The 72,089-nt window shown below is 38.1% G+C and overlaps 3 protein-coding genes across 7 annotated transcripts in view; 2 read left to right on the plus strand and 1 right to left on the minus strand.

The window, feature by feature from the left end:
* Nucleotides 1-600: 600 nt before the first annotated feature.
* On the minus strand, nt 601-14,416 carry PPWD1 (peptidylprolyl isomerase domain and WD repeat containing 1). The gene is made up of 11 exons (XM_041470867.1): nt 14,254-14,416; nt 12,786-12,888; nt 12,092-12,192; nt 10,747-10,867; nt 8,333-8,780; nt 7,555-7,745; nt 6,875-7,064; nt 5,716-5,897; nt 3,437-3,518; nt 2,684-2,866; nt 601-1,690 (listed from the first exon to the last, which is right to left on the minus strand). Exons 1-11 carry the CDS (start codon nt 14,414-14,416, stop codon nt 1,547-1,549), a joined length of 1,908 nt encoding a protein of 635 aa, XP_041326801.1. The 3' UTR covers nt 601-1,546.
* Nucleotides 14,417-14,470: 54 nt separating this feature from the next.
* CENPK (centromere protein K) lies at nt 14,471-36,252 on the plus strand. 5 transcript variants are annotated; one of them, XM_041470874.1, is made up of 11 exons: nt 14,481-14,495; nt 15,028-15,354; nt 17,190-17,288; nt 19,328-19,384; nt 21,281-21,353; nt 25,505-25,551; nt 28,369-28,451; nt 28,560-28,658; nt 28,942-29,071; nt 32,686-32,739; nt 34,997-36,252. In XM_041470874.1, exons 3-11 carry the CDS (start codon nt 17,280-17,282, stop codon nt 35,153-35,155), a joined length of 711 nt encoding a protein of 236 aa, XP_041326808.1. In that variant the 5' UTR covers nt 14,481-14,495; nt 15,028-15,354; nt 17,190-17,279; the 3' UTR covers nt 35,156-36,252. The 5 variants fall into 5 exon arrangements, with proteins under 5 accessions (XP_041326805.1, XP_041326808.1, XP_041326806.1 ...); XM_041470872.1 differs by lacking the exon at nt 14,481-14,495 and adding an exon at nt 14,511-14,891; XM_041470873.1 differs by lacking the exon at nt 14,481-14,495 and adding an exon at nt 14,511-14,891 and having other exon boundaries at nt 15,028-15,285.
* Nucleotides 36,253-54,628: 18,376 nt separating this feature from the next.
* Nucleotides 54,629-72,089, plus strand: part of ADAMTS6 (ADAM metallopeptidase with thrombospondin type 1 motif 6) — a 140,367-nt gene continuing 122,906 nt past the window's right edge. The window contains exons 1-4 of the mRNA XM_041470766.1: nt 54,629-54,828; nt 59,959-60,326; nt 61,044-61,408; nt 68,385-68,553. Coding sequence (XP_041326700.1) covers nt 60,230-60,326; nt 61,044-61,408; nt 68,385-68,553 — 631 coding nt within the window. The 5' untranslated portion in view covers nt 54,629-54,828; nt 59,959-60,229. The remainder of the gene's footprint in view (nt 54,829-59,958; nt 60,327-61,043; nt 61,409-68,384; nt 68,554-72,089) is intronic.

Genomic DNA, 72,089 nt, shown 5'->3' on the forward strand with positions numbered 1-72,089 from the left:
CTGTGAGGAGCAGCCGAGAAGAAAAGGAGGCTCAGGGGAGACTTTATCAATCTCTACAACTGCCTGAAAGGAAAATATAGCTAGGTGGGTGTTGGCCTCTTCTCCCAGGTAACTAATGACCGGACAAGAGGAAATGGCCTCAGATTACCACTGGACATTTGGAAAAATTTCATCCTGAAATGGGGTCAGGTATTGGAATAGAGCTCCCACTGAAGTGGTGGAGTCACCATCCCTGGAAGTGTTCAAAAAACATATGGATGTCATACATGGTGTAATGGTTAAGATGGTGGTGTTGCTGTTATGTTTGACTTACTGACCTTACCAAGTTTTTTCAGCCTTAACGATGCTTCGATTTTGTTCTGTAACTCCATCAGAAACAGCTGATGCAAAGCTTAGTTCAGATATTTTAAAATAAATTAAGTATTTCAGTAGAAACAGTAATGTTTGTAAGACGTTTGCTAAAAATGAAGCCAGAAAAAAATATTCCCTAGGCTAAAATAAAGAGCAAACATGAAAGAAAAAAAAATCACTGGAAAAACCAAACAAATTGCAAAGTACTTTATAGACTGGCATTTTAAGAGCTGATCATTGCTCTTGGACAGAGACATGTACACAACTATTTCTAAAGAATAGAGGTAGGTTACATTGTTTGCTTTTCATAGCCAACAGTACCATAACTTAATCTAATTTTTTGATACACGTACAAAGGATTGAGAGGTTCACTCAACTTAGTATTTCTGGCCTTTTATTTTGAACTGTGAAACAGATTCATTAAACATGAAGAATGCAAATAAACATGAAAATGTTACAAATACTGTCATGGGACGTGGTGGGGGTTTTTATCTTTAATTTTGCATAGAAAAGATGCAAGAAAGACAGTAGCCCTTTTAAGAAACATGTAGATGCTTTTCCTTTAAAATACAAAGTTACCAGAAATGCAGAATTAGGGCACTTTAGGTACATTAAGAATAGTAGATTGCTCTGTGTTGTGTTTCGTTTTGGGGGGGTCACCCCGGGGTGTCCCCGGAGGGCCCCCTAGGCTGTGAGTTGGCTGGCAGCAGCAGGCAGGCAAGGAGACTCCACACGGCTTCTGAGGGTGCTGATTGATGAGGGTTTATTGGGGGTCCCATCCCCAGGAACAGCGGGATGAGGGAGAAAGGGAGAAGGGGGAGGGGGAAGGAGGGGGAGCCTAGGGGAGGGAAAGGGGAAGATGGGGGGAAGGCCAAGAGCAGAGAAAGGATAAGAGGTCGGCTGGTCTCACTAGCACAGCTTAAGAGGGAGATTGAAGCGGGTGTGGAATCACACTTGGGCCAATGGGATTACAGGTACAGGATGGTTCAGGACAGGACCACAGGCTTAGAATATACAATGGATTTTTGGAGGGGTGAGACAGTGCATACCATTTAAATAAAATGCAATACTGCAGCTCTGTCCTGGTATTTGCTGTTTCTAGGAAGTATCAAAAATGTCTGTTCTTCCTACGTCCCTTTCTGGGTCTCACATGCTCCATTTTTTCCTGCTTAAGCTGGAACCTTCAATGCCTGCCTTACTTCACTGTTATATTAATGATGCTGATATCCTCATAGGGTTTGTCAGTTTTGGGATTGACTTTGACATTTGAAATTCTCTGAACAACTTCCATTCCTTTAGTCACCCGTCCAAACACACTGTGCTTGTTGTCGAGCCATGGCTGTTTGAAAACACAGGAGAAAAAGAAAAGCACATTAAAATAGAAAGCAACATGTAGGTTAAGTACCAAATCAAAAATAAAGTGTACATCGATACATTTTGTGTGCCCAGACTATGGAACCTAACACCCCGCAAATATTAGCATGCAAGGAAATACTAGAATGCAGCTAACACATATTCATATGCATTTGAACTTACCTTTTCAATTGCTTTCTTATAGTACTACAGAGGTCATGTTCTACCAGTGCAGTAGCATTGTATAGTTCATTTTAAAGTATATTCTCAGTTCACAGAAATGTTGTTTCAGTCTCTCTGTTTCATGTTATTTTCACAGAGGAACTTTTAAGTGTCAGTACAGAATACTACCCAATTCAATACTCTTATAGTATGCCCAATTTGAATATAGGCCTTCATACAACTTAATAAACCTCAGAACTATGGTAGATAGGGTTTTTTTATATTACTTTGAAGTGCCATAAGAATGCAGTTTTTGTAAGTGTTACTTTTAAGGACTTGGTTTCTATATCTTAGATTCACATATCAAAATTTTTATTGTTGGCTCTGAATTTGTGCACAGATTAAATGAAATTTTTAAACCTGAACACTGTCTTCCTTGTATAGCTACAATTAGACAATATTATACAGACATCCTGGCATCATATCCAAACCCCCAAACAATCTAAGCAAACCTAGGTTTCCATCAAGTTTAAACCACTATTATTAATATAAGATACTCTAGTAATACATAATTGCAAACATGCCTAGAAATTTTATACCTCACTCCATTTAAAGGCAAAAGGCTTCTTGATCACAAGTGATGGAAAAGTATTTCTGTCTTGTAAGGGACAGTTTCAGTGAAGCCTATACACTACACATCATGTGCATCTTTTATTTGTAAAGTAGTAGTACGTTCCTTCTTCCATGAGAAAAAAGTTAATTTTTTACTATCTAGGTAGCCTCTCAGGCTTTAAATTGAGCTTTTAGTATTACTTACAGTTGGCACTACTGTTATAAAAAACTGGGATCCATTGGTATTTGGTCCTGCGTTAGCCATGCTGAGTGTATATGGTCTGTCATGTCGTAAAGTTGAATGAAACTCATCTTCAAATTCTCCTCCCCAAATACTTTCACCTCCCATTCCGGTACCAGTTGGGTCACCAGTCTGAATCATGAAACCCTGGACAGAAGTTATATGTTATCACATTACTGCATAGAATACATAACCGTAAGTATTATATGCTAGGTGATGTTTTTTCAAACTTACTACAAACACTTACACAAAATATGTTAACATGTTATATCTAAGGGAGAAAGCATTTGAGGCTTTTTAAGTGTCTATCAAATACTTGAGAAAAAGCAAGGTTACTCACTATGCCGGCCAATGAAGGACAGAAACATGACTACCTCTACCTTTTGCAAATCCTTAGGCTCTATCACTTGATTCTGGTGGGACAGAAATAAGCAGCCTTACAATAAAGGCCTTCTGACATGAAGCAAAGTTTTAATTCAAGCAGGATAGCAGGACTCATCTTTCAATTTTCTGCTACCTTATCAATTGCAGAACAGCTACTACAACTTTAGTAAGTGCTAAAGCTGTTTAGAACATCAGAGCTGTTCAGAATTTACAAGGAACTCTAAAGGTACTCCTACAATCCTGTGTGCAAAACAGAAATGGAAGTGTTAACAGAGGACTGACCACCAGAGTACATAATGTAAATTAACAAAAAAATAACATATTGCAAGTTACCTTGATGATACGGTGAATTATGTGTCCATTGTAGTAACCATTCCTGCTGTGCACACAGAAGTTTTCCACTGTTTTGGGGCACCTAAAATCATGTAACAGAAAACACAATAATATTTGTCTGGTGACAGGGCCATAACGATTTCAGTTGGGACTAAGACCTCCTTGTGCTGTGCAATGTTTCAGGACTCTGTAGGAAGGGATTTAGCCAAATAAGGAAAAAACAAATTTCCATCTCCTCAAACCTAAGCTTAAAAAGAGCTGAAAGCAAAAAGCTTGAGAAGTATATTACATCACATTCTGTGATTACACAGAAAGGCAGCAGCTGTGTTGATAGCACAGGCATGTTTTAGCTGTTGCTGAGCAGGGCTTACGCACTGCTGTGGCCTTTTCTGCTCCTAATCTCACCCTGCCAGTGAGGAGGCTGGGGCTGTGGGAGTTCAGACGGGACCTAGCTGAGACAGTTGAACCCAGCTAACCACAGGGATGCTCCACTGCACATATGGCATTATGTTCAGCACATAAAAGCTGAGGGAAAAAGCAGGGGACATGCAGAGTAATAGTGATTTGCCCTCCCAACTACCCACTCCATGTGAGAGAGCCCTGTTTTCTTGGAGATAGTGGAACATCTGCCTGTCCAGGTTCCATTTTGCTTTGTTTGGGTGCATGCCTTTTGCTTTCCCTATTAAACTGCCTGTACCTCAGTTCACTCTTACTATTACTAAGTGTTTTCACTCTTACTATTCCAGTGCTCTCCCATTCCACCAAGGGGAATATGAGCATATGAGTGGTTCTGGGGGCTTAGTTGCTGGCTAGGGTTAAACCATAAGAGCCAGAAATCCAATCTGTCTCCTGAAGGCGTAGTTCAAGGAACCACTGACTATAGGTTCCCTAGTTTTCTATCTGCACTCCCAACAAGGAGAAAATGGCCAAGTTGAGTTCACAGCTGCAGAGTTACTCAAGTCTAACTGTGAAAAGGAATATTAGTTTGGGATTTAGTGACACTCTAAGCTATCTTGTCAAAAAGAGCACCAATGTCATAACTAATGGAACAGACTATAGTCCCAGTTTTTGCTGAGCAGTACAGAGTCATTCACAACTTTATTTCACAACAAAATGACCAAAGAATTCAAAGATGTACAGACCCATATCCTATATGCTCTTCTTTAAAGTTTTAATCATACTAAAGAGATTTTAATTTAAAGCTCAGCTGGGAGAAAATACTATAATAAGAAAGGATGAACCAAACAGTAACCAACCCTAGTAATGCTGTATTTAAAATTGCATACAGAACATTGCAATGAAGCACCTTGCAATACTGTGCATGCAGATATGACAATATTAGCATGACAATTAAAGAAAATAATTAATGTAGCTTGACCTGTCACTCGCTGGCAAGAGCTCTACCATTACTACAACCTATTATGAGTTCCAGAAACTAGAGCCAGATGCAAGGAAACATTGGTGAAGAGTGCAGTAGAAGTCTGGTGCACTAGAGGGCAGAATTGAGGTTGCCCTACCTGTGCTTATGACCAAAGATGAATTTGTTTTTGGAGAAGCATGGAGTACATTGACATAATTTAGGTTTCTATGTACAGCAATATATTATATAAATTTCCTGTTAAATAACAGAATATTTGCAATTTTTGCATGAAGGAGAGATGTGGACACACTGATTTTAGCAATTGTCACGCATAAAACTTTTCGATTCTATGTCTGGTTTTGGATATACACAACACTAGTATTATATGCTGGTATAAATGTTATATGGCTTTTAAAGGAGCTGCAATAACAAAGTGTAGTTCACTGGCCACATTCAGAAGTTGCAACTACTATTCTTCTGGCCTGCACAGACCTGCTGCCAAATCTGCCGCTGCCGCCAACATCATCCTTCTTTTTCAAGATCTATGCAAACAGCAATGCCTTACAATACAGAGCTTACACAGAAGAGTATCATTACCTGTTCAAGAACAAAAGTTAAGAAAGGAACACTCTCCCTGAATCAATAACTAAATAAACCCAAATATAATTCCAAAAACTCCTGTGCCCCAGACAGTTACTTAGACCTATTTTTACCCTATTTTATTTCTATTTATTAAGAGTCACATTCCTACCTTAGCATATTAAGAAACTGACAGAGTAGAAAAAGGGAAACAAAAAGAGTAGAAAAAGGGCAAGAAAATAATTTATTTCTAGCATGAGATAAATCTTTGATACTTCAACCACAAGGGACAGAAGAAAGCAACAAAACCAAAACAAGAGAAAAAACAGCAACTACATACTCAACAGGAAAAAGCTTGATATGAATATCTCCCATGCTTGTGTGGATGATGGCACTGTCTGACACTCTTTTGGGACCTTCTGCCTGAGTGGCTGCCATAACCTCTTCTTTAGAAGGTTTCTCATTAAACACATCCCTGTCAGAATCTGCACTCTTCGTGTCTTCTGGTTCACGTTTAGTAAACTGAAGCACAAAAGAACAGAAGGTTAACTGTTTTTTTTCTTTTTTCCTCTTAAAATACAAAGTGCTCTGCACCCAATGCCATTATTATTATTCAACCTGCTGAACACCCAATTCAATTTAAAATGTACAAAGACAATTCACAGACAGTCTATCCTTGGAGTGTCGTGTTGTGTTACCAGCATTTCCACAGTAACAAATTCCAGTAAAAATACATGTAAATACAAATATCTTTTAATAATCTGTTATCTTTAAACTTTGCCCTTTACAACAGGAGTCTGCTCTAGTTCAGCATCTTTTCTTTAAAATGAGGTGGAGAGTACCAGGCTGTTCTGCTATACTCAAACGAAATTGGGAGGCTTTATGCCAAAAGCTTTAGTTGTGCTACAAAGTTAAAATAAATCCTCTTATTTCAATACGGCATTAATATAAAACTATAGAAACCCAGCAAATTTAAGGCATAACAGACAGTCCAATCTCTAATCTCTATGGCTATGACCTCTCAAGTCAGCTACTAACCACTCTAAAATTGCTTGTCTGTTTGGTTCCATCTCACCTAAAAACCCAACTGCGAACATGAAGATGACTCCTTTTTCCGTTGCTTGTAATGTCCTTAGTGTTACCAAGTCCTGAAATGTTTTTCTACTCTATTTTTTTATACACATAGTTGCTTATTGTTTCTTTATAAAATCTGGTTAGTTTTTTAAGTGTTTTTACTTAGGGTTTTTTTCAACAAGAACAGAAGGATATAATCTTCTTGGGGGAATAAAAATTTATGAAAAAATCACAGCTGTTTCTAGTTAATGTACAGATAGTTCAAGATAAAAATTCCAAATATACTTGCAATATAAAGAGACTCCTTTGTATAAGCTGCATTTGCAACTACAAAAAGCACTAGAAACGTGCAAAGAGAAAACAAAAAAAAACAATGTAGAGAAATCAATAAAGAATGGAGCTATTTAAACAGAAACCCCACGCACCATGTAAAACCTGTTTTTTTTAAAAGCGGTGCAGATTACTGTTGGATCTGCCTGAATATTCTGGAGAACAGGATTTTCAGATGCCTTCATCTCTATAGTGATCGCCGCACGATGTTTCTTTGCTACTCCTTGGAACAAAGCCAGTTGCATCATTCTGATGTTCTCTTGTTTCCCCAAGATACGAATACACCTGAAATACAATATATAAAGAGGTGTAACGTTCAGCTGCTCACAGTCAGAAAATGTCTTCTTTCTGACTGTTAGATTCAGAGCAAAATTTCAAAATCCTCTCAAAATCATTATTCACTAATCAGTTTTATGATGTTTCTCTATTTAAAATTGGTACCTTAATTTACCAGTCAGCCTCCATATGCAATACAAATTCCAACTAAATGATCCACCTTTACTTTACATTTAAATTATCCCATCCAGTTAGACAGAGATTAATTGATTAACTACACATTTTTAATACACACGTGCTTGCTATTTGCCTAAGCTCTAATCTCCAATGACTCCTTACAAAGAATGGGAGCCTTACAGTGTAATGTAAGGCTCTCAAATAACAACACAAAAAGATTAGACACCTCCGCAGTCATATCAAGTTTTAAATATGCTCTAAATTTGACTGAATAAAGACTTTAAAACAGAAATTTATCTCTATGTGTGTCACTGGAACTTACCTGTTAGTCTCTACATTTATGACCTTAATGCCCAACATAGTTCCATAGAGAACGAAGTGTCCAGTTTCATCAAAAATTATATTAATTAATCTTACTGCATCCACTTTCTCCAGCTCACGCTCAACTGCCATACGCCGGCCAAACTCCATGTCAGGCAGTTGTTGTCTCATCTGCTGAAGCTCAGTAAACATCTACAAAAAAAAAAAAAAAACAACCCAGCACTCCTATGTTAACATATTTTAAACTTTTTATCCAGTAAAACACTGATTCACATGATTAGAAAATACTGAATTGAAGTGAGGTTACTCCATTCAAACTTAACTGAAGGATTTATGTAAATACAAGTAATATTCTCGTTATTTTAATGATAGAACAGGCATGTTGTAGGACTAGGCTTAAGCAGGTGAAAGTGTGCAGCTGTCTATCAAATTCCTTAGAAGATGAAAAATTTAATTTATTACCATGATGTTACTTGCAATGGGCATTTTCCACCATCTTCCACAATTGTTTTCTAGTTAAATGTAATCTAGCAGCATTAAACAGAAATTAAAATCCACAACTCTGTTTCACTATGTAGTAACATAAAGCAGTAAGAATTCATTCTGGGGCAAAGCAATCTAAGAGACAAGCAAGAGAACACAGAAGACCTTTTTGCAAGAAAAAGGCAAGCTTGGAAGCTTGCCTTAGAAATAAATTATAGCTTAGGTGAATGTGCTGGCAAACAAATTCAAGTAAGTAGAGAAAACATTTCAAGAAGGAGTAACAAGACAAAACTCACACTCAGAGATTCATCAAAGACTCTCATGAGCTTTCCCGTCAGAAAACGAAAAATTCTAACTTTTCTGTCAGACCCAAGAGTGGCCATTTTCTTTCCATCAGGTGAAAAACTTATACTGGATGGGTAAGCCTTGCATTTAGCAAATTCATACAGATCGGTATCCGTTTTATACTCCCAGTTCACATTCTTGGGAAATTTATATTCATGAGGAGTACCGGTCCAGTACTCAATCATTCCGGACTTGTCAGAAGACACAACTACTTTGTAGACAGGGTTCAGGCGTATCTGAGTAAGTGGGGACATGTGGAGTTTATCAAAAACATGAAGGGGCTGGTTATTTCCTCGTCCATCATATATGAATATTTTTCCTGTGCTTTTCTCAGATGTTGCAACAGAAGATATAGCATCTCCAGCGCAATATACCCATTCACACTGGCCAGGGTGGTAGCTGCAACAAAGAGTAGAAAGGAAAGAAAAAATTAAAAATGAACTAGGAATGGTTTTAATTACGTGAGAGTCAAGTTATGCTGTAAACTTGTAATCAAACACCAGAAGCAAATTTTAAATTTTATTTACTAGTTTTGCTAATACATATCTTGCTAATATTCAGCATATAATAAACAATTTTTACCAAGAAATACCATTCGGTGGAAGACTACCAATTTCTTTCTTCCATATTGTTTTGTAAAGAGGCTGTGATAGTCAAAGTAGAAAGCAGGTAAAAAGGATGAATTTGGACAGAAATCCAGATTAAAAGTCCAAGTGGCATTAATAAATAGCACTCAACTTATATAATACCATTTCTCCATCTTTTAAGTGAATAATGACTCAGTAGAAATGAAGACAACTGCACTTCTGCCATACACTTCTGCAGAAGCTCAACTAGATCTTGCCAGAAAAAAACCACAAAACCATGAAATCTCCAAAAAGTGATACAAACAAAACTAAATGCACTCACAACCCTATATTCAATAAAGGTTGTGAGTGCATTTAAGAAGGAACTCATTTGCTACTTGCAAAAGTGTGATCTACAAATAAGACAAGTCAGAGATATAGTCAATAATATAAGTTATGTCTGTTTTAAAGTCTGTAAACAAAGATTCTGAAAACTAGAACTCAAACTAAATTGCAAATACAAAAAAAAATTATACAATCTCCAGAGGAAACACAGGTTTAGTATCCTTTCACAAACTGAACTAACAGATGCTGAGGGACTGATGATATTCTGACATCATGACAGACACCAATAATTTGAATTTTCAATTTCTGTCTGTAAAGAGAAACGAATACTTCATCTCAAATTCATTAGGAAGAACAGGATCAAATAAATAAACATGAAGTCTCTGCAGAAACAGCCAATGTTTTCCAGATCACAGATGGAAGCGTAATGCATGGAGATTTGCAGAGAGCCATGGTCTACAGATTAGTTAGAACTGGAAAGCTCTGAAGATCAGGGGTGCTTTTCTAAATATAATTTTCTTTTTTCTATAATTTTACCAATTATGTAGTAACAGTACAGGGCTACGTCAAAAATAAGAGCAAAACCAAAAAGCTTAAGCCTAACTGGAATTTTGCCGGAACAGACAGCCAAGAGAGAATCAATTCCTATAGGTGAAGTACATTATCTGGAGGATGACACTAAAACTATAACAAACAAAGCAGATGGCATATGCTTTTATTACATGTTCTTTGTAAAAGCTTTTTTCCCCTGACTTTATACTTCTATTCAGTTTCAAAATTAACCAATACATCATAGACTACAAAGACTATGTTTTCCAATTCTAAAAGGTTTGTGAAGAAATCAGCATTTCTACTGTTCTTGATGTGACATTTACTGATCCTCCAGCACTTCAAATCCACCCTTTTAACAGTGTGGGGTTTATTATTCTCTGGTATTGTTATAATTCCAGTAACATCCATTCCGGTTTCTCCCAGATCCTTTAGGTATCTACTGTGTAACTACAAAGTCGAAAGAAAACAACATTATTGCTTCTAGCAGAAAAAGAAAATTGCATCTCTATGACAACAAATGAGACAATACAGGCAGGCCAAATCCGTTCCCTAATGGAACTACTAACAGACTGTAATCTTCAAACTCAGTGCCAAACAACAGAAAGAAATTATGCCTAGCTAAATATTTGAAGAAACCCCTATCTTTGTGTGTAATATGTAACACCGAGGAAGCTCCTCTTCTACTCCTCTCTTCTAGTGCTGCAGTAGTATTTTTTTCTATTCAGTCAGGCAGTCTCTAGCCATTTGATTGATTTCAGACAATGCAGTTTACTCAACTTCATATGACTGGGGTATGGGGGAAGGGGAATAACTCAAGAACCCCAAATTATTGACTTATCGCTCAGCAAAACAACCCGCACCGACAATCTCAAACAAACACTTCTGAGAACTAAGCAACTTACCCAAGTTTCAGCATGTTGATCATGTCAAAGTTGACTACATCAAACACCTTCATTGCTTTGTCATCTCCAACAGAACAGAATAATGCCCCCTCTGAACTAACAGCAATACTCTCAATAACACCTGTGAATTAATTTAAGATACTATTAAGAAATGGGAAAGAACATCCTTCATTTCAGTATTATATACGGAAAACCTACAGAGGCTTAAACCTGTTTCCCAACTGTTTTGTCACCTTTTCCATTTAAAACTCTACCTGAATTCAATAAAATAGTATTTAAAAAAATAAAATTCACAAAACAACACTTTATGGCCTATCAGCATTTAGACTCAGGTATGTGATAATGAACAATTTACAAAAAACATAGTAAAATATTATTATGGCAGTAAGTTTAGTTTAAAATGTTGATTTTAGAAAATTGAGAACATTATGATGGGGTAAACATCATGTGCTCCTCAGCTTGCATCTCTCAACAGGGTAAAAGCAGCAGAACTTTACAGACTATTACACCCAGGATACTCAAAACTCCTCTGCAACTGAGCCTTCCATAAAGTTCTCACAATGCTGATTTTCACATGGTAGGTTTTGTTGACATCTTTTGCTTCTATATATAATAAGAAACTGATAGTTGAGATCAAAACCAGACTTTAGTATTTCTTGTAACTCTAAAAGGAAACCATGCTTTTACTACCTATTTTAAAATATTTTTCTTACTCTAACATTCTGCATATCAAACTGGATTTTTTTCCTTCAGGCATATCATCTCTAATACTGTTGAGAATATAATTTTCTGTCTAGCCTATTTAATGCTTAGCATAGTGTTGAAAACCTTTGTGTGCTTATTAGCTTAGAAAATTGGATTAAAATTTCTCTTAATTGCAATTTGTCTGATAATTACAACAATTAGGCAGAATTTACTCTACAGTTACAGTATTCCAGATGAAAATAACTGCTTTTTTTCCACACTGCAAGGGGAAAAAAAAAAAAGACTGAGGTATCCTTATTTAAAGTAACATATTTTTAAACTTCTCTGGATTTTATGAACACTTTTGTGTATCTTGTTCACTTACATCCCAGATATTCTCCCCACAATCAGGCACAAGGCAATGCAAAGGCTTCAGTTTTCATTTTCGTGTTTCATTTTTATCCTATCCTGTCTACAGCTTGGGAGCAAAATGTAACAGGACAGAAGAGTAAAAGGAAGATTGGCAGACATAATTTAATCTCTGACTGCACTAAAGGAACCCCAGAATCTCTCTCTGTATTTGCACTCTCTCTTCAAATAACAAAGACCAAGGGAGACAAAAAAAGTAAAATCCTTTAGATAAGAAAGAACAACTTCTCACCCAAGTGACTTCGGAAGTGTTTAACAAACTCAATCCCTTCTTCTATTTTCTTCCAGAATTTTACATGTCCGTCATGACTAGCTGTTATGATAAAATCTGTCCTACAATTAGAAAAGAAAAATAAAGTCAAGAAAACAGATGCACACATTTTGTACCTTCCTGCTGGTGAGTAATTTGCGCTAGAATTAACACTGTGCAGAGAATGAAATCTCAAGAAATTACTGTGACAGTCTGTCTGAATAGGTACTATACCTCCTGGAAAAACAAAACAGGTATTTTAGTGCATTCTGGATTAATCTATGAAAAAGTAAAACTGAAGAAAAATGTAACACTATCCTTTTTGAATATGTAAATATAAGTCCTATTTTATGTCTGGTTTCATGGTAGTTACTCTGTGTGTGTGATCTCTGCAATTCTAGTGAATGGTATTTTTTCATAGGGAGTAATTTATTTTTACTCCTGTATGTCCTGCATATTTTAACAAGGATTTTAAGACCCTCCTTTATCCTATAAAAACAACTTATATCTTGCTTCTAGGTAAGCCACTTATTTTTCTAAAAAAACCCACCACCCTTTAAAAACCACCTCAGGACACTGTAACTTTCCATTATAAAACTTGTACAGTGAAAATTTCTTAGCCTACACAAAAATACACACCAGACAAAGAAATACAATGGAAAAGAAAAACACTTACTTTGTACATGCTACGTGTGTAATAACATCTCTGTGCATGTAACTGCGTTCATACATTGAAGCCGATGGTAGATTTTCAAGATAAACGTGTTCGAATTCAAGAACTACACAGAATAGGAAGAAAATTCAGGATTTTTTCTTCATGAAGTCATATCTACATTTTGTTTTCTTTTACTTATCCTTTTATTGCTTACTCATATTTAGTCAAAAATATGCAGGATTTTGTGCAAACATAATTAAAGGGCTTTTAGCTCTGGCTTTGCACTCAGACTTACACATTTTCTGTGGACTAAAGCCACTCAAATGCTGCTTTAACTCATATTGCTCCTCCCTCTCCAACTCTCCCTCCCTGCTCCAACTGTTACAGTAACTGTCTTATTGTTTCAAAATAAACAAAGTCAATCAACAGTTTTTAAGTTACTGCCAGAAAACAGAAGGTCATCTGAACCTCATTTCATTCTAAAAACACATGTACCCCTGTTGTTTTTATGAGATTTGTAGTCCCACACAGGTCCTGCAGTCTAAATTTTAAGTTCTGGTATCCACCTATTTCATTGCTTAACTGGCTGACCTAAAATAATCTGATTTTGAGCTTTGCTTCTGATTTTTAGATCCTACTTGTTAACACCTGTGCAATGGTGTTTTTTACTGAACTTGCATGTTTATATCTGATGAACATTGTTTTCCTTACTTAAAGAAAACTTAAAGTGACACCCAGAGAGCTGGAAGTTGCTGCACACATCAATACCACATGGCAAAACACAACCTAGAGGCTGCTCCTGCTGCTCCAGCTTAGGGCAGTGATCTAAAACACGGATTAACCCTACATCAATAACCAGCACAGCTTCAGCCTGTGCAGTAACAGGGCTCTTATTTCCTCTTTTCCGGAAGAAATAAAAGTCTTAGAATCACAGAATGTTAAGGGGCTAGAATAAGCCTTAAATACCACCTAGTCCCAAGCCCCCTCCTACTGGACCAAGTTGCTCCAAGCCTTATACAACCTAGCTTTGAACTCTGCCACGGCTGGTCCATCCAAAAAATCACTGGGCAACCTGTGCCAGTACCTCACAGTAAGGACTTTTTTCCTTATAACTAACCTGAATTTTCCCTTTTTTCAGTTTGTACTAACTAGTCTTGGTGCTATCACTGCAGTTCGTAACAAAGCGTCTGCCTCCAGCTTCCTTCTAAGTCTCCTTGGGTACTGGAAGGTTGCTATGAGGTGTACACGTAATCTTCTCTTCTGCAGGCTGAACGGCCACAACTTTCTCAACACCAGGCACGTCCGCTGTGTAATTCCGCACCTGGAGATTCCCCCCAGTGCGCTCATTTGCCATACGAGACAGTTTCAGGAATCGCGCTCCCGACAGCTGCCCTCACCACGTGGCCGTGGCCGCTCCCGCCCGGCGGGGCCCGGAGGCGACCCCAGCACCCCGACCCCAGTCGGGGCAGAGCTTCACTCGTCCCCTTACCTCTCCTTTTCTTCGCCTGCGCGGCCTCCCCCGGGAGCGGCCCGACCCAGCGCTCCTCCTCATCCTCCTCGTCCGCTGCTGCTGCTGCCGCCGCATCCCTGCCGCCCGCCTCCACCGCCACCTCCGGCAGCTTTCGCTTGCGCTCGAGCTCGGCGGACGCCATGGTGTGACGTCACTGATCCGCGCCGGGCGCTCTGCGAGTGACGTAGGCGCCGCGAAACGGACGGCGGGAAGCGGCCATGGTAGTAACGGGCGGGAGGGGTGGCGGGCGAGTGCCGGGGGCTGCCGGCGCTCCGATACCTCGGGGCCGGGAGGCGCTCTCGGCCGCTGGGGCCGCGGGGCTGCTTTGCTGGGAGGGCGCTGGCTTTCCGGCTGGGAAGGGGCGACGGTCGTCCCTCGGCTGTGAGCGGGGATGTCCCGCCTCGCGTCCTCCCGCCGTTGTGCTGCAGGGGTTGGCGTCGGGGGCGCGGGGGCTCCCTGTCTCACTGCCTTTGCATGTTGTTTATACCCTGCCGATATTTTGCTTCCTAAGGTGCCTTCTTTCACAAACCTTTTGTCGCTTCCCTCTGCCCTCCCTCCCCGCGTTCCCGCCGTTGTGCTTGGTCACATGACGCGTTCCGCCCTCCTGGCGTGTGTAGGTGTGTGAAGGGACAGTGCCCGGAGAAGGGAGTCGGGCTCTGCTCGGTGGTGCCCAGCAACAGGACGAGAGGCAGTGGGCAGAAACTGATTCCCAGGAAGTTCCACCTGAACATGAGGAAAAACTTTACTGTGCAGGTGACGCACTGGAACAGATTGCCCAGAGAAGCTGGAGGGTCTCCCTCACTAGAGGTGTTCAAGCAGCATCTGGACACAATCCTGTGCCGTGTGCTCTGGCGTGACTCTGCATAAAAAGGGAGGTTGGACCAGATGACCCGCTGTGGTCCCTTCCAACCTGACCCCTTCTGTGATTTTTTTCGTAAAGCCTTGGCTAGCATAGAGCCTACACTTGGACATGTGTGCATTTCTTACCTAGTTACATAGTCCTAAAACAAGGTAAGAAGGAATAACTTGTTGTAGCTAGGAGACATTATTATTAATGCCGAAAAAACCTTCAGTTTTCAGGTATGGTGTGGAAATAGAAATGTAATTTAACCATACATTTTTTAACATAAAGAGGGAAAACTGCAAGCTACAAGAAAATAACATCCAAAAATGACATTTCAGTGTGTGTGCAGTATAAGGTAGTTAAAAGCACAGCATGAAGGATGGCAAGTCAGTTTTCCTTGTGAGAGCTGTGTCACATCTCACAATATGTACATTTTGAAATGTTGTGTGAAATTGACTTGGCAATTTAAAGTTAACAACAGAATCATTTAATCATTTTTGTGTGATGGAGATTTTCTGGCTTTCTCTTTAGAGAAGAGACAGCATTATTATTCCATATAATGCTTTCATGGTGATGAATTATAGTATTGCAGAGGATATGGGCAGAATAGGTTTTTATCCCACCCCAAGACCCCTTTCAAATTTCCAAAGCATGGGGTTCTTTTTCTCCCCTTTCTTTTATTCTTCTCTCTCCCCACTATCCCCCCAGACCCTCTTTGTCTCCTTTTTTGTTTGAGAAAAAACTAAGACTGCTTAGTTTCTTTCTTAGTTTCTTCCTTCTGGGCAGTCTTTGCTGGAGGCGTTTCAGAAGTCTTAATAAATTATGGGAACTGGTTCTGTTTTATACTATGGAGACATTCCAAGACTCTTAAGAAGATAATGATCTTCCTTTCCAAAATCTGTGCTGATTAGTTCTTATAAGATCACGGTAACCTAGATTTTGTAGTGTTCTGTTTTAAATGCAACAGAGTTGCCAGGAAGACTAGTAGAAGCATTCAGTGATATGTTCTGATTTTCTTTCCTCATTCACTTTGCTATGAGCTGCTTGAACTTTGCAAGTACTAGTAGAGTATTTCACTCCTTTTAAGTAGGAGTTTCGACATAATTTTCTCTGATGCTGTGTTTTTGTTCTGAAAAAGAACAAAAGATTGAGTTAGTAATTTATGCTTCATTAAGAAGGTAGAAAAGTGTAACTCTTCTCTAGGTCATTATCTAGTTTTACTGTTTCTGTTTAATCTCTATGTGTTTGGTGGGCCTAGTGACCCACTAAGGTATTTTTAAAGGCTTCCTGCATCTGGTACATCTAGCCTGTTGATTGTTTTCCTTGGGGAAAAAACAAATTTAGTCCTTCTTATTTTTCCCCTGTTAATTGCTGCTGTCATTCAGGTATCTCTTAAGTGAGAAACATACAAATTCATAAATTTAATTCCAGCTGTTTCTTTCTGACCCAACAGTTTCTCAAGGTTTTTAATTTAACTTGGATTGATTTTTATTTTGGTTGTCCAGGTGCCCTCTTTTCTTGCTTGTCTGTATGTCTTTTAGGTTCTTCTGTTTGTTTTTTTAGTAACTTTGAGGGTGCTTAATTTGTTAATAATATTCTGAACTCAAATGAAAGAGAAATAGATTACCATGTTTATTGACAGAGCAGAAGTAACTGCCTAAAAATAAATATTATATACATTTATATGTGTATATATAATGTTATCTATAATAAATATTGCAGATAAATGGAGGTAGAGTGTGGCTTCGTAGATGTGAGATTCTCTTATTGTTTCTGTAATAAAGTTGTTGGAAAATAAAGAAGCCATTGCAAATAATCAAAGCAGTTATGAAAATTTAGAACTTTGTAATTCAATTTTAAAAGTAAATTATTAGTATATTCTAATTTTACTTATTTAGTTAGCTGATTCTACTTAATGGCTGAGTGCTTTCTAAAACTGTGGAGGAGTTAGGTAAAAGCTTTAGATCAAGGGAGTTTATTCTATTACATAGTTGTTCTGAAATGGCAGGTATGATTAAGTAATCAGTTACTGTAGCTCTACATGATAACTGTTCTCTTTGCTTGTTAATAGGCTGAATGTTTATCAGAAATCAGTAATACAGCTGGTCCTGCAGATGGCAAGGAAGAACTCTTGGATGAATGTGAGAGTATTTGGAAGCAGATGGAAGAGGTATGCAAATACAAATGATAGACTAGGTTTATTATAAAGCTTTTTCAGAATTATTTTATTCACCACATGCTTGCCCCACCCCCTCCAAAGAAACCACTTTGATAAAACCAAACCAACCAACCAAAAAAAACCCAAAGAAAAAATCCACAAATAAACAAACAGAAAAAAAAAAAGGAAATAATGTCTTCAGAAAGGTCAAATATGGAAGTGCTGGGAGGCGTGAAGAATGCCTTTTAGTGTCAACGTGCTGATGTTATGATTTAGTTAGTGTGGGAGTATATATTAAAATTATGGAAAATGAAACAATTTATCTGTGTCACGGTAGTACCAGCATACAGAGACCCTTCTCTCTTCAGCCTCACAAAAGATGGGATTCCATTTCCTTTAGATCTTAGAGGAGAGAGAGAATAGGAAGAGAGAGAGAGGCAGAGAAGGACAACGATGTCTCCCTATGCTTACTCCCTTGCAAACTCACAGTTATATTGTCATGGTTAGAATTTCTCTCTTGTACATAGTACAGTATGTTAACAAATAACAGTTTAGGGCTGGTTATTTTTATTTTCAGGGTTTCCAGAAAAGATGAACTGCTCTCAGTTCTTAGGGAACACTGTTCTTCCTTTAAGATTCTGCTGAATCTGATAAAAAATCATATTCTAAATTATATTTTCAGTGTCTTAATCACTTCACTCAATTTTCTATAATACATGCTATTTGCTTGAGTTCTGAGTTGTAGGTTCAAAGCAATAAAATACCAGAAACAGATGTAAAAGTATTTCCAAACTTAAAGTAGAACAAAGTCCAGACAACTCACAGTGCAATAATTTTATACAAGTTGATTTAAAAAGACTAATGGAATTTATTTCTTGTTGAATATTCAGATAAGTTCTCATGTAACAAGTGGTAGGGAATTCGATGTCAGGAACTTAATTCTGAGTTTCTGAACTTTGGTTCGGAGGACCTGAACTTTCTTTGAAATTTTCAAATTAGAAGGGAAATCTGAATGTTTACTATTTTGAATGTAATTGAAAATATTTGATACCTTTTATCTCATTCCCAGCATGCCCAAAATAATGCAAGAAGAGATGTGTTATTTTTAGAAGTTGATGAAAATAGTAGGATTTTTATTATTTGGATTTTGCATCCTGGACGTAAAATGTTCGTGTTTCAGCAAAACATTTAAACTAATAGTCATTTAATTAGCTCCTAGGTTATATGATTGCATGTAATGTTCCAATGATTGTGTGTCATCATGAACAGTTTGTATAGGATTTCTCCCACAAAGTGTTCTGGTATCCATACGTTAACAGCAAGGTTTCCAAAGTACTGCTTAGTAGTTCTGTGCTTAGTAGAATATATCCTGCCTTGTTATGGGCAGGATATATTCCACTAATATATTGGTTACATTGGTGACAGTTAGAAAAAAAAAGAGAGTTTAGCAGGTGTCACCTCTGTATACCTTGGGTATTTGTGGTGGGCTGAATTTCAGACTGCATATACACCCTATTGCAGTTATGAGAGCTGATGTAGTATTCTCCTAAAAATCAGACCACTTCTGAACTGTAGAGTATACTGCCCTAAGTGACTTAAAACTAAAAATATGTATTGTAATATGATTGCTCTGTTTGGAAAGTCAGAAGTGTAGCAGAAAGTGTGTTAACTTTTCAGCAGCTTCCCTGTTCAGCCTTGTCCATTACTCTCTTCCCAGTTTCTCATGTTCTTCATCTGTTCAATGCCTTTCCTCATATGAACTTTGCCCTCATAACTTGCCTTTTTACTCAAAGAATACATCTTTCTTTAGCTGCTACTTTTCTCCTTCAGAGTTAATTAAGTTCTACTTTACTGTGCTGTGATTTCAAAACATTTCTTAATTTGCCCTTCTGGGTTAGGGTATAAGGGATGTGGAAGGATCCAAATTAAAATTCTTTTATTCCTATATTAAAAAAGTTGTGTTTAAATTTTTAAGAATTGTGTTTTGTTCTTACAAAAGAGAAAAGTAAACAAACTTTCTTTGTGTTTTATTTCTTTTTGTTTCTACCAAGTGTCAGAGCAAGCTAATGCTTCTGGGAACAGAGACACTGCTACCATCAGATGCCAAGGTAAGACAGTGGGTTTTTAAAAATACTTTCGAAAAAACAAGGCTTATGGAATGCTCCCTCATCATGGATCTTCACCTGAATGCTGAACTGTTGACTGTACCTGTGAGTGTGACCATTCCAGTCAAATCTGTGTCTCAAGAGTTTAGTGACAAGGATGTTGTTCCAAACAGTGTCAAATGCTTTGCACAACTCCCAGATAGATGACATCAGGAGCTCTTCCCTTATGCACCAATGCCTGAGTCTTGTTATAGGAAGCCACCAAATTCATCATGCGTGATTTGCCCTTAAATTCATGTTGCTTAACAGCAGTTACCTTTTAATTTTCCTCATGCCTTAGTGTAATTTCAAGGAGGATCTGCTCCTTGGTCTTGCTAGGCACAGAGGTGAGACTGATCAGTCTGTAGTTTCCAGATTTTTGGTTTTCTTTTCTTAATAATATGGGTTGTGTGTCTCCTTTTCCAGTTGGTGGGATCTTCACCAGATTGCCATGACTTGTCAAATATGATGGATAGTGGCTTTACCACTTCACCTGCCAGTTCCCTGTCGTGGGTTTAATCCTATCTGGCCAGCTTAGCTGTTCATCACTCCCCTCCTCATCTGGACAGGGAAGAGGAAATATAACTGAAGCCTCAGGAATCGAGATAAGGGCAGATTTTCTCTTACCAACTTTGAAAAATCCAACTGATAAATGGCTAACATAGGCAGCAAAGTGGGAGGAGAAGGCGGTGTAACTTCAAACCTGTTTGGACTTTTTCCTAATCAGTGCATATGTAATTTCTTCTTGTTAAATGTCATTGTTATGCTATCCCTCACAGCATCCTTCTGGACATCTGTGTAGCCGTGGGATGAGAGGTTCACAGTGTGCCGGGTGAAGATGTGGCTGAAGCATAGAGCTCAGCAGGGTGCAGTGACTGGGGCTGTATCTGACTGGTGACCAACCACCAGCTGTGTTCCTCAGGGTGCAGCTCGGTTCTGTTCCATGTGTTTATCAGGATGAAGGATTGGAACGCACCATGAGCAGACTGGCTGATGATTCCAAACTGGACGATGCTGTTGGCACTCTGGAGGGACCAGAAGCCTTGCTGGGGGATCTAGGTAGCTTAGAACGTTGGGCATGACATCCAGTACCAGCACAAGCTGCGGCAGAGGAGTGGCTGTTGGGCAGCCCTGCAGGAAGGGGTCTGAGGGCGCTGGCTGACAGCGGCTCAGGGTGAGCCCGCAGCGTGCCCGGGCAGCCCGGAGGGCAAATGGCATCCTGGGAGCCTTGGGCATGGCACTGCCAGCCACAGGAGAGGGGATTATCCCTGTGTTCAGGGCTGTGCAGCCGCACCTGGCGTGCTCAGCGCAGTTCTGTGCCCCACAGTTTAAGAAGGTTGTGAAGGTCCTCGAGTGCATCCAGAGGAAGGCAACAAAGCTGCTGAGAGGCTGGAAGGCATGTCGTGTGAGAACTGCTGAGGAATTTGGGCTTCTCTGCTTTGTAAAGAAGGAGATGAGGGGCACACATCTTCCTCAGGGAAGTGGAGAGGGAGATGCTGATATCTTCTTTCTGATACCCAGTGATATTATGTGTGGGAATGGTTCAAAGATATGCAAAGGGAGGTTCAGAAATGACATTAGAAGGCATTTCTTTACTGTATGAACCTTTCTCTGAGGGGCCTTGACAACTCTGCCAACTCTTGACTCCTTCTCATTTCCCCCTTTTGGAAAAATAGTAGAAACATTCTGTGATCCCTATGAATTATAAATATAAATAAAATATTTTGAAATAACTAGTGTAGATGCTCTTTTGTTTACTGCTGTATCAACTTAACAATTCAATTTCTATCCTGTTCTGCCTCATTTTATGCCATTGCAACTCAACACACTTCAAGAGATGCTGTTTTTCTTGTTACACAGCTTTCCTTGTTAATGCTGCGATGGAAAGCTTTAACAGGAAATTTTCGTCAATGGCAAGCAAGAAATCCTGAATGTAAGTAACTGTTTCCTTGTAAAGAATGCTTATATAAACTTCTGCAAAGTTTCTTTCGTCTAGGCCATGAGTATATTGCATGTCTGCTGATTGTATTTTCATTCCATAACTACTTAAAATTAAAATAATGCTACTTTATAAAAAAGTAGCATGTATGTTGCATTTCTTCATTATTTTTGCACTTCACTTCTAAGTCAACTTGAAATTAAAAGTGAATTCCACTATAACTTAATCCTATGATTCTGGACAAATAAGTGCATGTTTTATACCACTATTCATCAGTCAGTTAAGTGGAAAAACAACTATTAGCAGATCTCCTAACCAAATAAGAAAAGTTAGTTATCCTGTTAACCTCCTTCATACTCTTTTCTGTGTAATTTCTTTTTCTATCTTTTATTTGTATTTAATTTTTACAGCAGAAATGCTTTGGCAAATACTTTGGTCTTCATTTACCTTTTAAGAAGCTGATACATTAACCATACATCTTCTGATTGTTTTTCTGATAAAAGGTGTGTAGTATTATGATGTGGTAGTTGAAACTTTGAAATAGACCTTTTGTGCTAAGCCCTTCACACTGTAGTAAAATACCTATTTTGAATTAACAGGGATTGGAGATTTCAAGTCAAGGTAAAGTGGTAAGAGCCACTAGAATTTTTAAATAACACAGGAATCGAGAACACTTACTGATCCTAAGAAGTTCAAACCAGTGAGACTAGTGGTAGTTCTTGTATTTGTTAGGCAGTGTCAGTCAAAAGGTATCAATTCCTCAGTTCTTAAAAGCTGTCTTTGTACATAAGCACCACTTATAGATAGATTTCACCCTCTTGCAAGGCAGATGTGACCAGACACTGGAAATAAAAGCATTTAGGATCTAAGTGTGAGTAAAGTAATCTTTGTTTTCAGATGTCCCATATGGACATTCCTAAAACAGTTCACACTACGCTATCATTAATATTCTGGTAGTACTCATGGTTATGTCTCCTGTCAAGGACCTGTTAGCACCTGTCAATCCATAAAACTACTAGTTAATCTTTAAATTAGTATATTAACTCAGTTGAATATTTTTATGCCAGTAGAGTCTTGGTTTTGTATTATTTGCAAAATTATAGCAATGTATTATGGACAGCATGTGGTGATTTCCAATGTTTTGTCATTTAGCCAAATGGAAATGCCTTTTCAGATCAACATTAGAGGCAGTTCTCCAACTTTTTTCAAAGTCTACGTATTTGCTGCATCTCATCAATAAATAAGAGAAGCTGGGATTTTTTTTAATAAATAGATACTGTTGCTGTACTAGAATAAATTCATAGTTCAGTGTTGTAAGCCTCACTCCAAGAACTGTCAGCCTCCAGTGCTTCTGAGGTATGTAGACCAAAGGCATGTCATTGAATGAATTTGGCACATACTGGTTCCTGGCTGCTGTTCATGAATAAGTTGCTGGCTTAAAGCAAATTAATTGAAAGAACTTAGTTTTTATCTGGGTAAAATACCTGAGGCTGTTAGATTTCCATACTAAAATATGTATATTAAACTTTAAGCTATTGGCTTAAAAATATCCTTGGCCTGTTTTTTTGGCTAGCTGACTTGCTTTGTTCAACCATTTTTACTTCTTCACAGATTATAGTATTTCTTACTAGAAATCTTAATTTTTTAATAGAGAATTGTCTATAATTAATTATAACCAAATCTCTGCCTTTTTTGGCTCCCTTTCCAGTGGAAGAAACAAGTTCCTGCTAAGAATTTGAATAGGGTTATGGAGCTTGTATGAAAATGAGGAGTCCACTTTGCTTACTTCTCTGTCTTGGCTTCTTTCTACCTACTATTTGTTTTGAAGGACAAATTACTTAATTGAAACCTAATTACTTAATTGAAACCTAAATAAAAATAGCAGAAATACTGATTTAATAGAATTTACTAATAGAGCATGAGGTCTGTCTTGTTACTTTGTTTTTAGCTTTTAGTAGTGGCCAGTTCATTTCCTGTAAATGAGGACCTGTCAGCATTTCAATCTTAAACCTTATTTTCAGAGGTTATAGCTTGGCAGTTCTACGTTTTTTTGAGCACAATATTGGCTAACAGACTTGAATTCGTGATGCAAATTTTATTTTTGCAAAGCTTTTACTTTAGTGGTTTTTTCTTTCTCAATTTCTGGTATTATTTATGTAGCTCTAGATCTGCTAAATCAGCTGAATTAAAACTTCTAAAAAAGCTTTTGGCTTATAAAAATAAATTTTAACTTTTACCTTTGCAAAAGCAGGAAGTGAAAGCAACCATATTTTAAACCATTTCAAACAGTTGTGGTCTCCACATAATTACTGGTTTTCTTTGCAAAATAGGAGTATTCTGCCAAATACCTTTTTGTTTTATTTTAATATGAGTTTCTGTATAAACATGTGCATAGTAGTTGCTTTTACATTCTTAGCATCTGGTAGTATTTTTCTTAGTAATTGTACTTTGTATCACTAGGCAATTCTCTCTGACATCTGATTTTTGCAAGTGTAGTGATTCAACAAAACTGAAAAATATTTAATTGATTGTGGATTGAGCAAGCAGTGAATTTACAGCAGCAGCTGGCATAAGTGTGTTGTCCAAGTGTTTTAGATCTGCATTGTTCCTTCACTAAATTATGTCTAGTGATTTCTTCCCCAGAAGCACAGGGCTTGCTATTCTGATACTCACACAATATGAACAGTGAATGACAAACATGAACTCAGGATCAGGTATCTAGAAATAAAGAAGTGTTATGTGGCAGCTGTAAAAGTTGGTAATAATTGGTAAGGGAAGGCTTATAAAGATCATGTCAGCAGGAATGGCAGGGGAAAGAATTGTGTGGTTTTTTTTCAAATATGCCAGGGAATGTGAATAAAAGTGCACCAATTAATTTTATCCTGTGTAGTTAGTATATTCATGTAAATAAAGAAATCTTACTCTAATAAAGCACAAAACACTGTCTTCTGCAGCTCTTAAGCTTAATTGGGAGCAGAGTACTCAAATTTTGCGTCAAGATTTAGAAACAGTAATTTTCCAATTAAAAGGAATTTTATTGAAGCATTTAATGTAATGCATTTTTGATGCATCAGTAGTTTTTTCTGATTTTCATCTCAGAACAAACAGTACTTTTAAAACTACTAATCTAAAGCTTCTTAAAATTTTTGAAGTAAGTACTATAACATTACCAAAGAAAGTACTTTTCTGAATTTATTAAATAGACTGTGTGTATTTAGGAGGTGTTTAATGCTGTCATGAGAGGGTTAAGGATTTCCTTTTTGATTAAGGAATTTTTTATTTAAGTAATTATTTGTAAGATTAGAGGTTACAAGCCCAAACTTGCACAAAAAATCTGCCTTATAAAGACTTTAATCTGTTAGAATCTCTTTCATTTCTCCTGTTAATGTATTGAAATAGTTCAAAAAAGTAATGTGTTTATGCAGAAGCTGCAAGTTGACATGGATCTGAGAATTGACTGGGGTCTGTTGAGTGCTGTAAAAAACAAGAATTCAATTTTTATTCTTAAAATGCATGAGTCATAAATCACTGCATTTTTTGGAAGCATTCTGGAGAAAAATTTCCGTCTTCTTCAATTGTACTTTGGTTTCACTTAGGTATTGCTGTTGCTCATTGTTTTGAGTTAGGATATTGTCCTTGTTGGGCCATTCATCTCCCTACTGTTCTTGTGGACAGTAGGGATGGTGACATGCTTCTGAAGTTATTAAAACTAGGTTCCATAGTCCTGATGAAGCATTTAGGAGGCTATTTAACAAGGAATTGGAGGACTGGAAGAATTTGATTGCCCACGTTGGTAATGTTGATGGAATGCCTTCTGCGGAAAAAAAATCAGGCTTGGTTGTCTTGAAGTGTACAGAAATTTGCTGTTTATTCATTATACACCTGCACCAATGTACTTGGAGCTAGTTCAGGTATAAAAATAAGACAGAAGCATTAACACTGCACTTTTTTCAGTGTAATTTAATTTGCTGAATAGTGGTAGTAGGTTAGCCCAGCAGGACACCACAGCATGTGGTTAAACTGCTACTGAGATCCAAACTGTTTTTCAGAAGCTACACAAATTTTTCTCTAGCCAAGCTGCTTTTCAGTATAAATAAATCTTTATCATCCAATGCAAAAAATAAACAATTCATTTTATTTTTCAGTAATTTCTACCAATCCAGATGTACTGTTAGAAATAGGAAAAGAAGAGGTAAGTCTAATAAAATTTTGTTGGGAAAAAAACCAATATATGCAATTGCTGCATTTTCCTATGACTGTTCCTAGGGTGGACTACTACTAAAATGCTGTGTATTTTCCTTCAGCCATTTATGTTGTTCTAATGAGTTTTTTTGCCCTCTATTATAACTAGTAAAATTTCCTAGTTGTAACGAGTGAGGTTTTAAACTGACTTATTGCACAAGTCACTGAATAATGCACAATAAACAGTATTTTGCCTCTGGCCACACCATCTAATCACAGTAGCTCAACAAACTTATCTGCGTGCAATAAAAATGATGTGATAATCGACATCCCTGCTACATTAATGCTCCAAAGCCTCACTTAGGATTGGAGTCCCATTGTTCTGGGTGCCACCAGGAGACAGAAATCTTATGCCAAGGAGACTGATGACCATGCTTTGCAAAGATTTTGCCATCATCTTCCACGTCATGCAGCAAGTTCCATTTCTAGGGCTGAAGCCTACACACTGTACTTTTCAAGATTACTTTCATTTAACATTGTGCAAGTGCTCGGGCAAGAAGATCCACTCAGAACTGTGTTTTCAAGATGACCTGTGGCTGAATTTTAATTGCTAATTTGTCACAGAATGGCTGGAGTTAGAAGGGACCTCTGGAGATAGAATCATAGGATAGTTTAGGTTGGAAAAGACCTCTAAGATGATCGAGTCCAACATCCAAATCCACCACTAAACCCTGCCCTTAAGTGCCTCACAGGATTGTGTTGAGGTGGCTTTTGAATATATTCGAAGAAGGACACTCCATAGCCTCTCTGGGCAGCCTGTTCCAGTGCTCAGTCACCCTCCAGTAAGGCAGTTTTTCCTAATTTTCAGACGGAAATTCCTGTATTTGAGTTTGTCCTCATGCTCCTTGTCCTATCAGTTTGCATCACTGAAAAGAGTCTGACCCTATCCTCTGACACCTGCCTTCAAGATATTTTTATGTGCTTTTTTAAACAAAATGTTATAATATATTGCATTTCATACTTAATAGAAAATGATGTAGTATTATGTGTTACACGGGAGAGTCAGTTATCTTTGACATCATGTTCTGTGGCAATAATTTGCAAATAATTTGTTGAGTTCCTCCATTGGAAGAAAGAGCAAATCAATAATGTCTTGCGGGTAACATTATACTATGTTGATGGAACATAGGAATGCTATGTGACTTGGGAATATTCCTGGTCTAATGCCTTCTAGTATCAGTCACAACAGCAAATCTGACTGCCCTTAAGAGTCACTATCAAAAAATTGTTAGGTTACGCACTTTGATTGTCATGTTGGTCTGATATTTGAGGATTACAGGGTTTTTTTCAGATGTTGCATTTATGGAGAATGTTTGTTCCTGTAGCATATTTTCAGAATGTGTATTCCTTTGAGCTAAATTCTTAAGTGCTCCTATTTTGTATGGAAGCAGAAAAAATACATCCAAATCATAGGGTTATATAAGAAACATTATTTTGTAGAAGACCATAGTCTCTAACAGGGGACCTCATAAATTTATACAAGTGTCTGAAGAGAATGGAGCCAGGCTCTTCTCATTGATGGCAAGCAGTAGGACAAGAGGCAATGGGATGCACAAGAACACAAGGAAGAGCAACTTTACTGTGCACTGGAGCAGATTGCCCAGGGAGATTGTGTAGTCTCCCTTGCTGGAGTTTGTCAGGAACTGTCTGGATGCAACCTATGCCATGTGCTCTTGGATGACCCCTGCCTGAGTAGGGAGGTTGGACCACATGACCCACTGTGGCCTGTCACATTGGTTAAAGAAACTTCCCCGTCCAACAGTCCAGGAGCCATGGTGTCAGTCACTAAGCCCATTTGCAGCTACACATCCCACACTCAAACAGATCAGGTGTCCTTACCAGCTCAATCCTAGGTTTCCTTCTTTCGTTAGGCTCACACATTCTGATCCTTAAAATAATTTAATTGTGGCATAATGACAGAATAACAGCTTGAGCTGGGTGCCTCTGAGGAAGGACCCAGAACAAATGAAATTTTATATCCTCAAAGCCAAAAGGCTTTAATATCCTCACAGTGTAAACACGGGGAAGTCCAGGCATCAGCTCCATGTCTGAATGTCCCCTCACCTGGCAGGGCACAGGTCCTCAGTCCCCCTGTTCTACTAAGAGTTGGCAGTTAATGGCCTCTTGCCTGGGGCTCTTGCCAGAGCTCAACCTGCAGCTGCACCCTGAGCTACATGCACTGAATGTACTCCTCAACACAACCGTACCCATTCTGTGATTCTGTAATGGAAGACCCAGCCCACTGAGAGTCCGCTGTTCCCTAGATTCAGCAATGCCTATTTCTCCATATTTTATTTCTCCATATTTTCTGTCCCAGATATGTCATGGCACTGAGGATCATTTAATTTATGTATGTAGTTAGTCTGTCTTTGATGCATCTTCATCTTCTGTATTTTATGTGGTGCAAGTAGCATGGATTCATTCTTGCCAGCAGCTGCAATAGCTTTGACAATAGAGCCCTGGTGCTGTAGTTATTTTCTCCTCAGCCATTCATCAGCTGAGCAGTTCATGTGTCTACTTCAGGTAAAATTAAATATTTGTTAAGCTCTGTGAGCTTCAAGAAGACATTTCTTGTGCACTTAATGATCAACTGGTCACAGTGACATTTTGAAAAGCTCCTGCATTTTAAACTGGATTATAATGTTTATTAAGAAATTGCAGATGATTTTGTCCCCCTTTATCAGATTTATAGATGTAGCCTTACATAAAACAAATACTACAGCCTGGGCTACCTGCAAACAGTAGATTAATTTATATTCTTTTATAGTTGCAGAAAGTAAAAAATGATCTTGAAATGGTGCTGTCAACAGTTCGATCAAAGAATAAACAGCTGGAAGACGACCTGAAAAGGTAATACAATCATTTGGACTTTGGAATGCTGTAAGCTTTTTTCTTTTTTTGACTGTCCAGAGAAACTATTTATCTGTTGTGCCATTTCCTACATTTCATGTTTCAAAGAGAACAGCAGTGGTATGAGGAGCAGAAACAGATGCTAGAGACTCTTAGTAAAATGGAAGAAGAGGCAAATACCCAAGATGAACATCCTTCCACAAAAAGGTATTTCTATATTTTTGAGTTACAAATTGAAGAATTTAAATATCAACAGGAGCAAATGAGCAAGCAAACTCTTAAAGTTTGTTCCTTGTTTTGTTTAATAGATCAAATAATTGCTCAATAATCCATATTTGAAACATGAAAGTAATGCTACTATATCCTGTGATTAAGGATGCTGAATTTCTAACAATAGATAATAAGGGGTTTTTTTTACTTAGGAGGGGCTTTTTAGTTACTTGATTTGATCCCTTGTTCTGTTGCTGTGTTTTTACTGTTTGAAAATTAGAGAATTCAATGAAATGAAAAATAAAATATTGAAGTTAAGGACCTTTAAGAAAGAACTCTTGAATGCTTTGGGTGAATTCCTGGATGAACATTTCCCCCTTCCAGAGAGAGCTGAAAATATTAAAAAAAAGGTAAGACTTTTCTTTACCTATTAAATTTGAAATGTTCAGTTTATATTTAATTAGATGCAGTATCTGTTTGAAGTCACTAGCATTGAACCTGCAGTTGTATTTTGAAATAAGCATAGTTTTTACAGCTGATCATCTAGGTTTAATTTATATTTTTCAGGTTGTTTTATATCGTTTAAGGCTGTTTCCAGCTGGATATTTTCTTTTTTTAATGCCTATATCCCTTACCCAATGCAATGTATAGTAATATATTGTATTTCTTACTGAACTGCAAGGTATGCCAAATTTGGGAATGGTGTGGGGGTCAGTCCAAATTTACTCTTTTTTTTTTTAACTTGACTGGGCAAGTAGATTCCTATTTTCCTTGGCAAAGCAATTTTTAATTGTCTAACAATGTTTTTGGAACAATAAGGAAAAGTGTTTATAATTACAGAGTAGTTTGGAATGTTAACCATCAGATTTTGTTCAGGCAAACTGGGTCAAAAATTATCGTAAAACCTCAGGGAGAATAGGCAGCCAGGGAGTATTTTGCATAATAAATTCAAAGTGTGCAGTAAAAATAAAACGATAACCATTACTATTTGATAGATACAAAAAAGCCATGAAAAAAGGCAGGTTTTGATTTTGATTTCAGGCACACCTAACATTACAGAAGTAGAAATTACTTCTTTAATCCAGTTCCCTGTTATTTCAGGTAACCACATAATATAATTTCTTCAATATTATCACTGAACTCCATTTTAGAACGAATAATTTTTTTACTACTGTTTCTCCTGTGTTTTTTCTTCTAGTACCTCAGTACACTCTGTTTAGAAACTGTCTCATAGCTCTCAGTCTAAATGTATCCAAGTCTAACACAGATCCACTTGTTTGTCTTCTTACACCAGAATTTTTCTTAGAATAGCTCTGTTTCTGTCTTGTGTTTATTCCTTTTGATATATTTATGGCAGCAATCTCATATCCTCTCTTTCTTGTTTTGCTAACTGAACTAGCAACACCTTTGTGTTCTCCTGTAAGATAGTATTTTTCAATTCTCTAGCTTATCCTAGTAATAACCATTGTCTATATTTGTTTTCACTTGGATTCATCTTTTTTAGAACCTTCTAAGAAACAATATTATAAATAACACTACTAGCTCACACCCATCACCAATGCAACAAATTACAGTCTTGTCTTTTTCTGTCTGTAATTTGCAGCTAATGAATCCTGATCTTTTAATTAAAAAAAATTAAATCTTTGTTTTGCACATAAGCACATTTTTTGCACATAAAATACCAAGTGGAGATGTCAAGACATGGTGTTCATTTTCAAAGTATTATTCAAATATCTTATTTTGTTGAATCTTAATTTTTCTGCATATCAATGCCTTCCTTTCCTGTTGTTAATAAATATGACAGATAAATCTCTGCATTTTAGAAACAGTCTCAGGTGGGACAGTGTCAATTGCTTTGCACAAGTCCAGGTGGATGATTCAGTTGTGCTTCCTTTTCCACAAATACTGTAACTCTGGTAGAAGGCTACTAAATTTGTTGGGTGTAAATGGTCTATAGTGAAGCCATGTTAGCTGTCACTAATCACTTTACTTAAACAAAAAAACTACTTTGATTAATTTCAACACAAGGTTTTAACTTTCCTTAGCTTAAATTTTATTTATGCATTTCCTGAACTCTTAAACAGAGTCTGTTTTCTGACAGTCTTTTTCTTTCTTTTCACTCTTTGTGAATTCATAGCTTTTCTATATCTTTTGACTCACTTGGATCACTTGGCTTAACTACGGGTGCCCCTTAATCTGTGTCTAAGTAATTGACTGTGAAGGCAGGACAGCCAGCCATTTTTGCCTACATTTATTGAGTGTCAGAAATACAAATTGTAATCACTGGCAATGAAATTAGCTGCTATGTTGGTTCAGGAGAACACATTATTCATTTCTATTATCAGCTTGGTTCAACGGCAGGAGCAAATTCTTACCTCTGCACGTGAGTAATTCTGCTTCACTTCGTGGAAGCTTATTGTGTTCACAGTGGTTCCATGTGAGGGCAAATGTGAAGGGTTGATGTCTGTAGGACATGGCTGCAGCATAGTTTGAGCTGCTCCAAGCCTTGCTGGTCTGGTTCCGCCCTCCTTTCACCTGGCCACATACATGTGGGATTGGCAGTGGGAGTGAAGACTGCAACAGAGCAGCTCAGGTTGGCTTCCATTGCCATGGCCCAACACCTTTAATATAGGTAGTGACTGTAGTAATGGTGATCTTGCATTTTAAATCTAGGATAAAGATCTACTTTATTTTTTTCAAGATAATAGTACAAAAAATCAGAGGTTGAGGAATATTCTTTATGCAAATCTGTCTGATTGGAAGGGTGAAGAAGGTGCCTTTCAGGCTGAATAATGAAATGCTGAGCATCCTGCTTAATGAAACCATAGACCCACTGATAAAACAAAAAGCACGATACAACAAATGACTTTATAAGCATTAAGTGATTAGCGGTACTTAATTTTATTAGTAATTTTGACCAAGGAAATATATCAGCAGGGGTTGTGAAGTATCTTCATGTTTGCTCTAAGGAGCTTTTTGGAGATAGGTAATGTAGATTCTATTTCCTCAGCCAAATATTGGGATGAGGGCACATAGATAGATGTTATTAGGTCATAGCTCCAGGATTTGCAGAGCTTCCATGGAGCAGGCTCTCTCTGGAAACTGAAACTTCTGACTCTCTGCAAGTGAGACTATTACAAACTGTGACTGGGAAAAAGGATTCAGAACTTGCCTTTCAGAATATTCTTCTTGTATTCTTCCTCTGTTCCAGAAGTGGAGTTTGTATAAGGTGCTGCACAGCTGGTAATATCTTAGGTCTTAAATTCGTATATTCAACAGCAATGCTGAGAAAACCAGTGGAATATTACCTCCTTTATTTTGTTGAAACTGAAGTGCATGGGGAAAAAGAATAAAACTGGGAAATTAAAGAATCAGGTTTACTATGCAACACTACGAGCAGATCCACAGACATTGCTGCCGAAGGAATCTCTACAGACAAATGGCTTGATTTGTTTGCTACAAAGGAAAACAAGTCATCTTCTAGTGATATTTTATCATTGCCTTTTTATGCCACCAAAATTTTTAATTATTCTATTTCTTAACCTTGATAAGTGTTTTAGTTGAATTCTACGCAAGTATTCACTGTCAAACAATGAAAAAATATTAAGGCGCACTATGAAATTAAGTCTTGAGTTGTGTCAAATTTCTATTATAAACATTTATTTAAAGTTTATGAAAAATATTTTTTCCTCCAACAAATCTTGTTCACAGAAGGTTGTGTACTACGTTATAAATTTGATGTACTTTTATTTAAATGTAAACACAGGTGAAAACATTATGATCTCTTTAGATTAATCTCTCTTGATAATTCAAAAAAATGTCACATTTGAAGTGTAGGATTTTGAACTGGTAGATTTAAATGCTACCTGTATTTCTCTCGGGAGTAAATCTAACTAAATATTTTCATCTATTGTGTACTATGCAATCAAATAATTATGTAATTAATATTTGCTTTGTCAATTAACATTTCTTCTGACTGGTTTGGGCTTTTGTTTATTTGGCTGGGGGATGTTTATCTTTCCAGAGCTCTTCAGCACAGCCAGTTGTAGAACTGATAACATTGCAAGAAATTTTAGAGGTAAGATGTTTTTACTTTGTAGAGATATGAGGAACTTTTAAATATTCAGATGTAATGATGGTGATGATGATAAAGTGTTTGTTACGAATATAAATAACAGTATGTGCTATTTAGTTAAGACAGTTAATCTAAAATTATTAAGAATGTTGTGTCTACAAGAAGGGTGTAGGGAGACCTCATTGCAGCCTTCTGGTTCTAAAAGGGGGCTTATAAAAAGAGAACAACTTTTTGCGTGGGGAATAGTTTTAAACTACAAGAATAGATATTTAGATTAGCTGTCATGAATAAATTCTTTACTGTGAGGGTGGTGAGGCACTGGAACAGGCTGTCCAAAGAAGCTGTGGATGCTCCACCCCTGGCAGTGTTCAAAGCTGGGTTGGATGGGGCTTTGAGCAATCTGATCTAGTGGAAGGTGCACCTGCCCATGGCGGATGCTTGGAATGAGATGATCTTTAAAGTACGTTCCAACCCAGACCATCCTATGAATCTGGGTCAGTTTTCTGTTTTAATTCCTATCAAAGTAAACCCCACATTTTTACAAGAGTTGTGCCAATAATTTTCAGTTTATGCTGGAGAATGGCTCTCTCTTATTTCTTGATTTTACAATGTTTGGTTTAAAGAAGTTTTATGTGCCTTAGTGACTCATGTTGGGTGAGACAAATACTATGTTTAACAAAAAAACCTGGTCCATTTCATGCTCTATTTTATACTGTTTCAAGAAAAATATTTCTGAAATATACATTAACAGAAGGACTAAATATGTAGCCTCAGAAGGACCACTAGTCATGTGCATTAACTGGATTATTAACTCATAGAAGGAAATCAGTTCATCTGATTCATACATTTCTGATTGATTTTATAAGTATAGAAGCATTGCTTAGTGTGAATTTTTAATTACAGTGTAATTTATGAATGTGAATTGCAATGCATAATTTTTCTTCTCGTCTTAAATGTAGCATTTGAAGTGAAGTTTTCTGTTCCCCCTCCTTAGACAGTTCTAGATTTCTATACATAAGATGTCCCTGGGAAAATTTTTTTTTCTTGAGGCAAAATGTGATGTATAAAAACTTTCTGGTATTAAGATGCTATTATCTAATCACTATGTACTATAGTTTAAAGCCCAGACTTTGGGCTTATATCATCAAAACCATTTTACATGCTTCAAATATCTTAGCATACCTGTAATGCCAAATTAGGCAGAGCTTGCAAACAGATCAGAATTCAGAGTGGCCACAGTCCTTATGAAAAAAGAATTTTGAAGTTCTTCTAATGCTTTAAAATTGCCCTTCGTATTTTTGTGATATTGTTAATTTCCTGAAAATGTGAACATATATAATGTCTTCTGTTTGGAAGAACAGATTATTTGAAAAATTCAGACTCATTTTGAATTTCAACATCCTGACCTAAAGTGTCAGCGTCCCTTATCTTTGTATTCTGGAAGGTTTTTCTTTGTTGAGTTGTGTAGTTCTAGCTTCAAGTTGCTGTTAAATTTGAAAAATGTTTTCTGAGATACAGATGAAGTTACAGCCATAAAAGCTATTTTGGAGTATCAAATGTCAGAAAAGACTAAGTAGAAATTTGTTTAGAATAATGCATTTGGAGTAAATTCTCATAATTGGAAGTACAAAAGATATTAACTGGAGCGATTCTTCTTCAGAATGTTCTGAAAAAGAAGAGCAGTTGTTCATTTTGGTCTTTTATTAGTAGCACTGGATGCAAAAATATAAAATCTGGTAGCAAGTATTTTGAATTTGTCTTTAGCACTAAAGGGCAAAAAATATTTTGTACTTACTGAAATAACATTTAAAAGTTCTGAGTAGAAAGATGAAATATCTAGGATAAATAGAAAGAGCACCATGGGATGGGTTAGATTATTTAATCTGTAATGTGTGCAGTACTCCCCATGAGCAAATATCATGAGGGCATGAATATGATCTCCATGAACTGAAAAAAGAATGACAAAACTGATTTTGTTTTTAACTCCATGAACTAATTCTGTATTTAGATACGGCATTTAATCTACATTTATTCTGGAATAAAAGAGGATTCTGGTTCTAATTTTTACATCAAAAAAGATGTTATGTAGCTAATTGGAAGTCCTTTGCTTTACTTCTACTTTGAACAGGTCTCATATTTCTTCTGTAGTCCTTTATAGCTTATATTGCCTACATCACAGTAATTTGTAAAAATTTGATTAAATGAGATAAAATCTAGCTGTTTTGTTAATTTCCTAAATCTTACCCTTTTGGTCTTCCAGATGCTGATAAACACATTAATGGCCACACCACATGAACCTTACGTAACAATCAACGAGTCATTTTGGCCACCTTATGTTGAGCTGCTGCTGCGATATGGAATGGCCCTGAGACATCCAGAAGATCCAAAAAGAATGCGCCTCCAAGCTTTTCACAAGTAGTGTGACCTACACATGCACTTGAAAATAAAACAACACCAGTACTCTTAATTCAGGGCTAGGACATACTTAGGTTTCCTACTAAACTTTCTTAGTATCAAACATCACTTCTTGTTGGATGATTTTTTTTTTCTTCTATATTAAATTGAATATTTAGGAACAGAAAATGAGGAAAAAGAAAAAAAAAAATCTATTTTTACTGCTTACAGTTGGCCTTCAGTGTTGTATGAAGGTTTGCATTATGGAAAGTTTTTTTCACTGCTTCTGTAAGATGCCAATTCATGTAATAGACAAATATGTTTAACAGTCGTTTTTACTTTAAAAACCATATTTATCCATTACTTCTATGGTTTAGATTTCTTAGATTGCCTGAAGTCGTCTCTATTTCTTTTAGTATTTTCTTGTATTCTTTAGAGGCAAAATGCAGAATAACACCACTCCTGTACATGGCCTTGCAAACATTTGGAACTAACAGAGATGTATCCTCTCAAGAATGTGTTATGCCTTGTTTGTTTCTCAGAGCCTTTGCAAACAATTTTACTGGCTCCAAGATAAACACTTAGGAAAGCTGACACATCTTAAAGTGCAAAGTGCAGCAGATGTGAGTGTGTGCCTTTCACTGCATGCTTCCCAAATGGCCCACTTTGTGTTATGCTGTATTGCCTTACAGTATCTGTCTTCACTTTTTCAGACCTAATTTATTAAGGCTTTTAACGGGTCTCTGTTCTGTTGATCTCTACAGCTTCTAAGTTATGTCAGTTGAGAGTTACCTTCTGACTCAGTACTGGCATTCTTTGCAATCTCAGTCTTTTCTGTAGCCATTTTTATTATATTGTATTGATTACAAAAATTCTACTCTTGCTTATCAGTAGTGACTAAATTATCCTTTATTAACCAGATTGTAGTTTATTGAGGGAGGAACTTGGGTGATTTTTTTAATTGATGGAAAAATAAAGAGTTGTATACTATCATAATGTTTTTGTGTGATAGTTTTTAGGGTGGTGTTTATGTGATTTGGTGTGATGACTTGTAAAGATGATGGAAGGATGCATGGGAGAGGTAAGGGGGATCAATCTAATGTAAGTTCCAGTATAATTGCCCTTTTTAGACCAATTAAATATTAAGCAAAAAAATCATTCATCTTGTGTAGTTTTGAGTGAATGCTGTTCATTTTACTCTCACAACTGGTGATTAAGTATGAGTATAAATGTGGTGTGTGCTGTTGTGCATGAACATTGACTTCTTTTTGGTTCATATTGCTTGTGTAACTACCCTCCTGTTGTGTTTTAACCTCTCTAACGAGCTCTAGAGTCTGACTAGTCTATACACCTTCACCTTACAGTATTTTTAATTGAGAATTAAAATAACTACATTTTTTGGCTTATATTTGTATCATTGTCTCTTTAGGGTTTTTTCCTTCATTTGTGTATAATGCTTTGTATTCTGCTATCCTTTCACCTTATTTATTAACACTGCTCAAATACTTCATTGACGCTGGATAACTGCTTCTGTTGTGATACTAATAAGTAGAAGAAAAAATGTTAAACACTCAGTAGCCTCTTGTGTTTAAAAAGAAGAAAAATACCAACCCATACCACCCACCTCCCAAATCCAAATCCAAACCAAAGCACTGAGGAGATAGGACAGTCTGTAAAACAAGAGCTCTAAACAAGGTGCAATATTCATTATTATTCATACCAAAATCAAATCTCATCCAAGTAAATACCAGAATAGATTTAAATGAAAGTACTTCACATAAAGCTTTGCATTAAATTATGAAACTCACTGCCATAAAATATGTTGTAAGATTACATATGAACTTGAAAAAAAACCTAGGGAATTCAGATTTGTGATTATGTAAGAAAATTGGCAGTCAGCAGGTTCGGAAATCTCTATCCTACTAATTGTTGGACCCTGAGGAGATACACATAGATATTCACTGAGATCCTTCTGCAGCTCCACAGTATCTTTGGCATTCTCTGAAACCTTTCTGCTTAGGCCCCGGATATGCTCAGAACTCAGAGGTTCAATGTAGATCTCTTACCTCAGGAGGGATTGAATCAGTACAGCAGAAGAAAAGCTGTAGAAAGAGATAATCCATTTTCTCTCATGACCTAAAATGCATTGCCAGTTTTTAAGAGAAGCTGGTTTAGACTGAAACAGAGCAAGCTGAAAGCTGTAGCTCCTAGAAAAATCCTGACAAGTAAATTGAAGCAAATCAAGGCAGTGATGAGGAACAGATCTTCCTCATGAAAAAAAGCTAGGGTAAGCTCTTTCATCAGTACTTTCAACAATCAGGAACATTGGGGCATATGTTGAAAGAGTAGGACAATTTCTCCATTTTTTGTCTCCATGCATGTCTAAGTAACAGTTGTTTGTTTAGAATTAACACCTCTATTAAATGCTAATATTGTGACTCCATGTGCATTCCATGAAAAAAGGATTTGTTTAGCTTACCATCAGTTCTTAACTCTACAAAGGTAATGTAAAAAAAAAGCCAGGATGGTAAGTGAACACTTGGAGCTACCAAGGCTGAGTAAGATGGCAAACTGATCTATGAACTGGCGGTGTGTACTTGTGGCCAAGAAGGGCATCCCGGGTACAAATAGGAAGATAAATGCCAGTCTGCCTGTGCCTTGCTTCTTTCTCTTTAGTTGACCAGCTGTTTCCTACTCAGCCATGCCACAGCTTCTTTCTCTTTAGTTGACCAGCTGTTCCCTACTCAGCCATGCCATAGTCTAGAGAGAATCAGGTAAACCTAAATCTGTGTGTTATAACCCATGCAGGTCAAGACAGATGTCATGATAACAACTTGCAAAAGGACAGATGTCTTTGATTTCAGTCATTGCTCAATATGGAAGTATTGTACTTGACTGGGTCTATTTGATTAGGCCGATATCTCTGGAATACTGGCACTGCTTAAAACCTCTCATAGCTCTGCTATCGCACAAGATAAGCAGGCAGCTTTTCCATCTAACGTGGCCTGCCGTGATCTCCATCTCCATATAACATGCCATATTCTCCCAGTAGAGAGCTGGTGGTTTTCGTATGGTTAAGAATAAGATGTCAGTCACACTGTGTCACCAGCCAGGGCATAATTCACGGACCATCAGTCACCTGGTGAATCAGAGGCCAAAGCTTGGGGACTGGTGCTTTCCTCTTGACTGTTTCAGTAGGAAATCCCACACCATGGGAGCATTACTTGCGATTCACATTTGGTGTGTCTAGACATCAGGCAGGCATTTACATGAAGAGGAAAAAAATTACTCATTATACAGTAATGATTCTTCTGGAACGTGCATGCTGTGCAGAGCCCCCAACTCTTCTTGCTTTTTGGAAAACATCAGTACAGCAAACTTCTTATTGTGAGGAAATTGATCTAGCAACAGGAAGACCTTCTTGCATGTAATATTATGAGGTTAAGGAAGAGCAGACCATACCTGCCTTCACAAACTCTGCAAAGGACTGTTGGGACAAACTTACTGATGTGATTTTCTAGTGAAATAACTAAATTGCTCTGCAGATTTTCAACTTTTGATTGTGGCATTAAATGCAACTACTGTATTTATCTGCATTTTGCTGCATTGAAAAAAAATCTGATTTTGAGAGTTTGGCATAAAAGTTTCTGGATGAAATATAAAGTTTTGGCAGAAATATACATGAGATTTGTTTGTGGTTTGAGAGAGTGCAGGTGATACTAATGAAGACTGCTGTAGCTGGTTACAGACACATAACATAACCTTGAAAAGGTAAGCCTATATTGAATTCTTGAATATTCGTTAGTATTTTGGTAAAATGATGCTATATTTTCTGTATCTTAGATTGTATTTGAAGCTTTTTTTTTAAAAAGAAAAGTCCAATAAAAGCATGTGATAGCAGTCTTGTAGCTGTTTAAGTCTTGAAGTCATCTTTCATAGTTACATATTCACAAAAGATAGCCAGTCCATGTGTTTTCTGAGAGAAAGTTACTGGTATCAGTGTTTTGGTTTAGTTTACTGGATTTACTCTGAGATGAGTTTTTGTAGCTTTTGGTTAGTTGGTTGGTTTGTTTGGTTTTTTGTTGTTTGTTTGGTTTGGTGTGTGGTTTTTGGCGGGGAGGGTTATGGGGTTTTTCTATTTGTGCTTGTTTTGGTTTTGTTTTATTTGCTGTTTTGGGGGAGTAGGGTTTTTGTTTGTTTTTTCTGGGGGGTTTTGGTTTTTGGGGATTTTTGTTTGTTTTTTTGTTTGTTTTTTGAGTTTATTTCGGGGGGATTCTTTTGTTCTTGTTGCGTTTTTACTTTATTTGCTTATTTATTTATTTTGCTTCAAACTGTTTTAGCACAAAATAGTTTGATCACAGTACTTCCACTTATTTCTAAGCATGACGTTCTAGTGATTAAGACAATGAGACTCTTTATTTTGTGCATATTATCAGGTAATACACCATGCTTTAGTAGATTGTTTCCAGGTTAAACAATGAGCATTCCAGGGTACCTCAGCAGTGCCAAACTACTCGTAATTATAATCAGTCATGGTTACAAGAAGTTCTTTGTTGTGCAAACGTTTCAAATTCTGTACTTCAGAAAATTTATTGTGTCAAATGAAACATAATATTGCCTTCTCTATTTGGCAACAGATGCTGCTTGCAGGTGCTTGCAAATGAGCTTTTGATTATAGCTAGCCAAGACAAATGTAATTTTGGTGGTATTCCTATTCTAGTTTTAATTTAGGTTTCATTAAATTAGTTGCTGGAGATAATTTCAAGCAGAAAAACTTAAAATACAAACTAAACTAGATTAGTGTTGCAGTTTACTTGATAAATAACTAGTCCATTCATTTCCTTGGCAATTGTTTGGTCAAGTTTCCTTAAGATTATAACATGGTTGTGTTTTATTTCCTTTAATAGAACACTGGGCCATTTTGCTTGGTGATGAGGCAAGCAATTATTCTTGGTGACATGATCTAGACACATCTTTACTAAAACACTAACTTATCCACAAATTACAAATTACAGTGCTCAAAGCTGATAACTGTCATAAAAGTTAATATTTGTGCTACTTCTATTGGTTTTATTTAACAGATTGATTAATTTTATTACTATTTACACTGACTATAAAACTCTTACTGTTATCAATCTACATTAAATTTTGCAAAAGAACAAGCTTACAACGCTACTGTGTATGTGTAACCAATTGCAGTGGTGTGTAAGTTTTTATTTGAATGGGCAGCATGCTTCTATTTCAGTATAATTTCTTTCTTTTTATGTGTCTATTGCCGTCTTAAAACGTTTTGTTAAATAAACAAACTTAAAACTCATTGCAATGAAAGTTTTGTTAGATTTGGGAATATGTTACTTATAGTCCTTCTATAAAAGTGAACTGCAACACTAGAAAACAAGGTGATTGTTTTGTTGTATTTAAAAGAAGAATCCAAAGACTGTGGTTAATGTGAATGAAGCTGCTTAACAGAAAGGGAGCAAATGTGTGTTTCATAACAGAGAGGTGCAACTCTTCAGCTGAGCTGAATTTAAAGTTAGTTAGTCTATTCAGAATAGTTCTCCTACCTGTTTTGCAAATTAAAAATTCACCTCGACTTTATCAGGTAGTTGCCAGATGGCTCTAAATGCAGGAGAAGCCCTGATTGCAAACAGGAGCTTAGTTTTAATGCTCTCTGCTTATGAAAGCTAAGGCTACACAGTCAGTACGTTCTTTGACTGAGTGCAAGTTTGACAAAAGTTCTGTAACTGGATCAAAGTTCCTTGAATATGACAGGATTCTGGCAACATTGCATGTAATCTATTATTTGGGAAGACAAAATATTGAAGAACTGGTGAGAGTATAAAAATAATACCATAATTGCATATGTGAGGGTCCCAGCAGAATTCTGGTAAGAACAACACAAATTTGAATGTAAATTTCCCTTTATGGCTAGAACTGATGTGGGCAGTAACAACAAAGCTGAATTTAAAAAACATTTTCAAGTCTTTGGACTGCTAATTTAAGAGATGATTAACTAAGAAAGCAAGCTTTCATGTATGGGTTACAGTTCAAGAACACTGAAGCTGAGAATAACAACTGTGTCTTGACTGTTAGTCAAACAGTGTCTGCTCTACATCAAGAAGAGTGTAGCTGCAGCAGCATTCAAATTTTATAATGTAACACAGATATTAATTTCATGAAATATTACATCACTACATCAACTGTGAGTTACTGTGAGAGACGCAGCACTTCTCAGAAAGCCAAGCCACATAAACCAAAATAAACTGGGGGAGGACAGACAGGGCCCCAGAATGATGTACAGTAGGAATTGTGCTTACAAGAAGAAATCTCCTATACTGTGCCAGGAACGTCTTAAACCAAATCAGTTAACTCCATGTAGAACTACCAGGAGTTAGATGTAGGCCTTCACCTTAAATCAAGAGAGAGTTATTTTACTTAAGACAAATTAATTCCTGCTGAAGTTCTTTTCCGTTGGAGATAAGACTGTCTGTGGGCCATACCAGGGATGAAATCCCACTGGACTACTGCAGCATCAAAGAAGCATTATCATAACTGCTGAACAAAGTTATCTTTGCAACATTTTAGCAAGGTCGTTTTCAAGCTGCTTCTGTTAAAAAAATAAAATCTGGATGGTGCCAACATGCACATAATTCCTCAAGGGGACAAAAACCCAGTGCCAATTCTAAAAAGCAAGAGCGCCTGGAAAAAAATAGACACTGAAATAATTGAACTCAAGCTGATGTGTTACCATCTCAAATGACTGACATGTGGCTGCAGTTCAGAACTCAAATTCAGAAGCAAAAATTAATAATATGAATGTGAGGCTTTCCAGTGAACATGCATATGTATGGCAGGGATCAGGCTTATAGGAAAAAACATTTTCAGATATGGTGTTTGGCAAATTATCAGCAAACTACACAGTTGCCTGTAAGAAAAAACTCAGCTTATTCAGACCAAAGAGAATAATCTTAATATATTAATGAGAGTGATATATTTTCCCACAAAACAATTTTTGTTTCAAAGATCTATGCCTGCTTTTTTCATAGCTAAGGAAATCCTTTGATTTTCTGACTATAGTAAAAAAGTTCAAAATTTCATTTTTTATGGAGGTTGTTTCAACTAAGCTTAAGCAGTAAGTAATAATCACAATGATTTGTTAATGTTAAAACAGGTAGGTATTAAAGTAGATTGTTTTTTATTATAATCACTATTTCTTTAGTAAAAATTGACAAAGGATAAGACAGGTTGTGATCATTTTTAGAAAGATGTGTTCTCCTTTCTGGCATGGTGATGCACAATGAAGTACAAAGACCATGATACTGTTTTTATATATTACTCAATACACAGAAGCACTTCCATATCTTTTAGTAGACTAAATTAAAAAAAAAAAATTGTTGCTATGATGTTAAAATCTCAGTCCATGTATTGCACGTACAGTAATTAGTAGATTAAGAACTCATTGTGCACAACATCAGAGAAATATACTTCTGCTTCTATAACAGTTGCATTTTAGTATTGATTTCTTCAGCCAAAGTTATTGATATTTATTCACCTGTTATCCAGTTTCCATCACGCTTGCAATACACATGGTAGTTTATAACATGATCTGAGATGAAGATATTGATCCTGCAACTAAATTTTTCTCTAGAGTGTGGATATCAGAGAAATCTTAAACTTGTGGGTTAAATAAAGGTCTGCTGAATCACTCAGACAATATTTCCTAATTTTAGTGGCACTTTAAAGAATCACAAGAGAAGGGTACAATGATTTTTCATAAGATATTGGATGGATCTTATGTAGTCCCAGAAATAGCTGAGAACCCTCAATAAAATTGTTTTCATTTAATAAAAGTGACTGTTCAGACTGCTTTCCTCTTCCAAACCTTTCTATAAAAATTGCATTCAGTTCAGAATTTCTGGTTAAATATGCACAGTGCTACAGACACCTGTAATTCATAAGAGAAATGAAGCAGTGCAATCAGATGTGGAGTGGTGCAGATAATAGCCAAAATTTTTCTTGATGGCATGTTAGGTTGGCTGCATCTGCCAGTTTTTCTATTTCACTGAAACTTCCTTTTAGTCCTATGAAGGAAAGAAAAGCAAAGAATCATTTTCGGTAAATTTATTTATGGCTAGGATCCCTTTCTGAAGAGAAGCTGGCCAAATCATAGTTTAGTGTTTAATCAGATAGAAAACTTAGTATATAGAGGCAGGAGGAATTTAAATTTAGCAGCTGCTCTGTGCCAAGTATATAGTCATTTTTCTTCAGGGAATTAGTTGAGTCCAGAAGCATTGGCAATGGGTAAGGGGAAACCTATTTTGCTTCCAGCTGGCCAGTCTGTGACTTTATAGCTCAGAGGTTTAAAATATTATGCTGCCTGATGTGGGATGACTGCCTGATGACCAAGTGTGAAGTTGGGAAATAAAAATTACCTATTCTGACAAAGTTGTAATATTTGTACAGAGATTCTGATCTTGTTACCAGTATTATGAAAAAAGCAGTCAGGTATGTTTAGTTTAGTAAAATAACAGGAATAAAGATGGATAAGAAGTATATCACACATGCACCCTTCCTGTGTTTTAAAGGCTAATTGCTTTTAATTACTTATATATTTTTCCAAAATGGGTTAAAAGCAGTATCCAACCATACAGTTAATTTGTCCAAGTCAAATTTGACTGTGTTTAAAAAAAATAATTTGGGTTAAAAAAATAATTTGGGTAATCTAGATCTCAAAGGCCTGTGCACCTGTCAGAAAAGCTGAATCTTAATGCGTAATCAGCAAGAGGAGAGCCCTTTCCCCAATCTCAGCTGTAAGAACTTCTCAATTGCAAATACACACTGCTTAGAAATTCACTACTATCAAATCATCTGAATGTTTCAGAAAAAGCTTGTCCAAAAACAAAGATGAGAAAACTAGGAATCCGAGTTTTAAGACAGTACTTTAGCCATAGCACAGGATCAGGTTTAATGTTTTCTTTTTAATATAGCAAAGCAGTATTTTATAGAAAATAAATTAATTAAAGAGTAGCCTTGCCTACCTTTTCATTACCAGCATCGGTACAGTTTACATTTTTACCTATATATCATTTAATGAAACAAATTTATATTTAAATCTGTGTAAGTAGACCTGATTAAAATAGTATAATTCTTTTAATATGAATTTATATTGAAGTCACTAAGCCCACAAGATCTTGCCAGCTCATCTACAGCAAACTGGTTTTTTGTATGTGCAAAGTTCTTTAGCAAGCTAAGAGCTGGGTTGGACACACATACCACTAACAATGCACGTATTTACCATTCATATTCTTAATATGTCTCAGAAGTCAGGGGAAGAATTCACTTTCTCCTCAACCAGGATCAGAGAGGGAGCCACAATAAGAATAGCCATGATATATTGCTGATCCCACTGCTGATGGATGTTTATTGTCAGTATTGCTGATCAGTGTCACTGGCTCACCTGAGAATACTGTAAGATTTAATAAGTGTAGTATGAAATACTTTATAGCCAAGAAAACACAAACAAAATTATATCCTTTTCTACAGCTTTTTCTTATGGAGTCTTACAAGATTAATTCCTATTTTTCACGTAAAATATATAATGAAAAAATTGGAGGATTTTCTGAGAGGCTTAGAGGCCTAAATGTTAGCAAGGGGCAGAAGATACTTCAGTAGCAATGCATGCATCCAGGCACATTTACTAGGACATATGCCATGTTTATAGCACAAGCACAAGGAAGATTTTTTTTTATTGATATTATCTAATTGTACTTAATGGAATGTTCATTTTGCCATCCAGAGTCCGGTTCTCAAGACAAAAATATTCTTTTCTGCACATCATAGTTCAGTCAATTCCCCAAATTCTTGATTTGAAGAAACCCCCAAACAAACAAACAAACAACAAAAACAAAAAAACCCCCAAAACTACCCAAAAACCCACCTGGTTTCATCCTTCTTAGAGAGCAGCAATCAACAGTTAACTTTTAATCCTCAAAACTACAGTTGTACTTCAGAAGAATTACACTAATGCACTTTACATCCCATCTTTGGTAAGAAACCATGTAGCTAGTAAGTAATTTTTGTTTGAAAACTATTTTTGTGATTTAATGTAGAACACAGTGTGATGAATGTTGGGTTGAAACCCTGCTTGTTCAAAAAGTTTTGCACTAGGCATTTCAAGCTTCTGAATTTCTTTTTTTCATGAAGTCTCAGAGAAAACCTTTGCAGAGACAGTGAACAAAGTGAAATCCCTGGTATTCTTGCTTTTGTTTCATCCCCCCAAAGAAAGACCCCAATAGAAAAGTATTCATTCATGTGCAAAGCTGAGATTCTGGGGCAGAGCAAGAGCAAAGGTTACCCCTTTACCCTCCCCCAAGTCTATTCAGAGAGAATCCCAGTTCTCACCTCTGAAAGTCAGATATACTATCTGGGCACAGAGAAAGAGAATGGCCCCGGGACAGCTTTTGGAGGATGAGAAATAGAAACATCCTGTGTCTAGACTTTAAATAGAAAGAACAGGCTATACCCATAGGTGAGGCTTAAATAATAATACTTCAGAAGAAGTATGAGCCAATGTTAAGGGAATAAGCAGCCCTGCAGTGGAGAAAATAGCTGTAAAATATATTCTTACAAATTTTACAACATTTTTGTAAATTTATCAAAAGATACTTTGGCCTTAACATTTGTACCAGCTGTAGTGAAGATGGCTTCTTGCAAGAATTTCAACTGAGTTATGCAGATCCTTGATTTATGAAAAAAAAAAAAAAAAAAAAAAAGCTTAATTACACCTCCCTTGCAGTCTCACTTGATCTGCTATGAAACACCAATGATATCTGGTAAAGCACAGAACTAAACTTTCATTTCTGCACTACTCAAGCACTAGTTGGCATGGGAAATAGGAAACCTTAAAAACCTGCTTTTAAAGACCGCAGGAAAAAATTAATCATAGATACACAGTTGCAGGTGGGATATCTCAGCATTTGTGCTCATCATGTGTTTACCTGAATTTTTTTAAAATACAATGTTAAGTTGGCAAAATAGCCAAACTTTATATAGAAGACTGATATGGGAAGAGTTTTGTAAAGGGTATAATTAAATCTATGCAGAAAACTGTTCATGCAATAATTTATACAGAAGCTTATTCTATTTAGTTAGATAACCTAATCTGTGAGTGAAATGGTGTAGAAGCAACAGTGGATGCAGTGAGCCAAAAAAAAAATTGCAGAATTTTTTCCACACTCATAGATTTCTTTAGCTGTTACTCCATTTGCTTTCTGTATTTTGTGGCTGAGAAATCTCCTGATATTAATTTAAAAGTTTGCAAAAATAATACACAGAAGTTATTACCATTGATTGAGTTTCAGGCATGGTGGGAATACAGAGAGGGGGTGGTGGTAAATTTTTTTTGTTTGTTCTGGTTTTTTTTTTGTTTTGAATAAAAGAAAAAATGAAGTTAGAAGAAGTTAATCTTCCAAGAAGTCAGAAGGTTGATGCAAGAACCAGTGTGAATCCACTCCAGAGTTTGCAGTGATGACCGCATAGAGGATGAGGTCTCTTTTGATCTGGCCTTATCATGTCAGTATGTGTACGTACAAACACAGGCTCAAGTTGCTCTTCCTTTCCCCCTAACATCTGTGAACAGTCCCACACCATCACCTTCATAGCTCTGAATGGCTTTATGGTTATTTCGTGTTAGAATGCCAAACTGCTAGCACAGATTTTAATACACTTTAATCACAATATAAGACATCTTGAAAGCTTTTGAGAAAAATTGATTATCCTTTTGCAGTGTAATTTGCATATTGATGTTAATAATCCCTTGATGGCTCTAGCAGGAACAGAAGTTTGCCAAACCCAGTTCATATTTCAGTTCATAGATTGTGCCCAGAATATAAACCCATAGCTAAGAAAGGTAATCTTTTGACTCCTTAAAAACAAAATTTTATTTTGTGATTTTAATGCACAGCTGAGTTTTCAGTAAATGTGAAAAAGATACTTTTGATGCTGGAAAACTTACATTGTGACCTTTGATCTTTTATTTCAAGTCCTTTACTTTAGTTTTATCTTTAGACTGTAGCTGTATCCTTTTACCAAATAGCAAAGAAAAATATATGCAACACTGAGTGTACTTCAAGAATATCTAGAGGAATAACGAAATATTCATAGCACTAACTACTGTGAAGGTGTAAATAAATCTGAAGCATCATGGTATTTGCTCTTTCTCTCAAGCTTCGTATAAATGTCAGAGGTCTCTGAGAGGTTCAGCTGACAAATAGCTGCAGTCATTACAAGAGGACCAGTAGCTGTTCTTTTCTACAATTTCTTTTTATAACTTCTCTCTCATGGGAGATCACTGGTCTCACAGCAAAGCAGCTAAATACAATATATCTATGCTCCTGAGCTGCTCCAATGTGAAAGTCAACAGCGGATTCTTTTCTATGTGTGTGAATGCCAGTGGATTGCAGTGGGAACTAGTGGGAAGTGGTAGGTGGTTTTACGCTATTGCTCTTACATTTGTACTGAAGCAGTAGAGAATTGTTTTTAACATAAGACCAACTGCTGGATCATACCAAAAGATTCATCTGGCCCGGGATTTTGACTCCAAGAGCTCCTACAAGGAGACAACTTGAGTTATCTGGGCAAAAAATGGGACAAGCTTATTTGGCAGTTCTCCTTTCTACTCACCAATCTGCAGTGTCTAATCACTTCCAGGTTAGACACATAGATGAGGGTCAGAGCACTTACTACTGCACAGACCAGCTTTATGCAAAACCAGCCAATCCTAAATAAGTCACAAAAGGGAAATGCTGGACTTTTTGAAGAGGCTTTAATAAACTCCTCCAAAGGAGAACGCTATTTTCCATAAACACAAGATGTTAGTGCCATGATAATCCTGTAAAAAAAAAAGAAAAATGAAGTTACTTGTGAAGTAAGAGAAAAGAAACACATTTCCTAATAAACATTAACTTACAGTATTCAAAATACGTTTTTGCATTTTGGAGTGACACAGAAAAGTTACAAGCAGAGAGGTGAGTACTGGGATTTTTTTCAATTCTTTCTCAAGCCATTGTCTTAACAGAATGTATGAAAGATATTTCCATTTATAAACAATTGCAAGACAGTGTGATAGAAAGAATGCCAGAAAACCATCTAAATTAGACAAAGTTGTAATCTGTGTCCAAAGCAGTATGCACAGTATGCTTCAGAATCTTTAATAAATCTTTTCCACCTATACAGTCCAGGAATATGGAAAGTCCAAATTTTTCCATTCAAAATAAATCTGTGCTCATTTCTTGATCCAGTTTTACCATCTCTGACATTGGTATATGTTTCCACATTTTTATATGCAGCATATCAAGAAAAGAGGAATCACCACATGGTTCAGCAGATACTAAATGAGCAGTCTGTGATGCTCATCAGTGCTCTCCTTCAATTCAGAAGCTAAGTAAGTCACTCAGGCACCTGAAACCAAGATGCCTAATTCTGCACTAGGAGTGTCATTCCTGGAGCTGAGTGCCAGACTGCAAAATGCTGCAGTGTTCTGCATGGTAATGGCCAGGTTTTCCTGTGAGTTAATTCCAGATTTTTCATTCTAAAACCAAAATAACTGAATTCTTATGTATTTCCTAAGATTTTCTGCACAGCTTTTATATGTTTCTGTGTATACTAATCTTTGAGGAATACCATTTGCCAATTTTTTCATAGAGATTTTCCACATACACATTTTCCACATATTGTATAATTTGTCTCAGCTTTGCTCACTCTAAGCCTCACAGATTGTTCAGATCTTATGAACAACTTTCTCTGGAAATAGGAAAATAGCAAAATGAAAATACACAGAAAAACTATAATACATATAGCTGGGAAATGCTCCCTGTAAACATGCCTACTGACCTAATCTTTCTGGTATCTCTCTCTTGACTTGGAAAGTTGGAAATAGACAAAGCAGGAAAAACTCCAAAAAAAAAAAAAAAAAAAAAAAACCCAACTCCCTCATCTGCTTTATCTATTTTTTTTCTATTTACTATTGTTCCTGTTCTTGTGTGAAACTTTATTGGATTTGTGTTCTTTATTTTCTACATCAATCCTAATGAGGATAGCATCTGTTTCATCTTATTTGCCTGCAAAATTTGAGGCAATCCGCTCTGCTATAGCATTTATCTAAACAATTTGATGAGTCTAAGATTCCTCATCTCAGGTTTAATAGGTAATTAATCTCATCCTTCTCACTGTCCATCCCTCACACGTTTTGAGAAAGTTTGGGGTGTTGCTCTCACCGAATTCATATTCTCTGATCTCTCTGCCCTGTCTCATCTGTGCTCACCAGAGAGGAAACTGGCCTGGACATTATGGAGGATGTCAAGATGACATTAAGTTTTCTAGTTTTATTTCTAAATCTAAAATTAAAATAATTGGGTAGTCAGTTCCACAGGGTCTTGCAGACATAAGGGGCCTGTGGAAGGATAAGCCCCGCATCAGTACAACACACAGAGCGGCTTGTGGGGGTCCTGCTTTTGGCAAGGCTCTTCTTATTTAAATGAACACATTCTTGGCAATATTGCTTTGCTGGGCAGAAGTAGCCTCAAAGCCCTACTTGAAGCCAAATGCATCACTGTGAATTTTGTTTTAGAGGGTCATCAAGAAGAGCTCAACTCAAAAGGGATGCATTTTCCAACTGAAAGTACACTTTGATATGCATTCTCCCTCTGAAATGCAATGTACCAGGCACAATTGAACATACATAGCCTGGGGTAATTTCTAGAGATGCTGTTAGATCTCCTCCTGCAAGGGAAGGTGAGATTTGTAAGCAGTCTGAATTCAGACTATTTACAAGGAAAAGTCAGTGAAAGAAATGGATCCGAACAGCACCATTATCTTTAAGTACCCCTAGAATCTCATATTTCAGGGGACTAAAAATTAAGCCCTTATGCACGTCAAAAACTTTTCTCCATACAACCACAGAAAGTATAGCACATATAAATGCAAATTCATCTTTACTACTTTTTCAACTTTATGGTCAATTGAAGTATTTTAATTATATACAGCATTTAAATTTTACAGTATTTATGTGATTTATGACATAAATAGCATAACATAATTTTATATATATAATTCTTAAACAGGTTTATTCTCTCCACAAACACTGCTGGGACATTTCTAAATAAGATAGGTTACAGTCTTCAGATCTTCACTGATCAGGTAAAACTACTTGAAAAAAACCCACCAAACCAAAACAAGCACACTGTCAAGTATATACATCCAAATGTTCAGGTAATAAAAAAGTTCATATTACAGAAACACTGTTGACTTCTTGCTTTGTCTTCTATATGTATTTCAATAAAAAGCAAAATTTCTGGAATTAACCCCAAATACCTCCAAATACATCTCACAATTCTAAATTCAAGTTCAATATGAGTATTTATTTAAACAAAAGAGAACGTTTCCCAATCTTAACAGTCTTGGCTAACATGTTAAATGATTCAAAGGCCTGAATCCAAGACTGCTTTAGCTACTTACATCCATGGTCAGCAAACACTAGGAAACTGGTTAAGACCTAGAGTAATATGCTTTGTGCTCAGTAAGTTTGTAATCCTACCCAGAGTTTCTGAGACACAGTTGCCCAAATGGTTTATACATAGTACTAGAATTCAGAGTAAAATTGCAATCCCTCCTAGAAACACTTCTAATTGCAGCAAAGAAACATTTATACTGAGAATCTGTGTACGACTTCCTGTGTAAGTTTCTTTCCTAAAAAGTTGCAGTTCATAAAAATGTATATATATGGATAATATTTGCGGTGAGGACACTAAAAAAAGGCACCAAATGAGGTCACTATTTTTATCTGAATGAGGTTCACTCTGAAATATTGTTTTATACAATAAAGCAAAACAGTAAAGTCAAACTGCAATGGTAGTTCTGTCAGAAATTCTAATCACAGACAGGAATTTCTAAAGATGAGCCAAAGCTTTTCCTGGTAATAGACCAGTTTTGACTGGTATATATACACCAGTGGGCTTAGGCAAGAAAATGTAGTTGTCTGGAACAGGGAATAAATAACTTGTTGGTCTGAGCAAGCAGCTGGGTTTTGTGAAGTCCATATATCTCTGCTTTGCTGGATTTAGAGCAGGGAGTTGAATCCATGTGAGGACCCTAACCAGACAGTGATAAGCTGTCTTTCTTTTTAGCTTGATGAGTATTTATTCAGCTATACACAATGGAGCAGATCCAGCCATGAAGAGGCCAGTCTTTAACACCAGAATAGTCCCCAGCTCAGCCGTCAGACAGCAACGTGAACATTCCTGAGTCTGATTCAGGCAGGGTCTGATTTGAAGGCAGTTCTCCCAAATCCCCCGAGGATACCATAGCCATGAGGCAATTGGCTGTGATGCGTGTCTGTCTGTTCAAAAGGTTATTTGGTTCTGATGCAGAATGTGTAAAAAGAAATCTTTTCACGGTCTGTACTTTCAATAGGATAGACTGTCCCAGTTCTCTGTACGAACCACTGAGTTTGCAGAAAAGGTTGAGCAGAACCTGTTACAATGCCTGTCCATGGAGATAAGGTGATATGACTCAGGTACACCTGGCTGCATCTGAGCAGGTCATGCTCTGCGGCTTTTCCATGCGAACATCGCATATAACGATTTGCTCCAAGAGTAGGAACTATGGAATGTTAACAAAAACCACTCTTCTCAATGTTAGAAATAGCTGTTTTAATGAAGTGGATGTACCCAGACGTACCCACCAAAGCGGCAACTGCTCACGCACGTACAGGATGAAGAGGAAGAAGGGCGGAACTGTCTCCCCGGTGCAGCCAGCATCCCCGCACACCCCGGGCGCCGACGCAGGATGGCGCTCTCCGTATGAGCAATTAACCCTGGGGGGAGCAGGTTGGAGATGCATTTCCAGAATAAAGCGTTTCTTTCTGAGTGCCCCTATTCCCAAGGAGCATTAATTTCATAGCTCCGGTTTTCAATGCAGTGATACATTCTACTACTCCCCTAACCATTGTTACATTAATTTGCCCGGCGACAGTAAAAGGATCTCTCAAGTAAGTGCTCACTGCGCTGTTTCAGAATGAATAGCGACAAAGATGACTAACTGTTTAGGACGTTGTGCTTATTTTCTTAGAGCTGCACTTGAAGAATTTTCACATACTTGTATACAAAATATGATTTACCTATAGTATTGCTTCATATTCAAAAGTAATTGTGTAGAGTTTATTTGAAACTATGAATGCCAGCCACGGCTCTGATTTCACCATCTCAGAGGGCACAAAGCCAGCCCCTGCTGACCATCAGACTCCTGCTGACTGTTTGACTTTGCAGGCCGATCCTACTGTTTCGATGCTCCAAGAAGTCCCGGAGTAGCTGTGCTCTTGGACCTTTCTCTGCAATCATTTCACAGTCCAGCCAGATATTAGAGATTCACCAGAAGTTGCAATTACACCTACTACCTCCGGCTGGGGAGGAAAACCCGCACCCGCACCATTTGGGAAAAACAGTTAGCAGAAACTTGAAACCTTAGAACCTAGGTTTAGGAAGGATATTTCCCCCTCTCCCCCACCCCTTTTCCTCTTTTTTCGGCAATCGGAAATTAACTTGGTGGTTAGAGGGCGAGTGGGAGTTCCAGCCCACTCTCTCCGTGTGACCCTCTCGCCGGCAGCGCTGGCTGCCCGGAGCAGGGGCGGCTCGCAGGCCGCCAGCTGCGCGCTCCCAAGCGCACCCTCCGGCCCTGCCAGGCGGGGAGCCGATGCCGCGGCCCCCGCCCCGGCCGCGACCCCGCCGCAAATGAAACTGAAAGCGCTGTGCGAGCAGGGCCGGGACCCCCGGCCTCGGCGCGATGCTGGCCCGGCTGCCGCTGGCATCGCGGGCTTCAGACACCGCTTCCCCTCCGCTGGAAATGGTGTTTAAGAGGTTTCCTTTTATTAACGCCTGTAACGGGGCGCGGGACGAGCAGCGCGACGGCAGCAGGGCGATGGCAGAAGGGGGTCGCCCCAGCTCGCCGGTCGTGCCCAGCGGCCGTGCCCGGCGCCTGCCGCCGGCTCCCCGTGGCTGCGGCGGCGGCGGCTCCCCCGGGCGGGCCACGCCGGGCTCCCCTCAGGCGGCTCCGGGTGAGGGTCCCGCCGCCCCTCCCGCTCCCGCGCCCCCGGCTGCGCCCCTGCCCCCCCGCTGCCACGTGACGGGCGCGCATGCGCGGCGGTCCGGGGCACATCTGCAGGCTGACGTCAGCGGGCCCCGCGCCGTCCCCCGGGCGAGGCTGCCAAGGCTCCCCCGCTGCCGCCGCGCTCGGCTTGGCCCGGCGCCGGCAGCCAGAGGAGGTCTGGGGCTACTTCAACCAAACTTTCCTGAGTCCTTCCTGCTCTGCCTGCCTCCCCTCTGCTCCCCCTCTCTTTCCCCCCTTTCTGTCTCCCGGTCCCCCCTCCCCCCCCAACTCAGATGATATTCACATGGTATTTTGCACAGAGGAGGCTCCTCAAGAGAGAGCTGGGATTTCTCGGGATGGGTGGGGCGTGGCGCAGCGCTGGAATGCTCATTCCCTCGGGAGCTGCAGGGATTTAAGGATCCCTGTTTTACAGGAGGGATTTGGGGATCAAAACCCGGGAATAATCCCCAAATCCCACCTCGTTGCATGCTTTGGTGCAGCTGGGAAGGGCGTTTCCACATTTCCACACCCAAAAACCGTGGGAATTTGGAACAGCCCGGGTTATCCTGGTTTTCACATTCCCAATTCCCATCCCAAGCCCTGGGAAGAGGGTGGGGGTCCTGGAGACCCCGGGAACGATCCCAGTGGGATGCAGGAGAGGATTCTGGAGCATTGGGAAGGGGGGGAGCTGGGGACTGGGAATGTCGGGACACGAGTGGGGGGAATTGGAGGGGGAATTTGGGAGGGGTCCAGGTGTGTCCAGGTGTGTCCAGGTGTGGCTCCCAGCACGTGTCGTCACAGGTGTGGGTTGGGAATGTGGAGCTGGGAATGGCTGTGTGTGCCAGGAACATCTCATGGAATGTGTCCGTCATCCTGGTGTGTGCCCATCCCATCCTGTCACTCCAGGGTGTTCCTGTCCCATCATCCCATCCCATCCCAAATCATCCCATCATGCCATCCCATCCCATCCCATCCCATCCCATCCCATCCCATCCCATCCCATCCCACCCCATTATCCCAGTGCATTCCCATCCCATTTTCCCATCCCATTATTCCGTCTTATCCCATCCCGTTATCCCATCCCGTTATCCCATCCCATCCCATCCCATCCCGTTATCCCATCCATCCCATTATCCCATCCCATCACTCCAGTGTGTTCCCATCCCAACTCATCCCATCCCATCCCATCCCATCCCACCCCAACTCAGATGATATTCACATGGTATTTTGCACAGAGGAGGCTCCTCAAGAGGAGGGCACCCACCCCCACCCCAATATAAGCCTGTTTTTCCCTCCTTCCTCCTCTCCCCCCCTTTTTTGTTGGAAAGACAAAATGAGCAGGGTGATAGCTTCGGTGAATTGATGGCATCCTTCCTCCTGCCAAGCCAACCCGTTTTCTAAAAACCCCTTTAGGAAGGCTAGAGAATTTTATTCTGTTGGAGAATAGAACCCTGATGGTTGCTTGCACAGAGGGGAAAAGCAGAGAGGAATACGGGAATCGTCCTGTGCAATCTCTATTGTTTGAAACTTACTTTATATCAGAAATTGAAGATGAAAACGGTAAGGAAGATTTCACGCTATTCAATGAAACTTTTTGCTTTTCTTGTGTCCCGAATAATGGTGCGTGCAGGGCTTTGGGGAGTGGGGGGAGATTTATATTGCATTAGGCGAGGTGCATTTGGAGTAATTTCAGAGAGAAACCTTGAGATGGGGGAAGGGGTTGCGAGAATTTTTCAACCGATTAGAGAGGTGATTGATGAAGTACCATCTTGAATAGTGCACTTTTAAAAAGATTTTTTTATACTTCGAATACTAAGTCGTTGATAGAAGCAGAAACCAAACCAAAACCAAACAACAGATGAAAACCAAACAGCCCCCAAGCCCCAGCGACAACCCAGGGCTATTCCGGATTGCTGCTGAGTTGAGGACGCCCGGCTCTCGGCCGCGCCGTGTCCGGCGGTGTCCGCTGCCGCGGTCAGACAAGTGCACACTTTGTACCGGGGCTTGGAGGGTCGGCGCGGCCGCCGTCCCGCAGCGATGCTGGCGGGGATGTCGGGCTCTCGCTGGGCTCATCAGGAAGATGGAAGCGTGTGGTTTTGATTTACTTCGAGCCGCTTGGGATTTGCCAGACTCTTAACCCCGCGGACTCGCGTTTGTCGGTGTATGTCTGTCTCCGCAGTCGCCCAGGGTTCAAAGGGACTTTGTTTGGTGGGAGGAGGTAAGTGGGCTCTCGCTCCCCGGCGATGTGTGTGCGGATTTTGTCTTCACTACTTTCTTTCATTGTTGTACAAGAGAGAAGGGAGAGAGAGGGAGAGAGTCAGACTCTTGTTTTTATTTGGGCTGCCGGTGCAACGCGTTTGGGCCAAACGCCAAGTGTCTGGGTCACACGCGTTTTATCCAAATAGATTCAGCGCTGCTGTCTGGAAATGGGCTGCTGAAAGTTAACTTTAGGATCAGCTCCACCACAGCAACCAGACTCTCCCCTTCAGCCTCTCTAGGGAGGACGGATTTTTTTTTTTTCCCTTCTGAATTTTTTTTTTTTTTTTGAGGGATGTGTGTCTGGTGACTTCCAATTTTCTTCAGTACCAGTGTTTTTAACTCTCTGTGTGCAGACGTGTACAGATAATGTGCATGTGTGTACGTGTTTAACTGTGTGTGTAGCCGTGTATTTTCCTAGCCTGTTGACTTTTCCTTTTGGGGGGGTGGGTATTGCTTTTTCGGTAGGTGCAGTGACAGCTACCCCCTCGGCACGGCCGGCGGGGAGCCTGGGGCTGGCGGGGGCGGTTCATATGGTGGCGGCCCCGTCGTACGTCGGGGCCCGCACAGCAGTAGTTTTACTCCTCACGCTTCTGGTTAATTCCCGGGGAGGAGGGCTCGATCTTTTCCCTTTGTACGTGTCCCTCTCCCCGCCACTCCCGGCCCCCCTTCTTTTTCACCGAGCTCTTCCCGGCGCGGTCTGCGCGTCGCAGTTCTCGCCTGGGGAAGCTCCCGGGGGCACGGCTAATCCCCGGCTTTTGAAGCCCTGCGAAGTTTTTCACAGCCAGCCGCGATACCTGTAATTGAATTTGTGTGATTGATGCCCGTCCCCTCCCGCTGCCCTCCCCATTTCCTTAGCAACCACTCGTAGTGCCGGGCGGGCGCACGGCCGCCCCTGCCCGCGCCTCACCGCGGGCTCCCGCCGCCCGCACGGCCCGGCCGCGGAGGGCGGGAAGGCGGCGGGGCCGAGCCGCCGGGGCGGGGGCGTGGAGGACAGCCCCCTGTCCCGCCCGCCGGAGCGCCGGGTCCCTTTCCCGGTCGTCGCTCTCCTCGACCCCGCCCCGAGGCGTAGCGGCGGTCTGGGCTCTGCCGTCGGGCGGTGCGGTGGCCTGTGTTTTGTGGCACCTCGGCCGCCGACGGCCGCCATCGGTTCTGCGGTGGGCGCCCCTGGTGTGGCGGTTGTCTTGGGACATCAGTCTGACATGCTGCCCTGTCGTAAAACTTGAGCTGCCTTCAGGTTAAGTGATGCCTGAGTTGCCCAAGGCACCATTGTTTAGATGGAGGCTCCCATGGTGACTGCTCTGAGCTGTTTGGCTAGTCGCCTCTTCATAGTCCACTTTGTCACGGAATCATATAGGTTGAAGAGGACTTCTAAGGTTATTGAGTCCAGCCTATGACTAAACGCTACCCTGTCAACTAGACCATGGCACTAGACCAGTGCCATCCAGGCTGTCCTTAAACACCTCCAGCGACCGTGACAACCACCTTTCTGAGCACCCCCATCTAATGTCTGATCACCCTTTCTGTGATATTCTTCCTTATGTCCAGCCTAAACTACCCCTGCTGCAGCTTCTCTCCTGTCACTTTTTGCCTGGGAGAAGAGACCGACCCCCACCTGGCTACACTTTTAATTGTAAAGAATGATAAGGTCATCCCTATGCTGCCTTTTCTCCAGGCTAAACACCCCCAGCTCTCTCATCCACCTCACACAGGACTTGTGCTCCAGTAACTGTGACATTTTTTCTCCTCACTGAGTGTCACTGAGTGGGAACTTCATGACACCACTGACTGCCATGGTTACCCATGCCTTCACAGAAATGCCAGTGCCATGCAGCTGTTTCATCACTGGCATCAGAAAACATTACTTTCCTGTTTGGCAGAGCTCTTAGAGTTAGATGGGATCTGTGGTTTTAGGTGGTGGTTGAGGACACGGAGCCACACCTACATTAACCAGTGGGTGAGTGTGTAGTTCACCACACGATACACTAGAAGTTTCTTGTTGTAAGCTTAGTATTGACCAAATTTTGCATCTTAACAACAATCTACAGGCTGCCATGAAAATAGGCTGCCAAAGAAGGTGCAAATAAAACAAAAGGGGGATAGAGTCCAGACTTTGATGTTCCTACCAAATGCCATACTTAGAGTATTTTATCTTGAAGTTACCTGAGTGCTTTTATTCACATCCATTACCACTCTTTAATTGGAAACATTAATATAATTTCATATGGTCATCTTGTATCCATGGTCAAGCTGGCAATAAATATTTACAAGAAGAGGTAAAAAATTCTGCTGAATCTTTCAGAAAGTTTGATATGAAAAGAGATTTGTCTTGTGTGAACCAATCCTTGATTGGTCTTGAAATGAGGGAGACCACTTCAGAGACCTCTGCAAGAACACTAGGCATCAGTGACTGACACTGTTGACTAACATATGGTTATGGTCCATCATGTGGGCCATTGGTGGGTAAATAATAAATAATGGTACTAAATAATGGGTACTGTTAAATTATATCCAGTATTCTGACCTATCTAGCTCCCTAGGTACTGCAGCATCAGGAGATCCTAATTTTAGGATAACTTTTTATCAGCCTAACAGTCTGAACATGAACTCCCTGTTAGGATATTTTGGCTAAGTAGAAGCTGTAAGGCAATATTACCTCTATATATGGTGGTAACAAGCCATTACTGGACTACAGTTCCCAGTTCCAGTGTCTGCAGATAAAAAGGGATGCTGGCGAATTGGAAGCAATTCAGAGAAAGACTGCAAAAGTATTCAGTCATCTGGAAACTGGATTATACAGAATGAGATAAACCAAATAGGTTGAGCTGCTTATCAGGAAGTGTCCAGAGATGCTTGTATCAGATTATAACTGTGCACACAAGGAAAAGAAACCAGCTCATTAGCAAATGGGGATAAAGCAAGATTCAGTGACAAGAATGTGAAACTGTACATTCTCAGATTAGAAATAAGGCACATTACTTATTGTATTAATGTAGCTGAAAGAGTATGGGGTTAATTATGTATCTTCAAAACTTGCAAAAATCAAGGAACTGTAAGTAAATATTAGCTAGGAAATAAAGGTTCTACATAGCAAAGGAAACAGAGAGCTTTGAGCTTTTTTATTAATGTGTTTTGAGGCCTTGCCACATGTGCATGGCATCACAAAATCTTTATGCTTCCCCAGGAAAAAAATACTACTAAGCACAAAGCATGTTTGCAAAGTATCTTTTAGTCTCTTTACAAACCTGAATAAATCCTGCTTGCTGCCTTGAAATATTTTTAAAAGGTCAGATTAACCTCATTTGCACATTAGTAATTAGCTGGGTTTGAAACTGGCTGTTATCTAAATATTCATAGTAATGTTGGTAAATAGGATTTGGGTGATGATTTTTTCTTAATATTTTATGTTACAGCTCTTTATAAAGTCTTCATAAGTAATCCATTAGCTGCAGCTGTATTACCTGTCTGAATGAATGTATCATCATTCCCAGAATTTTAGAAAGGCAGATTTATCTGGTGCATGTGTGACTGTGTATGCTTGTGGAAATTGGTTTTTAAACAAGCTCCCCTTCTTAGGTGTTCTGTTTCTCCATTGTCTGCTTCAGCAGAGTTTGTGCACAGGTGTGCTGAGAGTGTTTAAGTGGACTGATGAATACCAGCTGACACAACACATAGTTTGGTATCCCATGGTACTGGATTGTTAGTTGACTGCATGGATCTTCCATTTAATCCCTGGCTACTCCTAGAGCTGCAGCTCTAGTAAAAAATAGTAAAAACTGTTGTTGCAATAGTGTTGTAAATGAAAAAAAAAACAAAAACAAAAAAACAAACAAAAAAAAAACCCCTGACAACAAATATTTGAAATATTGGAGTGTCTGGATGCATAGCTTTAGATACTGAAATTTGTTCTTTAGTATTCTAACATGCAGCATTCCTGTCTAAGTGAATGAGAATTCTGCCTGCATAAGCAGAACCCTGGCCCTACTAATAACAAAATACATGCTTCAGAAAGATCAGATAACTGTACTCTGGATTCCTTTCCAGGTTCTTCCTTTATCTACCAGTATACTGGGATGTGTTATTAACAGTTGAAATCAATGAGTGTGTAGCATTGATTATAGATGGAACAAATCTGAACACAGTATTTGAGCTACAAGGTAGCTCACTAAATGGGTGTAAGAATGCATAAAAATGACATGAAGTTAATAAGTGCATCACAGACTGTATGGATCTGCTTTTCAAGGTTAATGGTAACTCTTTTTCTGCTTTTTTCTTTCTGTAAGATTGTGACCTTGGATGTGACCATAAAATTGATACTGAATATTATTTCAAAATATTGCCCTGTGTAATTCACTGTCATGGCTTAATATTTTGCAGCATAGATCTGTTTTAATAGAAAGAATTTGCCTTGACTCATATTCTTCTGTTTTTCAGGAAAAGAAATGGAACAATTTCAGTAACTGTCCAATCTAACATCTGTCTCATATCTTAAGGAATCTTACAAATACTTGCTTTGAATTAAGAAAATGACTGCAGCTATAGAAGAAAGTACCTGTCCAGAAAGTAGAACATCCTATAGTTAATTTGAAAGTAGTATAAAATAAATATACCTGTTATGGTGCGATTCTGGAGTGAAGTTAACTCTATAGCACACAGGTAGCTCTCCAAGGAGAAAGAAAAAAAAACTTTCTGTTTTTTCTAAATTATGGAAATTTTTTGGAAGACGTGGACATGGATTTTGAGCCTAGTCATGGTTTCGTCGGAATTTCTCAGTAACAGCAGGCTTTCATACAGTTCTCAAGGTAGGGGTCTGATCTCTGCAGCTGGCAAGAAGCATGTATTTTTGCGTTGTGTTTGTGTAATATTTTCTAAACCATGTTTATATAATTCATGAGCTCATCTGGTCTCTGCTCTTAGTTTTATCATGATTAATTGTCATACAGATAAAATTTTCTTGTTCTAATTTCTCTCTGTCTACTTTTAACTGTAGGAAAGCCTTGCAAATTAAATCTTGTAAAATGTACTTGATAATATTTGAGAGACTTGCCATGATAAAATTAACATGCTTTTAGACTAGGAAGTAAGAATCTAATCTTGTTTTTACAATATAATCCTTTTCATTACTACTGTTTGTATTCTTGCAAGTGGATTTTCTAGCTTTTTTCTTTGAATGGTAGCACTGGGAAAAATATGCCCTTCTTACCAGACCCAGTTATTTACATATTTTTCGTAAATAGGAAAAGATAGGTATTAAACAACTTTGCTATTTCCAAAGTGATAAGCAAAATAATAGGAAATCAAACACATTTTCTTGACTTACAAAGAAAGAAAATAATGTTTTATTTTATTTTGTAAAATGCTGCATTGTGCGCTTACCTGAAGGTGACTTTTACTCATGAGAGTGATGAAATTTACCCCAAATGGTCTATGTTTATGCTACTACTTGTTGTTTCCTGTTATATTTTCTTCTCTTCTATGCCCACTCCCTGGACTGTCTTACCTTGTGATTGATTACAAAGAGGAATTCCTGTCTTACCTTGAACACTACCAACTAACAATCCCAATAAGGGTTGATCAAAATGGAGCCTTCCTCAGCTTTACTGTGAAAAATCCTAAACCCTCAAGAAGGAGGAGGAGCACAGACCCTTATGACCAAGAACTGGCAGCATCTAAATTATTTTTTAAACTTTCTGCCTATGGCAAGCACTTTCATTTAAACCTGACTCTCAACACAGATTTGGTATCCAGACATTTTACAGTAGAGTACTGGGGGAAAGATGGACCGCAATGGAAGCATGATTTCTTAGACCACTGTCATTACACAGGATATTTGCAAGACCAACACAGTACAAGTAAAGTGGCCTTAAGCAACTGCAATGGTCTGGTAAGTCCACATTACATGTTATAGTATAATAGTGTGCTTGTCCCTTTTAAATTACAGAAGAAGAATTAAACTGGGTTATCTTGCAGTTTTTTGAGTCCCTGTGGGAAGCAAGTAGACAGGAAGGTGCAGAAAACCCCTAAAACCTGATCTAGGTCCTGGGGAGAAATAGGTGTCAGTTTCTCAAGCTTAATATATATAACTGAGACTCAGTTCTGTAGTCTTCTAGTAGGCAACCTCTGTAGTGTTTATGGTGTCTGTGCTGGGGTTGCAGGATTATGTCTGTGCTGAGATCTTTACAGTTATAAGAGGCTTCCAAGCTGAAGGGACAGGGAGGAGGAAACAGTGGATCCTCCGGGGTACTGAATCTCTACAGAGAGATGTTGATTGGACTGAACACCCACTGACTTCGAGTATTTGGGTTTAAAAACTAAGTGAATAAAAGAAGGGTTGCTTGGTGTAGACATCATCATTGCTGTGAATTCAAAATGTGAAAAGTCTTTAACAAGTAACAGCATCGGAAAGTAATTATATAACTTTTTTGACCAGAAAGATTTTGTTTACAAATCATAAACTTTTGCATTTAGAAGTAAAATTAGAAGTTCTTACCTAATTTATTCTCATCTCTTCTCGTACTGGTGATCTTGTGATCACATGACCGTAATACATGCATGGAAAAAGAAATTAGAAAATGAACACAAACAAGTAAAAAAGCAAACTATTGAGTAACAAAATACTAAAACAGAAAGGCATGACTATGAAACGTTAAATCAAGAGCCAGTGTTTTCTGTAGTAAAAATATACTACATTATGGTTTCTCATTGTGGTTTTTATTATGGTAGAATGCTGGTCAATCTTGTTAGGAATAGGCTGATCTAACTAATTGCTAAGTTAAAAAAAAATTACACAGGCTTGCTAGACTAATTCCCTTTTGTCCTTGGAAGTGCTATTGAACAATACCTCTTGAGATGTTACTTTCAAAAAAAAGCCATCTGTTTCAGACCTAGATAGGTTGCATTACACCCAACTACTTGTGATATGCCTGATGCAGGCTAGTTTAACATTTCAGAGTGCTCCTGAAGAAAAATATTTAATGGGGATTTCCAGTGCTAAGTGAACACTTTCAGATGAATGGAGTTAACATGGTGTTCCATTGAGTGTAGTATTACAGTTTGGTTCATGTATTTTCCTATCATCTTTTCCCATCTGTTGCTCCTTATGGCACTTCTTTTCTTCTAAAAAAGCATGGAGGATGTCACGAGGAAGCAGAATATTGGTTTTTTTTTTTCTTCTGTGCCCAGCACCCTGAGGTGACATTTCGGATGTTTTCCCTTTGCCCTCAGGCTGTCTGTTTTGCTGGAGTGAGGCTGCCTGTCGTTCTAGGTGTCAGTATGTTAACTTTGTGTTTGTAAGTTAACTTCTGTGTAGAGTGTTTCCCAGTTAAATCATCATCCTCAGTGGTTGTGGTTGTCCTTATGTGTGTCTTTCAGGTGTTAAGGCAGCCTTATATCTAGACTTTGGGCACACAAATTCTTCATGGTCATGTCTCTTTACTTGGGACTTCACGTACCAGGTGTGCACTGCATCTCTTAGGAAGATTGGTCGCAAGCATGTGAGGCTCCTGTGTTGCTCCAGAAACATCAGCAGGGAGACACGTGGCTCTGTCTCAGAGGCATGAATCCTGCAGAGGGTGCAGCAGTAGTCTTGACTTGGTACTATCCTCTACTACTCTTCAGTGTTGGCAGTGCCTTCCAGAGCACAGTGTATGGGAGTTACCACTCCATTCAGATAAATGCATCACAAAGTTATTTTAAAATGATGATTCCTACTAATGAATGTTTTGTTATACAGCTGCTGGTTAGAACATGTTTAGTAAAGCGATTGGCAGTGAGTATTGAAGACAATATTACTTGTTTTAGAGTTAGCAATAGCTCAGAATGCATTGTGCTTAAGGCATTTGTTATATTTTCCAGTTTGACTGCTGGTCTGTAAATGACTGCCAATCATAGTCTAATAGTCCTTGTTTAACATCTGTATTAAAGCCAGTCATTGTAAGTTTAACTCTTTACCTCTTAAGCAGGCAGTAAGTAATATTTAATAGTGAATGTTTCTCATAAACAAAATGTATGCAATGAATTTATTCTGGTTGTTCTGTTAGGTTTCACTGTTGACAAATAGGTCAAGTTTCTTCCCCTTATTGAATGTCTTGAATTATTCTTATTAGTTATTCAGAGTGGTTATGTGAGAACATGATTTAAATAACATATGTTTTATGTCTTTGAAGAACACTTGCATTTGAGATAAATGTGAGGAGGACTTTTTCTCAGTTTCATTATAATAAAAGTGACAGGCAATCAGCTGATTTTCCTATCACTGTTTCTTGTTTCAGCCTCTCCGTCTATCTTTCTCATTACCAAGAGCCTTAGAATTACAGGCTGCTACTTACTGAAGTTTCAGTCCAGCAGCTTCCATCTGCTGGGCCCTGACTTTGCTATAAATTGTCTGAATTTGTGAGTAAAGCTCTATAATCCAGTGAGCATTCACGTGAGGAAATTGAAGGTCTTGTCCACAGGGTTGCTGGCTTCCAAACTCATGGTTACTGTAGTGGATGCAACACTTGTGGGTGGATTGCAGGTTGGGTGTATCATGAAAGAGCCTACAATAAGCAGGGTTTTAGGGATTTTAGATGTTGGGTACAAGGCAGCCGGACTGAGGCATTTTCTAAGCTGACTATTTCATACCAAAGGATAGAGGAAAAGAAATGGTGGTAGAATAGCTGAAGAGTGAAGAACTCACCTTGGGGGAATGGAGTTTGACTGAGTCTGGGAGGAGCAAATCTCAGAGAAGTTCTGGAGCCTTCAGTAATGGAATCAAGCAAAACCCAAACTTTTTGAATTTTGGCTTATCTTTGTCCTCTGCCAGGTGCCAAAGCTCTTAACTGAGTGCTCAAACAAGTTTTGCATGGTAGAAAATCTTGTAATTTTGGCCTGAAAAGGTCTGTAGTAGGAACTATTTTGAGGCTACTGTGGTCCCAAGTAAATGGTTAATGTAAAACATGTAGTATTTCCATATATATGAAGTTCATGCATTGCATAATGTTTGTGCTGGACAGCACAGTTACCTCCATCCAAACAGAAATTATAAAGAAGGCACAGGTAGGTGACTAGCTTAAGAGCATGAGCTTACTTTTTCAGTGGGGAATTATTTTGCTGGAAGACTTAATGTTTGCTTCATTTATTCCTAAATACATATATTTATAAATTACTAATATTTTTCTTAAGAATGAGTTCATTTGAAAGCCATTTTTACTCTAAAGAATACATCTACTTTTATAGATCATAATTTACATAAACTATGGTATTTTTACTGTATGTGAAATAATTCTGTATCAGGGTCTTTATGGCTGTCTTTGATGGTCATATGTTTTTGCAGTCCCTCAGTATTCAGAAAATTATATACAAGCTGTCCCTATCCTAGTTTTAAGGTTTTTTGTTAGATTCCATGATGTGCTGTCTCAGGCCAGATCACTGTTTTTTTCATCTTTGAGAGCACAGTAGGTTAATGAAATCTTTTTCCTCAGTCATAAAATCATGGTGTATAGCTAGCTGTTGACATATTGAACAACATTGACTTGTTTTCAGAAGTTTCCATTACTAGTACTTTATATTAAAGATGGATAAACATAAAGCCTAAAGAGATGCAAGGTGTGGAAAAATTGTGAAAATATAGGGCTGTGTGGAAAAGGCATGTGCTTACTTGTTCCCCATAATTCAGTTTGTTTTTGCAACTGATGGATGTCCCCCATCTGAAGGAGGTTAAGGCCCTGGCTGGACAGCCTGACAGAAGAAGATTCTTTTTCACAAATTCAGGGGGAACTCCATGTGGATTCACAGATTTGTCTGAGCATGTCAAACTGCTGGAACCAGACCTTGTATATGTTAGCATGAGTTGGCAGTCTGTAGTGGGATTGGATAACACAGGACCTCAAACAATCTGTTTTAGATAATAATCTTGGGAATGTTCCTTGTAGTAACATACTTGGTGCATTCAGCTTGTTTCTTATATCCATGGTATTATGTCAAAACCTTTTCTGGTCATTCTTAATGTCTTAATGATATTTCTGTGCTTTGGAGCAGAAGTTTAATTTATGAACTGTTAAAATACAATAGCAACACTTAAAAAGAAAATTAAAATTAATTCATTTTAATGCTTTTAATGGGCATTATTTCAAACTCCTTTTTCAAATGAAGTTTTGTTTTCCTCAGATAGTGGATTATAAAACAAAGCTGGTATTTAGAATGTTGGTTTGGATATAATAGTGTACTCCCACTATGTATTAATCAGGCATTGCTGAATACATAAACAATGCCAGTATCTCTAGCCAAATGAATTTTTGAAACTTAGAACATATGCTGGCCATCACCAAGGTACTTTTTAGTTGCAGTATTTAGAGTGCTTCTTAAAAATCAGTCATTTCACTGTTGAATCACTGTGATTCATTGAGACTGGTTGCATCAATTTAGCACTGGAAGAACAATTTTGTTTGCAAGCAAAAATACTGTTAGGCTTAAAATAGTCTACCTATGCCAGGCTTATGTGAAGGGCATATGCAGGGTCATTGTGTTTCCAGTGCTAATTTAATCACTTGTCTGATAGAAGCAACTGACCACACATGTTTTCACTTCCTGCTTGTAGATCTATGTTAAAATTTATTTGTAGTTCATTAACTAAGCATTATTAAAATGTCTTTTCTTAAGCACCATAGCATTTAGGCAAATGAGATCAGATATCAGCTAGGCATTGGAAAAAGTGGTGATGCTGTCCTTACTGTTTTCACTGCTGGTACCTGAAGGAGCTGTGACTATTGCTTGCAGATATTCTTTAGTTATTTGCAGGAGCAAATATGCAATTTGTATAGAGAATTAGTGCTGCAATTAAGAGTTTATGCTATTTGAATTGACTTAGCTCTGCCGATGTAGTCTTGCCACTTAAAATTATCAGTTTCAGTATCTGATATAATTATCTCATTTATGCTTAGACTTGCAAACATGGCTGGACTTGAGTATAGACGGGAAGGATGTATGCTCTGGAGGAATTTAAATTAGGACTCACTCTGTCTCAGAGACAGTGCCACAGATTGGATGGTATCTCTGTCTTCTCAGGCTTGGCTTGAGGCAGACAGCCTGATGGTGTTGGCCAGAACCACTCCGCAGGACTCTCTTCCTGTGGGAACATAATACCAGAGCTTACAATGGCTCAGGATTCACTTGAACCCAGATGTCTGACATGCAGACTGGATGCAGTCCAAACTGTCAAGGTTCTTTCTGCACATCTGGCAAGCCCACTTTCAGTTTGTTTTATATTTTCAATACTGTTTAAGCAGCAGTATACCAGTAAATTATTTATTTTCTAGTAAAATCTTAGACTTCAAGTTACAAGAAGGCATTGTAAGAGGAATTTGATACTGCCATCTTCCAGGTGAATTTAGACCCTGATGTTGCCTTCTGAGTTAATAATTGAGTTCGTAACGAAAAATACCACTGAAGAGGAACACTTATTTTTGCATTCACAATGTAATGAAGGAGTAATTGAAAGCTGCAGTCTGTTCATACATATATTTTCACCATTTATAAAAGAGTTCTATTTGGAAAACACTTGTTTCTGGTTTATTACATAGGATATTTTATTTTGTAAGTTTTATTTTGTTGTTTCAGAAGAGAAGATCAGTAGGCATTTCATGTACAAAACAGTAGCAGGACAAGAGCTTTGACCAAGAGTACAAAGACAAGCTCTGATTTTTGAAAACAGCTTTATGATTTTTAGAGCAGATATGGAGCAAGTGCTCTTATCACTGATCACAGAGGCCTTAAAAAAAGATTCATGTGTAGTACTTGTTTTACAGGTAAAAGGTGTGGTGGAAATTTGTGATTCCTCAAGTCAGGATATGAATGTAAAAATTCTTGCTTCTAGGCTTCTTCTGTCTGATGAGTAGCTCTTCCCTGTGTAGAAAGTTTGTACATTCAGAATTTTCTACATATGGGTCTCAGAATTTTTTATTTAGCGAACATTGGTGTAGAAGTCTGTCAGGGCTTATTCCCCAATATTTCTATATCTGAAAGGATCCAAAACCTGGATTTTCTGCTAAAGTTCAGTTTTAATTGCTGAAGGTTCAGGAAATTGCATAGTTGGCCTGAAATCTCCCTTTTCTTCCATAAACCACTTCCTGTTTGGAAGAAGCTGAGTTCACAAATGTGAAAGTTATGAGAATAGAGTATCTGCTATTCTGCGCTGCAGTATGAGGAAAAAAATATTCATTTGTTATGGAGAATGAGGTCTAGTGTATAGTCTTCAATAACTCTTGTTTGCTAGAGTTATGGCAACAGTTTTTATGGAATAAATGCTTTGTAGACATTGTAACTTAAGTTAATATAAATAATTTGATTTCTATTAACTTGCTGAGTTTTGGGATTGTGTCTGGATGTAAAATAAAAATGATTTCTTTGAATATGTGTTCTAAAATTAATCCTTCATGGTGTTTGTCTTTGAAGTATTTGGCTTTAAGCATCTAGCAGTGCGGCATCACAGAGGGATATTGGACTTAGCATTAGAGCAAGGCCATTTTGGCTTGGTGTAATTTTTAATGGATATGAATTATGTCATTTCAGAACATCTCTGTGAAGAGATTATTTGTAATATTCTGAGACTATCTCTTGCTTTTTTTTACTGCATCTACCAAAAAAAAGGTGAAAGTTCTCCACAAATAGGACAATGATAGTTTTATTTTTTCTCACTGTATTGCTTATAGGCACCTACTCTGCTCATACTAAGTCAGCAGATGAGAGCTGGCTCATGCACTGTTTTATGTGTTAGCTTCTAGCTGTGGATTTCTTCACAGAGAATGTTTTTTAAAGTTAAGTTTTGTGATAGTGGTTCCATATTGTCTATTGTAAGCTTTTGTTTTCTTATTTGCTTCTTTAAGCATGGAGTCATTGCTACAGAAGATGATGAGTATTTTATTGAGCCTTTAAGAAATATAACAGAAGATTCTAGTAACTATAATTACGAGAATGGTCATCCTCATGTTATATACAAAAAATCTACCATGCACCAGCAGCACCTCTATGATCACAGTCACTGTGGAGTCTCAGGTAAACAAGAATAAATGTCATTCCTTTTAAAAAATGGTAACTTGAGATGTATTTTAAGATCTTGCTTGTTTCACATTTAAGACATAGTGAAGAATGTAGCTATGAGAATCTTCCTTCTGGATGATGTAATGTCTTGTTGAAAAGTAGTTTTGATTTTTCTTTTTTTTCAGATTGAGACTATAGTGTATTTCTACTAAGACAGCAGGAGTAAGTCTTGTTTTGTGCCTACATTGTGTACAGTGGTAGAAATGAGCACAGGCTTCCTCAAAATGTGTATAAATGTACTTAATTTCCCAACAGAAAGCATGCTTGAAGGACTGCGTATTACAGCTCAGTGTGTAGTATGTGTTCAATCTCATTTGAAGAAACTCTATATGCAATAAATATGATTATCAATACATTTGGAACTGAGTCCACATCTTTCTTGTTTACAGAGGTTTATAGTGTTTTGGTACTGATTTTTGGTCCACTTGGTTAACATTATTCCATTATAGTCAAGATTGTGATTTACCTGTGCCTTATGGGCAGGATTATATAGTTTTGATGGAGTGATATTTTCTTCATAAAGAAGTTTTAACCTCTACGGATATACGTTTCAAGTACTCTAACATAAACCTTGATTAAACTGAAAACTCACTTCTAGAAGACAGCATGGAGTAAATCTGAGAAGTTCTTTTAGAGCACAAAAGTAATTTTTGACATGCTAGAAAAGTGTTTTAACCTTGTCAATTGTTTATATTTCAGTAATAGCTTATTCTTAAAAGTTCAGTCCTAGGCAGTTGTGTTCCATGAGATTCAGTACGTGGGGCAGACTCACAATAACTAATCTTAAAATAAAATAATATCATAGTTCATTGATATAATTTATTTTAGCTTATTTTGGAGTTTATAATGTTTAGTGGCACCAGCTGTCTAAGCTTACAGTACAGATTGTCTGCAAAATCCCATTCTTAGGAGGTAGCTTTTTCTTGAGTGTTTCAGTTAATTGTGTTTATGGAATGTCAGACTTCATATGTGTAATTTCTCTTTTAGTTTGAGGGCATTATTCAATATACATGCTTGTAATATTGCAAACAAAGCTCTTAAATGTTACTGCCTGCTAAATGATTGTAAAATAAGGGTACTAGTATATGTTCATTTTGCTGGGAGAGCTGTCACTTAAGCCGCTTGAAATAAGTGGAAGGTTTTGAAATGTAAGGACATGTAATTTTTACCATTATTATATCCCTACAAAAAGAAAGGATATTGGCCTCTGTTGGATCTTGTCTTCTAGAGTAATTCTGCTCCAAGCCAACAAGGTTGTGTTCAGTTATTCTGGTGGTGTCTGTTACATGGATCACAGGTTGATCGGAGCTATACATCTTGTATGATTTTTTGCAAAACATGGTATAATATTTAGCATTTATTACTTAGTATAACTGAGGGTACCTTTTTTCTTGGAAGCTCCTGTGCATTCTCTCAGCTTTCACAGCCTGAAGTCCTTAATTATTGAAGTACTAAAGCACTGTTTTTTACAAGCCTGAGAATATTATGATGCTCATTCATCTCAGTTTCTCCTTTTCCTGTTGTTCTGTATACTATTTCCACTCCATTAAAATGTCTAAAAAAATTCACTGTCTGCCAAGACTGCAAGGTCTTGCTTTTCCAGATGACATTCTGTCTTACCCTCATGGGTACCAAAGCCTTTTAAACTCATTTTCTGATCACTGTTGCAGCTTTATCTTAAAGCGAAATGGCATACAAAGCATCCTGAAATACCAAAAAAAAAACCACTGAAAAAAGAACAGCTAAAAAATAAAGTAAAATATTAATTTTCAGTTTTGCAGCTTTCACACCCAAGGATTAAAGCCAGGTATTCAGTGATGTTTAGGGAATTTGACTGGTTTTGGAAGTTTTGAACGGTCCAGTTTTGTGTTTTAAAATGCAAACATCACAAAGCTCTAAATACCTTTTGGCAGTATATGATTTATTTTGTCTGGAGACTGATTTTAACTTTACCTTCAGAACAGTTTTCCTAGCATTCCATGCAGGGAGGAATCTGCTTGAGAAACTGTGCCACTATTCATTGTCAAGTTTCCCATACTGAAACCTAGTTTATTTTGCACTTCTTCTCCATCAGGGAAATAGTCAGGATTTTGAAGTGTTGATAGTGACAAGGGGAGTGTAGTTTCTGACCTTTCTGAGAAAAACAACCATAATAGAATAGAAAGTGGAGCACAGAATTTGGTGAAAGCATGATCAGAATTGACTGCGATGACTAAGTGATGGGCAACTTCATAATCAATGGTAGAATTATGGTAGCTAATACAAGAGGAGAATTGGAGAGGCATGGAGAATCAGATGAGAGCACAGGATACATTTTCATAATTTAAATTAGGTTTTAAGCATTTAAACATAAAAATGTTCGAAATACAATATGTTAAAGTTGTGTTTCATGTATGTATTGTCACCAATTAATTATGTTTTATTAAATATAGCTGAAATCACTAAGGCTTTGGCAAGAAGTTTTCCACTGCCAAATTCCAATTGCTTCAATGGGGTTTGAGACCACTGGATTATTTTGCAATTTGCTGCATTTGTATAGGATTGAGAAACAACAGAAATTGACATATGAAAGCTGCAGAGTGGCAGATTATTTCTGGGTAGTTCTACTATTTTTTGATTTATGTAGTGATTTCACTTGTCTCAGACTCTACAGTTGGTATATTCTAAAATATGGAATAAAAGCTTGTTAGAAGCATGAAATAATGGTGCTAGAATATTTAGGAAAAAACCAGCATAATGTTTTGTTTTAAAATGAAATATTTTCATAGCTGCATCTGACATAAGAAGTTTGTTATTGCATTTTGAGATATTTTTCTATTTGTGCTTCTTTCTTTCTTTCTTTCTACCTTGACCACTACCCAATATCTTAGATGACTGTCTTAGGAAAACTTGTGTACAGTAGTTGTGAACTCTGTGTCTATATGGGTTTGGATTTCTTTTCAGTTGCAGTTTAAAACCTAATTTCACATTTCTGCAATAACTGTTTTGGGATCAATTATGGTATTTTTCTGTGGATTTTTTTTCTTTATTTTTCCATTTATTTTTCCTTTTTTTTTTTTTTTTTTACTTACGTATAATTATGTTCAATGTTAATGGAGTTTAATTTTTTCTTTTTTCACTTATGAATATGGTGAAAGAATGATGTAAGTTGCCACATAGCTATTCTCACTAAATAAGTAATATATCTTCATTTATTGATATATTTAAGCATTTATATAATTTTGAGATCAGCTGAAGCCTAAGCTTCTCATCTGATAAGAAAATGAGATATGGTTGTTCTTATGGAGTCCTCTGTGACCTTTGTTTGAAAGACAGTATGAAGATGATTCCAAAATCTTTTTTTTTTTCCTCTGAAAGTTTTATGTTTGAAATCAGTAGTTTTTAAAACTTTAGAATAGTCTGCATTTTGAGTGAAAATTTTGAATTAATGTGGAAGCAGTACTTTCTAAAATACTTTTAGCACTCCAAGAGCATCAGAAACCATCAGCATT

This window comes from Pyrgilauda ruficollis, unplaced genomic scaffold (genome assembly GCF_017590135.1).
Source record: "Pyrgilauda ruficollis isolate IOZ18807 unplaced genomic scaffold, ASM1759013v1 scaffold25, whole genome shotgun sequence".
In the NCBI taxonomy this organism is placed as follows: Eukaryota; Metazoa; Chordata; class Aves; order Passeriformes; family Passeridae; genus Pyrgilauda; species Pyrgilauda ruficollis.

Coding starts and splice junctions, on each gene's coding strand:
- PPWD1 (XM_041470867.1), bottom strand. CDS start 14,416: ATGGCGTCCGCCGAGCTCGAGCGCAAGCGAAAGCTGCCGGAGGTGGCG. Junction 10,868..12,091: donor ACACTTCCGAAGTCACTTGG/GTGAGAAGTTGT, acceptor ATTAATTCACAG/GTGTTATTGAGAGTATTGCT. Junction 1,691..2,683: donor TTATAACAGTAGTGCCAACT/GTAAGTAATACT, acceptor GTTTTCAAACAG/CCATGGCTCGACAACAAGCA.
- CENPK (XM_041470870.1), top strand. CDS start 15,004: ATGAGGAAAAACTTTACTGTGCAG. Junction 28,659..28,941: donor GAACATCCTTCCACAAAAAG/GTATTTCTATAT, acceptor TTTGAAAATTAG/AGAATTCAATGAAATGAAAA. Junction 32,740..34,996: donor CATTGCAAGAAATTTTAGAG/GTAAGATGTTTT, acceptor TTGGTCTTCCAG/ATGCTGATAAACACATTAAT.